General features: G+C 41.4%; 1 protein-coding gene and 1 long non-coding RNA gene across 3 annotated transcripts; one reads left to right on the top strand and one right to left on the bottom strand.

Annotated features, from left to right (window-relative positions):
• Positions 1-20315: 20315 nt before the first annotated feature.
• Positions 20316-57054, top strand: LOC109143951. Its single transcript, XR_002044401.2, has 4 exons — positions 20316-20482; positions 43743-43943; positions 49293-49437; positions 56829-57054. It is a non-coding gene; the product is annotated as an uncharacterized LOC109143951 (long non-coding RNA).
• On the bottom strand, positions 41058-70291 carry IL1R2 (interleukin 1 receptor type 2). Of its 2 annotated transcripts, none has more exons than XM_019282943.2 (9): positions 69950-70291; positions 52361-52491; positions 52005-52263; positions 49682-49856; positions 48123-48297; positions 46986-47051; positions 45600-45735; positions 43519-43664; positions 41058-42218 (listed from the first exon to the last, which is right to left on the bottom strand). In XM_019282943.2, the coding sequence occupies exons 2-9, from the start codon at positions 52437-52439 to the stop codon at positions 42091-42093; spliced, it is 1164 nt and encodes a 387-aa protein (XP_019138488.1). In that variant the 5' UTR covers positions 52440-52491; positions 69950-70291; the 3' UTR covers positions 41058-42090. The 2 variants fall into 2 exon arrangements, with proteins under 2 accessions (XP_019138488.1, XP_010392554.1); XM_010394252.4 differs by lacking the exon at positions 69950-70291 and adding an exon at positions 54048-54165.
• Between the last annotated feature and the right edge of the window lie 276 nt (positions 70292-70567).

Here is a 70567-nt window from a genome sequence, read left to right as displayed (position 1 = left end):
ACAAGAGTAAAGCAAATACAGATATATTAGAAGCTATTGCAGAATTCCAATGAGTGAAACATACTCACAAACTTTTACCTGTGTGCATACCTATACCAAACCACTCCCAAGAGTGGTTCTAATTGACAATGGAGAAGAAGTTTTACTTCAAAGATGATCCATGTGCATCCCCAGGAAGGGACTTGTCTCTCTGGGAAATCACTTGCAGAATAAGTATTGCAGAGAAGTTCATTTTGGCTAGGCAGCAAGTTACTTTTTATACCTTTATGGTATAAGTATCTTTGTGTAGGACATCAGTTCCTAGAACAGTTGTTACTGACTCCTGTTTTCATGGAAGGTCAGTTTCTTTGTCCTGCACCCATCAGGGATTCTTTGTTCTGCTGACTGCTTCCCATCAAGGAAGTTTGGACTGATTCGTCAGGGTCTGAGTTTATCAGGGATGACTTGGAGCTCTCATTACAGAGATACCTTTCTTTGTTGGTATGTTTGCTGGATTGTCTTTGTGGGGGCTGCAGTCAGGTGCCTCAATGGTCAGAACTTCCATTCTGCTCTGCGGTGAAGTGGGGGAGAGAGAGGGGAGCACACAAAAGCAAAAGGTCCCCCACTCTGACTGGGCAAAGAGTACTTTGGTTCAGGCATCACCAACAAGTGGGCCTGGCTGAAACCAGCCTTGTTCTGCAAGCCGGAAGAATTGTGCAAGACTATGTCTTCTCAAAAACTAAGGAGCCTAGGCCATGTCTTAGCAGACCAGCCTGATCTGGGACTAGACAAAACTAAAACAATTAACCAGTAATGTTTAATGCTGGTGAACTTCGAGGGTTAAGATTAAACTTAAGAACATACTTTATGTTCAAATATTTTCTTCATCTCCTTATGATATATCAAATTACTTCATGCCCCAAGTAAAGAACCAGGTTTCAGTATTGTATAATTTTTAGAAACAAAAGTGAACATACCTCCCATATGCATCCTGCATTCAAATATTTCATAGTGACAACAGGTGAAAATCGTTAAAATAATTTGACTTGTCTCCACTGCAGCTGAAGCCATTTTTTCTTGAGATGACAAGGCAAGATAGAGGGTGATAGTATTAGGAAGGTCGAAGTGTTCCTGCCTCCCAGCATCCTACCAAAGAAAGAGCTTCCTGTGAAGTACCCAGGCCTTTCTGCTGCAAAAGGTAGAGCTTAAATTAATACTGTAGAAAGTAACAGAGGTTCAATGCTGGAGTCCCTTAATTATACACCTTTCTGATTCTAATATCTCTTGCCTTTTTAACTGAGCTTAACCATTACATGTGTTACTTATAATCATCCTTTTTATAATATTGCATCCATTATGTCTTGTTCTCTTATGCAAAGAAGGGCACAAACAGCTGTGATGTACATTTTTGCCCTAAAGAGCATGGAATACATGTAAAATTAAAGGAAATTACCAAGAAATTTATATGGGAGGACAATGTTGGTAATAACAATAAATGAGGACTCTTGCTGTGGTCTCCCAAGGGAAACAATGTAGTGTGTTCCAAACCCCCTGTTCTGAGATAAATCTTACGTTTTGATAATTTTAATTTTATAGGAATTATTACTGTCTCAACCTTTGTTTTAGACCTTCAAAGCCTATCAGATCAGCCAGACTTACATAAAGAAGAGGAAAAGTTGAGCAGGACCTACACGGACAGTCAGAGACAACCTTCTCAAAAATTTGGTATTATCATGCTGAGTGAATGCAAGAAGAGAGTTTGTATTAGTAGGAAGAAAGGAGGGTGGGTCAGATTTCTGAGGCCACATCTAAAAGCAAGATTAAGAAAAGTGAAGTGAAATATTATTACAAAGTGTGGTAAGGCTTGCTTGCAAGTAGCAAAAGGTTTCTTCATGATTTACTGCAAAAGAGCAATCAAGAGTTTTAAGAACATATTTGTGACAAACATTTGAACTGGGGTCCTTATTCAAATCCGTCATTCAGCTGTCATCATGCTGCTGTGGTGGGTGGGTGGAGCAGCATGAACAGCAGCCACAGCTTTGACTCAGAAGTTAACCACTGTTGTGTGAGTGTAGCTGGAGGGAGAGAAACGTGTCACTCTTTCCATGTTTGTTCATTTCAACAGAACTCTCTGGATTTGGAGGCCAGGGTGTTATTATTTGTCTACATGAAGTATCAAAAAATTGGTAAATAATCCGGAGGACCAAGTGGGAGCAAATATTGTTTGAGGAGTCCTGACCTTATTTACAGGATTCAAAGCAATCAAAAGGAGATCGTCATTGATGTGGATTTGTTTGGAGGCTTCTTGTCCATCCTTTTGCAAAGAAAGCTTGTGACAGTAGGCTCATAACCCCCAGTCAATTAGCTGCTTTCTTTCATGCCACAATATTTTTTTTTTTTTACGGTTTTTATGAAATCCACTTTTGCTGATTTTATTAAATCAACTTTTGCTGATTTTGCTTTTTGCAATACTCTGTAATGAATTCAGAGCCACCTCATTCACCCCTGCAGCCTTGACGTTTCTCCCACTCAAGGTAAGCACACTGAGATGACAAAGGTCGATGCCTGTGAGATTGAGCAATATAATCAGTTTAAGAGAACATGCTGGTCACGTCAAAGCTTTCTCTGGGGCATTCCCTAAAACTGGTACTCAATCACTGTCTTGACCAGAGTATCTGGTGTAAGAGGAGGCAAAAACGTGGACCACAGTCTAGCATTTAACTGGAGTCACACTTGTAGTTTGAGCTGATGGTAGTGTAAGCTATTAAACTGGTAATATAAGCCTCTCATGAGTGCTAAGCATGGAGTTTGAAAGTGAATTAAAATGGACAAAGCAGCTGTGCTTTTTCAATTAAAAAGTTCAACTTACTGTAATGACCAGTTCCCCCCACACATCCAGAGTGGCCTCTCCAGGTCAGAGTGGCCACTCTTTTCAGAACCGGGAAGGTGATACCCTGTAAGGAAGCATCTGTTCCATCCCTGGAGCAAATGGGAGCAACAGTTCTGAGCTCTGAATGCTCCCAGCTCCCCTTATGTCCTCCCTTATGCCACCAGGTGATGAGTGAATTTCACATCCTCCTGATTTCAGTTTCTTGAGCTTCACCCTGAAGGGGGGAAAAGGAGTTAGACCACAGCATATTTTTGGGATTTCTTTCTTAAACAAGGACACACTGAGGGTGGAATTTCACCTTAGATTCAGGCAAACTGGAAACAGTAATTTTTGTTCACATGATTCAATTGTAAGTGCTCTCTTTATTTCCCCACCCTTCATCAGTGTGTGTTGTTGCTGTGTTGCTCAGAAGCATTGCAGGGAACAGTTGCAAGATGATGGAATACTTGGGTGGAGGAGCAAACAAGGCGAAGGATAGAAAGGACTGCAAGGGAAAGAACAGAGCTAAAGGAAAAAAAGCCAAATCTTTACTTTAGATAAGCTGTCTCCAATATGGCTCTTATTGTAGAACAGACTTTAGCTCCATTTTTAGAAAGTTTAAGTGCACAGATTCAACAAGTTGCAAAACTTGTGTTTTCCCTTGTTCTTTTACTTAGCAGAAGCTTCTCAAATTTTGTTTGCTCTTTTTAAGAGGTTTCAAGGACATGTTTCAGTTTGCTGAAAACATTACAAATCTGACATACTTTTGTGCCAACCAGGTGAGGTTGTTTATCGATGCTCAAATGCAACCGGTGGGGAGGGGAAGGAGCATAGTTAGCAGTCTGTGAGCCAGTCAGGGGAGATCTCCTGCCTTTCTGGGAGACTCTGTGCCTAGCAGGTTCCTCCCTGGACCTCCCCATGACCTTTGCTATCCACCCCAGCTGTTAACCTCAGAGATCCAATCATGAGGAAAGCCAGAGTAGAGAAGGGAAAAGAGAGAGTGTAAGCAAGGCAGAGCTGTACGGTGGCATTGATAGACTGCTGTGAAGGAGCTGCTGTTTAGGGAAGCTTTCAGAGGTGCCCTAACACGAGGGAGAAATTAGCCAGAGGCCCCAGCTGGCCTTGGGCAGAGCAGTCTCAGGCTGTCTTCTCACCTTCCTTGCGCTGGCAGCTACAGCAATTAGAACCCAGAATTTTCTAGGTTTTTTGGAAAGGGATGGCATCAATGACTTGTGGAGAGGATGTTGCAATAGCATTGTCTCTTCTGTCATGGCACAGAAAGGAAGCTCCCTAAGCATAGACAGAAATCAGATAAAACATCCTAAAAGAAAAATACTGAAAGGGCTTAGCTGGTAAATCTCGGCAAATATGAGCATGTGTGAGATGAAATATGCAATGACTTACAAGTTGGCCAAACCCATGCAGCACTTCAGATTAATGCAAGGTACGCATTCCTGACTGTTCCTGTTCCTGGCTTTAAAGCATGTAGACACAGTGTTTTTCATTTTTAACATTGTTTTAGAAATTTCTGAAGGGATCTGGGCAATTCTCCTTTTTTAAAAATAAATTTAGATGATTATGGAGCATATAAACTTTCTGTCCAAAGGGATAAATTTAACAATATTAAAAATAGGTGGCTCAGAGACTTGCAGAGTTTCTATCAACCCCATTCATGCTACTATGTATTCATTATTATTGATATAATAACTTCCCTTCTGAAGTCTAATGCTAGCCAGTTATAACATATTGAAAAAAACTGGCCAAAATACACTGTTTACAAATCTGTGACATGTGAAAGATTGATGGACTTTTGAAAAACATTGTTAGGAAAGCTAGACTAAACCTGCCATTTTATAGGTTATAAATACTTTCTTGAAACCTAGAAAAAAGCAGACTAGAGGGAAAACAGCTCATCACTATAAGTGTAAGAGTAATTTTGCATGGAGGTCACTAGAACACTCTCTGTTTCTTATTCAAAAGGTTTTCATCCACAAGTGGAGTTACACAATCATGTTGTTACATCAAATATAGGGCACAGTAGCAGTCAGTGCAGCACTAAGGCAGTTTAGACTTCAACTGGGACATTACTCAAAAGGTGCCAGCACACTGTGCTTAGTCCTCTGTGGTTTGCCAGGCTTCCTGCCTCTCCTTGTAATATTCAATAAAGGAAGAACTGTCATGGTCATAAGCAATATAAGTATCATCAGCACTTGCAGGTGTTGCAAATTTGATTTTTGTTAAAGAGGTGCTTTAATTTTATTCATGTTTTTCAGTCCAGCATTATCAGATATTTGATAGTATTTGTCAGTCTGGGTCAAACAGGATGCTAATTTCCTGGTTGTCTACAATAGATACAAGTTACTTCACGGCTATGTTCAAGTCTGGGTCCTCATATGCAATATGAATGTGACCCATGTGAGGACTAGCAGCTGGTGCCCATGGGCAGATGCTGCTTTTCATTCCTAAAGTCATATTTCTTGAGCATGCCCCATTTTGAAGAGATTGGAGCCCCTTGTAGTCCGTGAATTTCATGTATCTCATTTTTGCTTGGTTGTTCGTAATTGTTATTGTTAACTTGATGGTAAGTTTCTTGATGCTAAGATACATGAAATAGGTAATTTTTACTGGGAGGTTTATGGTCTGCCCTTTTTTTTTTTTGTCAGTGTTGGCAGCAGCTATAAAGAGCAAAAGATACATTCAGCACATTAGTCCACAATTTCTTTAATGAATTGTGCCAGTTCTACGTTCAGAATTGTGTAGACACGGGCTAGATTATTTTTATCTATATGCATTGTGTTACACCTATCTACATGACATTTATCTGACCCTTTTTTGCCTACTTTCTCAGTCTTGTGAGATGGAGTTTCTTATCATAGTCTCTGTTTTCTTTGACTTCTAACCGCAATCATAGCCTTCTTTAATGTGCAGTCTCATTCCCCCGTGCTCCAAAGCAGGTGTCTCCAGTCTCCCTGTTTCTGGAGGCTCCCACAGTACAACTGTCCATGAGCCCCTCCTCAGTGGCTGTCATTCCCAATCTATTCACTCACCTCCTCCTTCAAACAATACATTCATCACACCCTCCCTGTATTCTCACCAGTTCGGTTTCCTCTTCTCTAGTTCCTAAGCACATTTATTTGTCTCCCAATCCCAGTATACCCATCTCCTGTCAAATTCTCTGCATGTTGTTTATTTCTTCCTACGAATTTGGCTAATAGTGTCCCTGGCTAGACAATCTTCACCTCTTTCAAAAAATTCTTCTCTTTATCAATTTCTCTTTCCTACCCACATTTGGGGGGGGGGAGGGTGGTTTGTGTTATTCCTTCAAACTGCTCATCAGAATATGAACCACTTGTTCCTAATCCAACTTTAATGGAGTTAGTTCTCTTCCCAGCCTTAGCCTGCATGCTCAGTCTGCCCCAGCTCTCCTACTCCACAGCCACACCCCTCAACCCCTTCTCTGAGTTTCACCATGTACTTCTTTCTTCCACTCCTATTTTTCTGGCCCAGGTGTAGGCCCCTGTGCACTCAGGGAGATTAATTCCTGCTGCCCACTTTCCAGCTGTGAAATTAGCACAGGCAGCTGAGGAGACACCATGTTTTCTTCTCTTTGTAGTAGTAGCCTGATCATCATGTAGTAAAGACAGGAGATGTCCACTTTTCTTCCTAGAGTGGAGAATCCTATTGCTCTGCAGATTTGTTCTGTCTCTCAGAACTAAGAGTCACAAAGCAATGGAGCATGTTCGGTACGGCCGAAATCTTCAGAACTGTAGGTTGCTAAACCTCAAAAGACTGTCTTGAACACCGTATTGGGCAATTTTCCATTTTCTATAAAAGCAGCAATTTGACATTTAACATCTGACATCATCTCACTGTATTTCTCAAATATGTTTCATAATTGAGTGAACAACACTGAATATTTTATGGTATTTTAGTTTCAAAGTTTCTAATTTCTCATCATGACGAAATCAAGTGGAGTTGGATTAAACAAATCAGAGAAGAGGAATGGGAAGGCAAACCTGAGGTAAAAAAGAAGAGGGGAAAAGGAAGTATTTTGAACTTGTAAATAGTTGAGGATATGAGTGGAGAAATTGCCATGTATGCATAGCTTTATCATAGAAGCAATAGAAAAGATAGAAGAGAAATAAGAAAGAATTGACAGAAACAAAAAATTGTTTAAGGAAGTTACAGAAAAACGTATCATTATAAGAAAAAAAAGCCAAAACATTTAAAATTTCATTTAAAATAGCTGAACATATGAAAGATGAAAAAATTTAATTTTATTTTACGATTATAAAAATAAAAGGTGGGATAAAGTGGAAAAAAACAGAAGAGACGGAAAGTGATAACTGCAAAAGAAACATTGATGATGTTTCTGAAGTGTTTCAAAGTCTTGCCATAAAGCTGCAACTTTCTGAGAAGACACCAAAGGACATGCTTGAAGAGGAAGTGAGGCATGTGCCTTTGTGGTTAGCCGACCCAATTAGTGATGGAAATTGTCCTGATTTAGTAAGCAGGAGATATGCCTTTACAAATCACTGTCTTAGATATAATCAGTAGTTTACCCATTTTACCAACATAGCTGTGATTCTTTGGTGCTTGGCTGTCTTTTCTATTGAAGACAACTTGTTGGGGCATTTTTCGCATACATATTTCTCATACATATAGTATTTTTGTGTAAGTGCTCACTTCACAACGTCTAAAGAAAAATAATAGTGTTCACTAGGTGAAATGCTTTGTGAAGTCTTACAGATCAGAGTCATTGTTCATTTTGAGTAGGTCAGTACTGAATAAACAGCTGAGCCATCTTCAAATACAAATGGTTTCTTACCTTAATTTTACAAGAAAATGCTGTGAATTATGGCTTTGTTTAGTCTGAACTCAGGAGGACAGCAAAGGTCTGCTCAAAAGGATTCAAAAGTTCTTCCTTTGTAGACTAGTGAGCATAAGGTCAAAGTTCCATAATTAAAACATAAGCTAGCAGTCATTTTAATCTAGAATTTCTTTCCAGAATTACATAAAATCACATTAGACAATAGTTTTTGGCAATGAAATGAGATAATTTTTGTATAATATAAAATGCAGCTGTTCAGCAGGGAGGGATTTTCTCCAGGCCACAATAGGCACTACTTAAATAATGCAGTGATACTGCCAGTATTCAATTAGTTTTGGCTAAACCTTGAAAATTGTGCCTGAAATTATTGTCATCATCCCAGCCCTTATACATCCTTTTCCTTCCCCACCTAATCCTTTTCCTCTCTCCTTCATGCCTTACAGTTTATAAACCCATGCATAACGTAGAAATACTTATAAATCCATTAGAAATTGGAAACTGTAATTTCCACTGTATGAGTGTATAAAATTATTAGCAGCTAGGGTTGTTTTGACGTTTCTGGAGATAGGGTTGGCTGTACCTCTTCACATTTCTCTCCCTCATTTCCAGGCAATTGGAAAAATAAATAACAATGAAGGGATGTACTGAAGGTTCCTGTTTTATCTTCTTCTTCCATGTATGGCAGGGAAGAGGAGAAGATGCTGCCAAACCATCTTCCTCTGTTGTCAAGTTCTGCATATTTTTAGATTAGAACAATAGCATTCAACTTGAGAGCAATTCCCTAGCTGCCTAACAAGTTGCCAACATGCCTAAATATTTCCCTAATTCTCACAATATTTGCATTCTTTACAGGTAACTTTTTAGTTTTCTTACAGCTTCAGAATTTGGAAAGTGGTTCATGCTCCTTGTCTTCTCATGCTGTGCCTCCCTGCCCTAATGCAGGGCCCTGGAGGTGTCCCCAAATTGCGAACTGAGCAGCACTCCCAGGCTGATGCTTCTCCGCAGTGTGCATCAGCTCACTCTTCCATATAACCTCCTTCAGCCCTGGGAGGGAAACAGGGGCTTCCTGAGAAATTCCACATCTAACTGGGGGGAATACTTGTACCTCCTAGCAGCTATATGTATACACACCTTACAAAGCTGAGCAAAAATCTCTGCTGTGCCATGATAGCCCAATCCTGACAGAACTGACCACACCTAGAATGGCGAGGGGTGGAATGTATCAGGCTTGCATGGCCTGGTTTTTGGTAACAGGGGGGCCACAGAGGCAGCTTTCTGTGAGAAGCTGCTAGAAGTTTCCATCATGTCCAGCAGAGCTAGTCCCTGGCAAAGATGGACATGCTGCTGGCCAAGGCTGGGCCAATTAGAAATGGTGGTAATGCCTCTGGGATAACATATTTAAGAAGAAATCAAAACAAACATTGTGGTGCAGTTTTAATTGGGACTAGAGAATGTGAGAACAACCCTGCAGACATCAAGGTCAGTGAAGAAGGGGGAAGAGATGCTCCAGGCGCCAGAGCCAAGATTCCTCTGCAGGCCATGGTGCCGACCACGATGAAGCAGCTGTGCTCGTGCAGCCCATGGAGGGCCACGGAGAATGCAGAGATCCACCCGCTGCCTGTGGTGGTGCCCACACTGGAGCAGGTGGATGCCCGAAGGAGGCTGTGAACCTGTGGAACACCCATGGAGAGAGGGGCCCTGCTCCCAGGCTGGAGCAACCTGTCCTTGGAGGACTGCACCCTGTGGAAGAGTGACCCACGCTGCAGCAGTTTTGGGAGGACTGTTGCCCATGGGATGGACTCACATTGCAGTAGTTTGCAGGGAGCTGTTGCTCGTGAGATGGAGCCACATCCAAGAAGTTTATGGAGAATTGTCTCCCGTGGGAGGAACCCCACAGTGCAGGAGGGGAAGGACTCCTCTCCCTGAGCAGCAGGAAAAGCCTTGTGTGATGAACTGACCATAACCCCCATTCCCTGTCTCCTCTTGCTGATGGGGTAGGAGGTAGAGCTGAAAGAAGGGAGGGGTGGGAGGAAGGTGGTTTTAAGGGCTTATTCATCTCCTCATTTTCCTGCTCTGATTTTGTTAGTAATAAATTCACTTCATATTTCTAAGTTGAGCCTGTTTTGCCCTTGATGGTATTTGATAAGCCATCTCTCCCAGTCCTTATGTCAACCCATGAAATCTTTGTTAAATTTTCTCTCCTCTGTTCAGCTGCAGAGGGGATTGAGTCAGTGGCTTTGGTGGGTGTCTTGCACCTGGCCTGGGACAACCCACAACACAAGGTCATCATACCCTTTTTAGGAAGTCAGGATGAGCTTACTGTACATGAGAGAATCACATTGCATTTCATGTTTATCCACGTGGGTGCTAGTGTAAGCAATGGTGTAGAGATTGAAGGTGGGTCTACATTAGCAGTGTGGCACAAAGCACAAATCATTTTTAGATGAAAAAATTTTCTGCATCCATACTTGGGAGCTACAGTTCTTTTCCAGCAGAAGGAGCATTGTGTTGCAGGCTTCAAAGCTGCATTTCTTATCTTTTGCCGTGTTCTGCCTGTTCACCCTTTCTCTTTCTGCCATAAAAAAATTCACAAAAAGAACTGAGAACTATTCCATATACCTTAATCCCTGTGATGTTCACTCAACTTCTGCTCAGACTTTGGCTAATACACACTAATGCTAAGGCCTGATGTGTGCTGGGAACAGTGCCATTAGGTCAAAGCAAGGGCAACACACAGGCAGGACACAGTAGCCAGTAAGGGTTAAAGGCCATTATGCAGCCACAGTCCTGCAGCTTACTGTGTCCAGCAGCCATCATCCTTGCATATAACTTTTTTTAGCAGTTTCTTCAGAATAAAATAATTCACAGAAACTGTATAGACCAAACTTCTAAGCTGGAAGGTATAAATACATCAACTTACCCCAAAAAAAGCTTTTGAAATAGGTAAAACAGTACCTGGACTGCTGAAGCTTTAATGTTCCCCAGTGTGAACAGGGAATCATGAAAAACAGGGGGTTTCCACACCATCGAGGAGGAGGAAGGGTAAGCACTGTCACTACCTAGGTATCAGCTAGGTAAATGAGTTAAGAGTTGTGAGTTATGAATTAGAGAACTTGTGAGTTAGAAACATCATGAATTAAGTGACGAATCAGTAAATTCACATGGTTGATTAGTCTGCACAAAGAGGAATGAAGTTTGTTTGTTGGGTTTGTTTCTTTTCCTTCCTTTCCTAATGCTCATAAAATAAAGTTTAATTTATAGACTGTGTTGTGCTGTAAATTTTAGCAATCCAGATGGACCATGACAATCCACAATTATCTTAGCACCAATATATAAATGGGGCAGAAAATAAGTTGTCTGAGGTTTCACATTGGCTAAACTAAATTCCAAAGGGTGGCCTCAAAATGGTTTCCTCCAATTCACTTCTGACTGGGAAAAGCCTCCAGCCTGGGCTAGTCCCTGTACCCCAGCAGGTATTTCCTAGCGGAGTGCTGGCTGACACAAGCCAAAAGTGTGCCAGGGAGCATGCAGTTAGAAGAGATGGTCGTGGGACAGAGCTTGTGCCTCTGCCATGAACCCCTCTCATTCATGACCCTGTATGTAGGCTGCCTATCTCCAAAGGGATTTCTGAACACTGCTGGATAACCTTCCAAACAAAGATACAAAATTTCTCCATTTATAACAAAATGGGAGGGAGGAAAAAAAAGAGCAATAGGCATGTACTGAATTTATAAGGTGTTTCTGCTTTTCTTTTTGAAATCTGTTGATGCTTGTCAAAAGGATTTCTAGAGGCTGATAAGCCATAGCAGCCAAGCCCTTATTTCTGTGAGCAGCAATTACACTCTGTTGCACCAGTAGAGAACAAAACAAACAGAAAATTTCAGTAAGAAATACAAATCAAAATAATAACACCCATGTGTTTTTTGTAGGCTCATAATGAAACAGGAGTCAGGTCATGCTGCAGTCTGTTTAAAAATGGAGTAGGAAGGGATTAATTTTTTTAATATGAAAAATGTCAGTAAGTGATAAAACTCTTGATGTCCTCCTCATTGCCTGCCAAAAGCATAATAGATGTTAAGCAAGCACACACAAAGCATGAAGAAGAGTTACTTGTTAGCACTCATTCAATAGGAGGAATAAAAATAAATCATTATCAATTCAGTTCTGAGCAATACATGAGATACTTTGCTCTGTACATGATATAACCCAATTGCCACATAAGATGATTTCTTCCTTTTTTGTGGTAAAAGATGCAACCAAACAAAACCAAAGCAAGACAAACAAAATCCTTTCTCAAAAGGATGGAAGAAATCTTACCATCTCTGGTCTCTTTCTGCAGCCAAAGAGTGCACTACCTTGATATTTAAATGGACTTGAATGAGATCCCATGTATAAAACTACTGCTGCAATATCAAAACTTCAATTTGTCCTGCACACACAGTGGAAATAAAAAATCCAAATCTGTGGGAGGGTCTCAAGATATCGTATCTTGACTGACCTGGATTTATCCAGTTAGATGCTGAAACAGCTATCTGAAATGAGTCACTGAACTGACTCGAGTTATTGCTCGAGATCAGCAAGATAAATGGAAGTTGGGGAACTTTGAATCATCTTAATGGAGGAATAGTCTGGAAACAAAAGTCAGAAATAATAAAAAGTTCATGGACATCTCTTTGCAGCTCACTGGTTAAACAGTTACAGGGTTAATCACAAAAACCTGTACATTAACCACATGAGCCATTGGATTACGTTGTGTAAGTGATAACATCATCTCATCTGAAGTAACATCTGCTTTCAATTAAAAGCAGTTGTATCTGTACATAACTATGAATTTCAAGCTTTAAAAAATTTCTATTAAAATAAAAATAATAAAAATTACAATATAAATGAACAAATTATAATATGAATTTTTGCTTGTACAGGACAAGTTCATGAACCATTCATTTGCTATTTTACTAGTTGAGTCTAGCAATTTGAAGACATTCATCACAATAAGATCTTTTTTTTTTCCAACTTGAGCAACCAGTATCCTGCTGGTCAGAATTAGAGACTAATCATTGTAAACTTCATCATTTTTTCTACATTTTATATTGTTTTCACTTCTCACGCTTTTAATTGGGATTAATGTTATACACCATACTTGGAATTTTTCTCCATTTCCAGTTCATTGCCTGCAGTGTATCACCATAAAGGTTTGTTGAGTATTCATCTAAAAACATCTTAATCTTAGAAAGGAAGATAACATGAGTGTTAGCCAAGAATGTTTGAAGTTAAATTGCTAGTATTCCCAAGAGGAAATGTCAGGTGTGATCAGTGCCCAAGCCTCCTAGAATGCAGAGTATATGGTTTCTACCTGCCTTTGTTTTAAAATCAGACAGAAGGATGGCTTGAGATCTTTCTTGGCTAGAAAAGTCCTTTTGGGAAGTGTTCAGGCATCTTCAGGTACTCTCCATAAAAATGTGCTATACTTCTAGACAGTCTGAGCTCAGGCTGACTTCAAAGGGCTTATAAATGCAAGAATGGGGTTGGCATCTCCTCTGAGTCTGGTGCATTCCCAACACCCAGCAGCCAGGCACAGAGCAAACCCAATTAACTTCTACCACAGCCAAACTCCCCTGCATTTGGCATGGTAGTTCTCTGTAAGCCTTTACAGGCTGAGCCACAAAAGTAATTTTTTCCAAGAACAAAACTACTTCAACATCTTTCAAGGACTCTGAGTTTCAGTCCGTCAGTTGATTTGAGCATTGCAAAGTAAACTATTTCTCTATAACCAGATATATTTTTTAACAAAACATTATGATGCATAAACAGAAACTATAGTGATAATACAGGTTTTAAAATATAATCTACATATTGAACTCTTTATTTAAATACAGCCTAAGACAGATTTACAGGAAAAAACTCTATCAGATCTTTTTAAGCATTTAAAAAAAAAAAAATCTGCTCCCTTGTCCTGATTTTGGCTGGGATGGAGTTAATTTTCTTCCTAGTAGCTGGTACAGTGCTGTGGTTTGGTTCAGTGTGAGAACAGCATTGATAACTCCCTGATGTCTCTGTTGCTGCTGAGTTTACCCTGAGTCAAGGACTTTTCAGTGTCTCCTGCTCTGCCAGTGAGCAGGTGCACCAAAAGCTGTGGGGGCCCATGGCCAGGACAGCTGCCCCAAACTGGTCAAAGGGATTCCCTTCCACAGAACATCATGCCCAGTACATAAACCAGGGGGAGTTGGCTGGGGGGGGGGCTGATGGCTGCTCAGGGGTGGGCTGGACATTGGTCAGCAAGTGATGAGCAGTTGTATTGTACATCATTTGTGCATCTTGGGGTTTATCCCTCTCTCCTTTTCAGTACTATTATTTTTATCATCATCATTAAAAGTATTAGTATTATATTAGTGTTATTACAGTACTAGTAGTAGTAGTAGTAGTAGTAGTAGTAGTAGTATACCTCTCCTTAGCAGTACTACTGTCATCATCATCATTATTATTATTTGTTTTAAGTATTAAACTGTTGTTATCTCAACCCACAAGCTTTTCTTCTTTCCGATTCTCCTCCACATCCCACTGGGGGTGGAATGGAGGAGCGAGCGATTGGCTGTGTGGCATCCAGTTGCTGACTGGGGTTAAACCACAGCACCCATTTATTCCATTTCCTGTGACACCATGTTTCAACTTATTTAGGGGTTTTCTTGCTAAATGTTAAAAATAGCTCAAAGTGATGACTCGATTCCCTTTGATTACACAAGGGAGAGAGGGAGAGAGCACAGGCAGGCAGGCAGCATTCTGACACTCAATTATCTCAAAGAGTAATCTCAAGAAGTGGAAGTACAGAGCATGCAGTCACTTCAGGATTTGCAGGGCTTGCTTCACCCCCACTCCCCTGAATCCACGTGAACTGAAGGTCTCACAAAACTCTGTTGAAACCCCATTGAAAATTAGCAGAGAATTCCATGGGGCACTTCACTCCATTTTGCAACACTCCATATAATTTATTTTCTGTCTTATCTTAAGTGCATTTAGTGCTTCATCTGATCTCTTCTGATTTCATCCACACATTCAGGGTTTTCCTTCTGAAAACATCATTCAGCAAAAAGAAGCCCTTGCTGCTCTGGCTTGCCATGGATTCCCTAGAACCTGTACATGTGGGTTTTGCTCACAGAAGCCCCCACTGAAGAAGACGGTGAAGGACAATTGCTTAAATGCTATATCCAGCTTTTTTCCCTTTTCTGTATTTGACCTTTGAAAACATCTTTCTATCCTTCTAGCTAAAAACTCATGATTTAATCTCTCTCGTCCAGACTTTGCGCAGGATGCAGATGGGATATTTCCTGTTGGACAGCATGTGCTTGAAGTTCTCTGATTATTCATCCTTGGAGCTCTTCCATCCTCTTTCATAATCCTGGTTCTGCAGTATATGAACCACAGAGGAAAATACATTGCCAGTCCATACGGTGAGGAGCGCTTGGTGCTTAGGAGTCCATAAGAGCTCTCCTCCTTTCTGCCTCCAGTTCCATCAGGATACACTTGTAACATCATCCCAGGTTTTGTCAACACCTCATGCTCTCAAATCCATGCCTGCTGAATGTTCCTGAGGTCAGAATGTCTCTGATCCCTGCCAGCTGTCCACCTGGAAGCCCTACTGAAAAGAGAACTCTGGAACTCAACCTCGTACCTTTTTGTAGCTGTTGTATTTTACTCATGTACAGGAAGAATACTTTATGCTGTCCTGCAGTTCTGTGTTCTTCATCAGAAGAGAGAGTTGGAGCAGAGATCTGGGACTCTTAGCAGAGCTTTGCAGGACAATGATGACTTTCAATTCTATGGTCATGTGCTTCACACTATGTAAAAACTGTCACACAAGCAACGAGACATAGAATAAGTGGAGCTCAAGTTATCCAGAAGGAATCACAAAAGCTCTGCAGGTAACAAGGGAGAGACAAGGCTTGTGTGGAAAGGTCAGTCATCAGCCCTAGGAGGGGGTTATGTCTACAGGACACGGTACAGATTTACTTAGACAATCAGATACAGTAAGTATCCCTTCTCTATCTCCCTGCCAGTGTCAGATCTATAAAAACAGAAAATAGTAAGTCAGGTCAACACTGCTGCCTGAAGCCATCAGTTCCTGCAATCCATACCCTCTCCATAACTTGCAGGAAACATCTCTAGCTCTTGAGATGCCACATCCTACTGGGTAAAGCAAGAGTGTTTGTTCTGCCTTTTCTTTGTTTTGCAGACAATTCCTGATGACTCTGGCAACAGTTTCAGTGCTGCAGGCATTCTACTTTTCTGCTTTTTGCTAAACAAAATACTGCTAGATGAACACTTATGCTTTTGTTCCTGTTGTTCCCCAGCACAGCATTGTATAGCAGTCTCACTCCACAGCTTTGCAAAAGATGCTTTCCTGTTTTGATGCAATTTTCTGTGAGCCAGCTGGGTCAAAATAGTGACCAGTAGTGACCAGTCTATAGCTCTGCTTTTCTGCAAACTGTTCAAACACAATAACCATCAAACTGAAGCTTGTTAAGAAGTTATATGGCAGATATGCAGCATATAATTAAACTAAAACTGGAATGCACAGACATAATCTATAGTTCAAGAATGAATCTCATAAACTATCAAATAAAACTCACGTAAAGATTTGGAGCTGTGAATAAAAACATTTTCCAACGCAAAGTGCTCTGTGGTAAGGAAAAAATACTTTATTTGCAAAACAAGAAGCACATCAAAGATATCTGAGTCCCTCATCAACCTCTCCTCCAGAGACAACCCACAGGATGCTGAATTTTGGTTAACCAAGTAGGTCAAAAAAGCAACGTAAGTGTGAGATTGTACAGAACATTTCTTGAGTTTCAAACTGAAGAGGGAAATGGTAACCCCATGAGGTGGCTCAGACACTACCATCATTCTGTGCTGCGTATTCTCAAGGGGATGGGATGCTTTTCTTCCTGCAAATAGCTTTTGTAATGCATAATTCTATAAGGTAATCATATTACAGCAATGAGACCACATGAGCCACAGGAAAAGAAAAGTTTTGTTGAAACAGAAATTGTTTAGTGTAACATGGAAACTGAGAGCACATTATAGCCCTAAGCATTTGAAGTTTTCTGTGCAATGTGGGCTGTCTCTTTGGGGCAAAACCACAATTTCTGAAAATTATTTTAATCCTACCTTCCAACCATGTCTTTCCCCTGCCTCCCATTATCATTTTGCATTGGTTTTATGAAGACACCCATAGTTTAACTTGCCTCTAGTGCTGAGGTCTCACTACTCTAGAACTAGCTCCAGCTACAGGCCTCAGCCGTGCTAACAACCCTCTTTGGGGAGGCACCTCAGCACATGGTAAGGACCCTTCATGCCTTGTTTTCTATGCAAAATAAACCTCACTTCGAGGGCTAAAGTGATACTCTTCCTTTATTCAGATTCACAGTATAAATACGTAGAAATTGAGAACTAAAGGGGTTGACACAGCACATGCCTCTTTTGAGTCTAGAGGCTGAAAATGTTAGTTAATTAAGAGTTCAAGTAGTTGGCCAAAGTGCGATTATTATACTGTATGAAGTAGTTCACACTTTCACCCTTAGACTGAATAACTTGATGGAGACTGAGCACCAGGATAAAAAGTTTTAATTGCTTGCGAGATTGAACTGCTTGTGAGATTGAACTCATATTGGCAATATCATGGGATTTTTCTGTGCATTTTAATAACACAGCTTCAAGGTTATTGACAATTTAAACATAGTAAGGAGTTTATAATAAAAGGAAAACAGAGAGTAAATCTCAGCAAACAGGAGGTAACCTATGTGTGAGCTATGCAGATCTGCAGGTCTGGACTCTCTGGTGCACAACTAGGGATTTAAAGTGGTGCAATTAATGTTAGATTTTTCCAATTACATGGTTTGTGTAACACCCATGGGTCAGCCTGTCCAACATGTCTGAAAGACCATAGGTCTCCTGCATCGATTACTCACTAGGGTGCTGCCTTTAATTTTAGAAAGATGAGTTGTATCATGGCATTAGGTTTTCACCAGATGGATATACAAAAACCCCATTAACAGCTTCCATGTGTTTAGAGCAGTGATCGTAGCAAAGGTCCTGGTCAGCAGCTGTCCTTACTTAGAGGTGACAGTTTTACTCCAGAAGACATCATGGGTGTATCTGGTATAATTCTCACTGTTCTTGTATTTATCAGTTGTTCATACCTCAGTACAGTGAATTATCTTTAATCTGCCTTTCCCCATTCGCAGGTAACAAAATTCATTTAATCCAATTAGTTATAATGTCTTCAGTGATGTTATAATGTCTTCAGTGATGCGAAATCACTGGAGAATGTAAATACAACTGTATGTCTATATTTACACCTTGCAGATCTCATCCTAAATTTGTGATGTGGAAGAGAACTCTATTGTCTTCTACCAGCTCTGGTTTAGCTCCTAGCCAAGACCCAGAGGACATCCTGTCAGCTTAAAGACACCCACAAGAATGTCAAATGTCTAACTAACATTACTTAATCCAAAGATTGATTAAGACCAGGATCTACATCTTTGCTTCATTGTTTCTTTCTTTCATGATAGGCGTAACTTCTAGCAAATAATACTGATCTGTGGCAGGTCCTTTAAAATAAACAAATGATCAAATTCATGACAAAAGTCCTTTCATTAAAACATCCTGTCCACAAACTTGTGCAATACAGATATTGAAGCACATAGGCAGAATGATGTCCCACTTTTGTGGCTCCTAAAAATTGTTGCTGTGTTTGGGGAGGAGCCAAAACAGAAGAGAAAGCACTGTCTGGATTATAACCCCTTCATTATGCTTCATTGTCTACTGCTTGTATCCTTAGGAATTCCAAACAGGAAACTAAATAAGTAGTGTCCCTAAGGAGCCCCAGAAGATGTCAGATCATAAGAATTTTTTATGTTTTGATGACCAGAGAGCAACACATTTTGTTGCCTTAACCCCATTCTCTTACATTTCCACTAAATAACTGAGTTAGAGCCTGGTTTAGGCACAGACTTATGGCATTAATAATTAATGTCCATTTGAAACCTTTTCATATCGACCTCCACTGCGCTGCCTTCCCACTTTTCTTTGTGTATATGTACAAATTGGGCATTATCTGATCTCATCCTGATTCTGTATCTGTTTCTATTAAAAACTAGTTCTTATTTTTTTCCAGAAGCCAGTGATTAAAGTGAAATCATTTGCTCTGCATATTAACTTATGGGTTCATAAAATAAAAGCATTTAAAATTTGCCACTTGTTAGAGACAAGACATGCAAGGCCAAATTTAAAGGCCATACAGCCCTTGAGAAAATTTCTTGTCTCACACTATGGCCAGCTGCAGGTACTTGTAAAAACAGCAGTTGAACAAGGCTAATGAGGGTTTTGTCTGTGTTTGTTATACTCTCCTATTTTCCAGTAATAATATTTCAGGCATCCCGTCAGCAAAAGGTCATGCCCATATCCAGTAGTTACTCATTAACTCATTAACTTTCCCTTCATAGCTCTCTCTAGTCTGTATTTAAACTTCTTATCTTTCTTGCCTTCACGTCCCATGGAAATGACTTGCACATTAATCACTCTACACTAGACACACACTATGATTAAAAAGGAACACTGCTGCTTTTTCTTAATCTGCCACTCAGTAATAGCTGGGCACCCTTCACTCTGATTATGTGAGAAAGCACCTCTTTTCTCGCTCACTTTCTCCATCACTGTTCATGACTCAGAGGATACTCTGCATTTCCAAGCTGAAGAACCTTCTGGCAAAGCCACCCCACACACCAATCATCTGTGACACCCTCCTCTGTGCTGTATTTTGTTAGTGTTGGAGAACTAGGACTGTTTGCTCTTTCCAAGGCACTGTGTGCTTGCTTTGATGCAGCCACTTATTCTATGTACCTAAACCTACACTGAATCTGGATCCTTTTAGTGCCATTCCTTTCCTAAAAACACCAGAAAGCCCACCTGACAGACTGCTGCTTATCACTGAGCTGTTGCTTTCAGAGAACTAGTCACAGTGATATCCATGTGCCTTTCCTAAACATAGACAGCTAATGAAGAGCCAGCTGTTGGTACAGTGATTACTGTCTTTCCAGGTACAGCTAATACTGGTTTTCCACGGGATTTCTATTTTTCTACACTAAATTTAAATCTCTCATTTTATCAGGCAGTTCTGTGAAAAGACTTAATAAGACCCTTTTGCAGCCCTTACAGTATGTTTTAATGTATTTGAGCAGCCTAAGTAATTCTGAAGCACATGCAAAGTCTGTTACCTCGCCTTTTTGAGAAAAACAAACCTGAAGTCCCAGACCAGAGGTCAGTAGGGTCCCTCTGAGATCTCTCCTGGTAGATCAGCAGCATCAGTGACCTGAATCTGCATAAGCCAGGCAGTTTGAAATACCATCATGTTTTACTTAACACTCAAATAAAATGGCAGACTAAAGTATCCCTATCAACAGTGAGTGGGAAAGCAGATACTGCTCTCTTCTCTCCCTCATAGATTGGGAAGAAGAAGGAGAAGGAGGAGGAGGAAGAGGAGGAGGAGGAGGAGGAGGAGGAGGAGGATCAATGCATTCTCATGTGAATTGCATTCATCCTGCAGCTGATTCATATAAATGAGCCAGGTTTGATGTTGCAAAAAACTGCAGTTTCTCACACTGTGCCACTCTGAAGCTGTTCCGGGTCTGTGCCAGTGATGATCAAGATATTGCAATCTATGAATGAAGAGGCCAAGTGACTTGTGAAAATTTTGTTCTTTCTTCTTGTCTTATCAGTACAGACTGAGAGGAAATCCCAAAAGATCTGTGGTAAGTCACACATTCTAATAATATCTTGAACCTGGATATATGAATGAGAAGTGCAACTACCATAGTGTTATCTGAATTAGTTCAAAAAGCCTGTGGAATCTCACTCCAAAATCTAAAGGATTTATGAGGAAACAAAAAAATCCTTTTGGTGACGAGATCAAAGCAATGGATATTTCTTTTTTTAGCACACTGGTTTGAAGAACAAATCTTCCCGAGTTTTTCACCAGGAACCTAAATAACATCCTAGTTCCTGAAGAAAAGCCAAAAGTGCAGGGATGAGAAAGATTCAGTCTCATGCTTCACTTCCTTTGTGACAAAGAATTCAGCCTGACTCTGTCATGTCCCAGAAAAAAAGATTCTTCATGGAAATTAATTTGGCCAAAATTAATTAATTTTAAAAATTAGTTTAGTTTAATAAATCAGTATGTTCCAGTGACTAAAGTCTTAATCAAGAAAACTCTCTGTCCTCAATGAAGGAAAACTTTCTATCTTGTTTTATGAGATTGTCTAATTAAGTGAGTTCCTGTTTCTCTTTTATTTTTAAAGCACTTGCAGTCAGAACAACTTTAATTTGAGCCCAAATACACCAACTTACTCATTGCACCATACACATAGCCAGAAGTTATTCTGACAGCTTAAGCACTGAGACCAGCTTCTTCTGTCTTTTGCAGAGCATGTTAAAACCAAAAAGCCCTCTCTGTGTTTTTATAATTTATTTCATTTGACAGTGACATACCAAACAGGAAAAAAAAATGTGTGGGGGCTGATCCACTTCTTCCAATATGCATTGCTGGGACCTTAAGTGAGCCACAACAAAACCAAAGCTCTGGCTGGCAGTTCATAAGCCCATGTTATGGCAAGTAAAGCCTACCTGGAGCGGCAATCACCTGTTCTTAAGGAAGAAAGCTTTTATTCTCTTACTTAGCTTTAGTCTTCACATAGTAGGAACTTAACTGTTAAATATTTCAAGGGTTGATAAGGAAAAGTGGGAATCTGCCAAGCCCACATTTATAGGAGCACAAGTCAAGTGAAGTCTTGCTTATCTGCAGTCGTATTGTCACGTATCTCTCTCATACTCAGAATGTGGCAGCAGGGCAATTCTCACTGTGCATGCAGGATAGGAGCTTTGACAGTAGTGGAAGCACTGCCCTTAATCTGAGTGAGGAGAGGATTGTACCTCACTGTATGCCTCAAATATCACTCATTCCTGGAAATCATATGCTCCATTCAGGTTCATTGCAGCATCTACTCCGGTGTCACGCCAGTGACTGGTAGCAAGCTGTGCGCTCTGGTAGCCAACTGTGTGTGCTAATTATTGAAACAAACCTTTAAACCCCTGCTATGCAAGAACTGCATCAGCACACTGTTTCCAGCATGAGTCCTATTTGTTCTGAGCCCTTTGTGCAAGAGTTTCAGGCAAATGGATTTACTGGAAAAGTCACCTGCAAGGCTCCATTATCATTGTCAGAAACAGTCATTTAAAGGAAGAGCTGTCACATGTCACAACCAAGTGCTCTTAAGGAAACTCTCCCACCCTGCCCCCCAAGTGTTATTTGCTTTTTTACTTCAGTTTTGAAAACTAGTCTCATTGTACAGCTTCTCTTTGCACGTGAAAGCGCTACATATCCCAGTGAAGCATGCATGTCTTTCATGCAGATTCTTCTGCTTACAGACCTGATCTGCTTCTGACTAAAGTTATTGGAAAGGATTGATTACTTATAGGGCGATGTTGATGAAAAACTGGAAAAAAACTGGAGTTTTAAATAAGTTTGAAGAGACACAGATATGTGCATATCTGCATAAAGGCAAATCAGTTTCTCTTTTCCTTCATATTCTGTGAAGTACAGAAGACAGCCCTGATCCTGCTTGTGTGGGAACCCAGAATGCAGAGAATATTTCTCTGCCTGTTTTGAAGGGTTCTACCCTCCTGGACAATGCTGTTTTTGACCTTCGTCCATGGAGAAAACTGCCTACCCTCTGGGAAGAATTAGAATCTACACTGGTATGAACTAGGTGATAGAACATTATGTAAGATTGTCACAGGGTGAAAAATTTAGAGTTTTTTGGTTTAATAATATAGATAATATAGATAGGTAAAAGCAAAAAACTTCAAAATGGAGGATTGTTGTTGCTCTCCAGACCTTCTTCTTCTTCTACTACTACTCCATATTCTGCAGTAGAAGTAGTTTGGGATGACTGGATAAAGAGTTCCTGTCTACATGACCAGACAATTTACTAGACATTGGAAGAAAAGTAAAAATAATGTACGCTTTTAGTGACCATTGGTTAATTTACCTTTTTAAAGGCTGTGTAATCTTGATAATTTGGCATTCTCCTGCATTCTCTGCTTTGTGCTATGTTTGGGTCACCTTAGTGGCTCTATTCCTCCGATAAGACTTAATAAACAGCTCTCTGAAAGCAGAGAAGGCTGAAGGTTCATCTCTCGGACTCCTGGCAAAGACTCTAAAAGTCTCCCCCATCAGGGGAGGCACAATTAAGGCACAGACAGTGTCATGCTTGGGATACTCATATAGCAGAAATAATGAGTAACTGACAGACTAGACTGCTTGACTGCAATTACTAATGTATTATATTTTGTGCAAACTGCAGCCTACAATAACAACCCACAATTGCCTTTGGGAATCTCAGTCTCAGCTGGAAACATGTACACAATTTCTGCTGAAAATGTTTCCACTGGTTTTCAGGAAGCTACAGCTCCCAGTCCTTACACTGGATATTTTTCCTGACCTAACTCTTGTAAGGCCCTTTCACTTCTGGGTTCAAGTTATCAGCTGAGCTCATACCCACCAAGTCCTTAATCTGAAGAGGAGTGGCGTTGAAGCTAGGACAGTACTAAGAAAAAAAATGCTAAGGGCTTATCAAATAAATATAGGTATCCATACTCTGATCATGCTGCTCCCAACCTGTCTGCCTTTCCTCCAGGCATTGCTCCTTTCCAGAATCACAGCTTTGGGCATAAGTTTCTAAACTTTCAGAATCACAGACTGTCTCAAGTCGTCAGGGAACCATAAAGATCACCGAGTACAACTCCTTGCTCCTTCCAGGACTACCTAAACCTAAATCATACAACTAAGCATACGGACACTAAATTCTGTTTTGCTTTTGGTCAGGGCTGGTTTTGTTCTGCCTGCCTGACCACATCTAGCACAGTTTGTCCTCACAGGTACTTAATTAGGTACTACTACCAAAGATGTCAGGGTGGTATGTCCCTGTCTCAGCACCTTCAAAAATCGCACAGCTTCTGCAAGGCAACATCCCGAGAGCCTTCTGAGCTGTGCTGGGAAGGGATATGTGCTTGAATGATAGGCACATTTTGGTCAGCAGCAACCAGCTGACTGGGTATGAACTGAAAGGAAAGGACAGCTGTGTGTAATTAGGAATACAGGCAAGCTGTACAAAATGAAGAAAGAGCCAATTAATGTCAGGCCTGAACACTTAGTTTTCAGCCAAATTATTACTGAACAATCTCTCTGAGTGATATCTTATGTCACAGTTCTATTTTTTGAGGAGAAAACTTGATGAAAACTCTGGGATCTTCCCCAGAACACTCCACTGCCATCTGAATTGCTGAATTTAAAGCTGCTCTGTGCTCTCAGACCTTGTTTTTTCCATGGCTGCTGGTGAGGAGAGCATCACAACACACTCAGTTGCCAATAACTGCAAATTTCACCCAGCCTTCGACTAATCCTTACAGGAATTTCAGCCCAATGTGACCTAACCTGGGTGTTTGCCAACCTCAGCTGGGTGCCAAGGCACGTACTCTCAGCTGGCACATTTGTGCTATGTTCAGAAAGGCTGTACAGGTAAAATGTGGGTGGACAGGAGGGGATTTTGCTCTTCCTGGAAGGTCCATCTGCTGTGTGCCTTGCAGAGGCTTTCTGCAGCCTCTCAGTCCAGTGGGCTAGTTGCCACATGCAGGGAGGAGCTCATGGTTTGTACCACCCACAGCTTTAAAACCACAGGCCAACCTCTATCTCTTGACCCTCTTGGAAGGGTGGAGACAAGGCAAGGAAAAGATCTTCTTCCTTATCATATTATAATTGTTTTTATCCCTAGAATATAACTTGAGTTGCTTCCAGATGATCTTCAACTTTGGCTTGTAAAAATCCCATAAAACAACCCAATGTGGAAAAACAAAATGTAAGAGGGGTAATTTTGTTAAAGGAATTTGCTTTACAATCAACTTTATTAAGTAACAATCTGACTAGCAATGATATTTTTTATGGTGAGTAACCATTAGAAAGCTGCACTTGGCTATAACCTTGTACTTCTGAACTATAAATTTCAGATCAACTTTTTGGAAGCCATTTTTATTTCCTTTTTCATTTCTTCCAAGGTGTATCAGTGTTTTATGGTACCTGCTACTGAAAATGCAAATGTGCTTATTTGAGACTGGTTACAAAATTGCCAGAGGACAATCAGAACCCTAATTCAATAGAAAAGCCTTGAGCAACTTCCACAGGCTGCATGATCAATACGAGTGTCCATGCGAATAACCCAACCCGTTTGTTAACTAGCTGCTGACGTCCAGATTCCTGCAGCCAAAACAGCCATTGTGCAAATCACTCAGAAATCAAACAGTGAAGTAAAGAAAACACAGTGTTCCCCAGTTAAAACAAATAACATAGGATAGAAGCTCAGAAAGAAAGAAAATGTTAAATAAAGGTCCTTAGGTTCTTTTGGAAATGCAAAATCACAGAGTTAATTATAGAGCTATATTGTTATTTGATCTGTGAACCTGAACAAAAATTGGACTGTACGTTTATGCAAAATGTGTATTTGTGTCCAGAGACTTAGAAAGGCAGCATGAGGAAGAGGTGTTAAGGTGAATTTTGCATCCTGCTGTGAAAAACGAGGTTCACTCTCCTATGAGAATTTAAAAAGTTTAATATAAAGACAATAAGAGGCACATAAAATAAAGCAAAGAGGTAATGGCCAGGTGCCTTGGCACTCTGCCAAAAGCACACCTGATGCTCGGGGATAGTCCTTTTTTATACCATTTTTACTGTCTGTTCTTTATGCATATTCCAACTTTTCCTAGAGCTGTTCTGCATGGCCACTCCTTGGTTCCTTTTTAGAGCATGCGTATTCTTCTGCCTTGCGGTTTTATTTCTTTTGATTCTTGGCCTTGGCTTCACCAGGTGGGAGTTGATAGCAGTGTGGGCCTCTTAATTCCCCTGACAGTCAGGGTCGATTGCAGCTTTGGGCCTCTTTGCCCCCCTGGGCAGAGCAGTGATAGCGGCTCTGGGCCTCCCTGGGCCCCCGTTCTCCGGGCGGAGTAGCCTTTGGGCCCCTTTGTTCTCTGGACAAAGTGTTGATTAGCAGCTCCTTGGGCCTCATCCTCTGTTCACTTGGAGGTTATCTCACTTGCTCACACTTGCTAATATTCTTGCTAAAAAGAAAGAAAACTACATCCACACAGCAAAAGCATTTCTAACATTATATAATCTCTACCTTATTACTTGCGAGAAGCCAATATTACGATATATGTTTATAACACTGCTATTTGTAAATGTTACTGAAGGCTTCTAGAGAAAACCTCACGGATATTATGGTATACTGAGTTCAAACATTCAGCAATGAAGCTCAGCCTCAGAGAACCTAAAGCAGATGTGGTGTTTCTATCAAGAGGTTAAACCATGTCTCTCCCTAGACAGAAGCAAAGGGAAAATTTGGACTGCTGGAAGGGACTCGACTCTTGCTTGAAGGTTGAGCCTGGGTCTTGTTCACTTAAATTTTTCTTATAAAGGAATGTTTACAGCCTGCTCCAGGAAAAGGTCTAATGGATTATTGGGGGGGAAAACAAACAAAATTTCCTCTACTTCAGTGCAAAGAAAAGGTTGAATCTGAAGTAGTCCATAAAACTCTGATAAAGCTGTTTGAGCTACAGACAGAAGCATGACCTGACACATTAAACTGATGCTGCACGTGTACATTTCTGCTTGCAGGAAGAGGGAGTAATTCCATGAACACTTGCACAGGACCATGAAAGTAAAAGCTGGGAAGTAGCTTGAAAGGATATCACAAGGGCATGTAATCTGTGCTTTTGTCATGAAGTATGGCTGGTAGATCTGTAATAATCAGATGGCTATTTAACATACTCATAGAGATCTCTTAGTCCCCTTGTCAGGGTTTAAACATCACCTGGTAACTCAGCCCCACATAGCCACTCATGTACTTCCCCAGCCCCATTGGGATGGGGAAAATTGGAAGAGTCAAAGTGAGAAAACTTGTGGGCTGAGATAAAGACAGTGAAACAGGTATAGCATGTGTAGTGGTTTGGTTCAAAATATCCCTTACTTATTTTCCTTCTGTGAGATATGAATTAGGAGAAAGCAAAGCAGACACAAAACTTAAAAGAATATAAAGAAGTTTAGTAACAGACCTAAAGGAAAGAAAAAAGTCTGACTAAACCTTCAGAACATTTCTCTTCCCCCCACCTTTGTCCCTTCTCCCACTGACAACGTAAAAAGACAACCCTTGAGATTTTTTTCAGTCAGTCTACCATCTCTATAATAATCTCTTTCTTAGTTCACTTAGGGAGAGGAGTCTCTCTTGTTCATGCTATGGAGACATCTCCACAAGAAACAGTTCTCTCATGGCTTCAATGTCACAGCATGACAGCTGCCCGGGTTGGTTCTCTGCTCGCATGTGAGAGTCCCTTCCCTTGTCTTACAGCTTTCCCCACAACTGCTTTCAAGGGTCCAATCTTGAGCTACTGGGGTACCATTTTAAGGATGAGCTGCTCAGAAGCAAAGGTTCTCTTCATCTATCTCTGGGAGCATCTTCATCTCTAGGAACAGAGGTCTTCTTCCCTGGGAGCAAGGGTCTTCATCACTTCCATCTCTCTCTGTTCAAACTTCTCATCAAATCACAGCTACTTCATCATTTGCTTATTTCAGCACAGGTACTTTTGCTCACATTTGCAGTTTGAATGCTCCACCCCCCCATGCTTCCATGAAATTACAGCAGGTACTCTGATGTATCATAGTCCATCACCACCATAGCTTTACAACAGAATTTCAGCTTCTAAGCTTGAAGCATCTCCTCTTTCTCCTCCCTCAGGGTTTCAACTCTTCCTTCTTCACTGATTTTGGTGTCTTTATGGTGTTTTCTTCACATGCCCTCCCCCTTCCTTTTCTTTTGACTTGCGAGAAGATTGATGTCTGCAGGCTTCATCTGTTCTGGAGGAAACTTACAGCACTAAAAAAGGGTGAAGAGCCGTGCCGTAGGGCTGCCTGCACGGAGCAGGGCTGTGGGGCCGGCCCGCATGGAGCAGAGCCGCAGATGGAACAGGGCTGCGGGGCTCCGGGTGGCTGTCTCCTGCCCGGCCCAGGCCGCACTGAGGGGGCTGCACCACGTCCTGCTACCTGTCCAAAAGCCAGAAGCCAGAGAGGTTTCCTGGGGTTTGTTCATTCTTAAATGTGGATCACAGAGTCGTGTCAAGCTTCTTAAGTGGCTTTAAAAAGTTGCCAATTTTCAAACTAGCCAGTTGATTGGTTCTATTGAGTCTAGAGGAAGCTGTAAGGACCTCTTTGCAAAGAATCACTTCGGTGGCTGATGGAGCCTTCTTTAACTAAAAACCCAAACTGTGCTAAACCATGACAACATGCTAGCAAAGCAGAACAAGAAATTCATTCCCCACTTCCCACCAGCAGAGAGGTGTCCAGCAATCCCCAGGAAAACCGGGCTACTTCACAGGTGATGGTGACTTGGGAAGACAAATGCCATCACTCCACATGTCCACCACTTCCTTCTTCTTTTCCCAGTTTTCATATGTTGAGTATGACATCATATGTTATGGGACATCTCTCTGGTCAGCATGGATCAGCTGTCCTGGTTGTGTCCCCTCCCAGCTCCTTGTGTATCTCCAGTCTCCCCACTCTCAGTGTGTAATGAGGGGCAGAAAAGGCCTTGATGCTGTGTAAGCAATAGCTAAAATATCCCTGTATTCACAGCACTGTTGTGCTCACAAACCCGAAGCACAGCCCCCTCCCTACTAGCTACTATGAAGAAAATTAACTCCATCCCAGTCAGAACACTGTACAATATCATAGTCTACTTCTGTCCTTAAACTAGAAAAACTTGCTGTAGTTTTCCTAACAGAACTGGGTTTCCCTAATACAGTACATAAATATTTATTTTCCCATGCAAAACTGAAGAGATCATTCCTTGTTTTAATTCAGTCAACATGGAAAATGACTGTTTGTTATCTTCCTGCCATTTTGGAAGTCTGCTATCATTTAACCAATATCCCCTTAGTCTTTTCTTATATAAACAAACTCAGTGGTCTAAATTTGTTCCAAATAAATCATGTTTTCCAAAAATCTTCCTGGATCTCTATTCTGGATCACCACCAATTTATGTGCATCTTTCTCAAAATGTGATTTTGAAACTCAATGAAATTTGAATGCCAGATAAGGTCTTCCCAATAAGGATGCAGTAGAGTAAGTACCTCTCATGCTATATGAACAAGAACCCTGTTACGACATGCAATATAAATTGTCTTTGTTGCAACTGCTTTGCATTATTTACCAACTCAATTTCTGGCTGATTTTGTTTTCCATGTGCCTGGCAGAGCTGCTATTGCCTAATTAGCTCCTTAAAAGCCACTAATTCTTTTTCCTAGTATTTTCTTTCTTGGATTTATCATCACATACCATGATCCCAACATACCAAACCCACTTTGACCTTTGTGGTTTGTCTACAGTACTTGCACCGTTTCCTACTACAATTTGAAGTATAAATTCATTAATCTATTCCTTAGTCCATCAAGTACATTGTTAACCTAAATTACTGGATTTGGTAAAGTCAAACTGTTTCTAGGAATTAAATTTGCAACATTGCCTTGAAATATCCCTCATTTCACAGAAATCCATTGTTGACTCCTCCATGAGTAGAATTTACTAGCTGAGCATCAACCTTTACATTCCCATCTTCTCCATCACGTTTTCCAAGCTTATTTACAGCATTCCTCAAAACCCTTACTAAATCTGAGATAATAAACTACTGCCCCCTCTTTAAGCTGTTATCCTGCAAAAGAGGAAACAAAATTGAAAAGGCATGTTTTGTTCTTGGCAAATGCCCCTTTTTAATCAGCTTTTTGTCTCCTATTTGTGTTCTTGTTCCTTAGATACTCTTTGGAATGCCTTCCAAAGATATCCTCCTACCTCTCTGCCTTAATTCAATTCAGAGTTTCCTTCCTTTATTCGGAACACTATTGTTTTGTAGTCTCCTGTAACTCGCATTACCATGTGACCTCTGTCTGAATTTAATTTCAAAGAGAGATAATTACTGTCACTTATCTATTAACTTCCTCTGCCTCTGCAATAAAAAGTTGCCACTAACACATTCCCAGAACTTGCTGAATCACCTGTGTCCGCCTGTTTCTTTCCCAACAGATATTTGAATAGTTCAGGTCTCCAGTACTGGCAAATCCTTAGCTCTGTCTTGACTGCAAGACTGATTATATGCCATTTTTTATTTTTACCTAAAAGCATCAAAGTAGTCTGTTCTCCATCTTTCTCTGGACTTCAGAAGAATCATATACAATCAAACTGTGCAGCCAAAAACCTCTCATGTGCCTTTTTTTATCCTCTCCCATACCTTTATAAATCAGCATGCTAATATAATCTAGCTATGATATTAACTGGCCAGATTGCAATAAAATATCTCACACCATATTGTGAAAAATAATAACAAAAAGGATTATAAGAAACTTCAGAATATTTGTTGTGAGTTTATAGCATGCATATATATATATATAATATCATAAATTCAGAGGAAATATATTTTATCTGAAGTAATGGAATGTCAAATCTTTGTTTTAAAGGGGATATTAGCTACTACAGACTTTTTAAGTGTTTATCTTGAAAGACTTTTCTCGTGTGGAACATATTTATCTCTCTGACACAACCCGTGAGCAGGAAATTAGCTAATACTAAGTATATATATTCTCACATTTCTTCCATTTTCTCTAATGGTGTTATTACGTATCAGAAATAATGTAAGTAAATCAGTACCACAAGTTGCATGAGACTGGAAAGATCTTTGATCCAAAAGAGTGCAATTCGTCTACTAGCCATTTGGAAGGAAATCTGAGGTTTTGCTGTGGAATAAAAAGGAGTATGGAAGAGCTGGCAGCTGCTGTCAGAACTGTCAAAACCATCAGTCTCAGTGCAAAGGAAATTCTTAACGTAAGCGAGGACCAACCAATTTGCATAAGGTGCTCTCTAAAGAGTTTCAAATACAAAAGGAATTGTACAAGTGGACTAACAGCCATGGCTGTAAATAAATAGGTCTCTGAATTCATAAAACACTAGCAGACAGAACTAGGCAAAATTAGTTTACTCCTTCATGTGAAGGACTGCAGAAGGAGACTAAGAAGGGCTCGCCCTTCTTCATCCTTCCCAAAATACTCCCATTTCCAGGGAGGCAGAGCCACAATGCACTCCAGGAAACAGACAAAAACAGGCATGAGGAAATGGAGACAGGCGAGGCTGGGGAGCTCCACTCCCTGCTCGCTGGGATGAACCTGTCTCCCTGGACAGCCACTCATCAGAAGCAGCAAACCGTGCCAATCACTGGAGCAGACACTGACACCCTGTTCTTTCCCCTGGCTGTTTCAGGCAGGAGCAGCCTGGCACACTGCATTACTTTTCTGGGATGGAACTTCAGCTTTCTCACCCTAACATAACAGCTTAGATCTGGTCTTTCCCTTTCCCAGGGGATGTTTGGCTGTGTCAAAGCTCGGCTTTTCAGGCTGCCCTTGGTGCCAGATGTGTCCCTGCAGAAGTCAGCAGACCTGGCACATCTCTAACAGAAGATCATTCTGTGACAGGTGCTTCTGTGCACGTATCAGCATCCAGCTCTACATACTTAGGAAATTTTCAGGCCGTATTGAATTAGACCTGGAGGGTTAGAAAAGGCTAGAGTTTAGGAGGTGGAGTTATTTTTGTTGTCTTGGATCTATAGACCAAAGTGCAGGATGTGCAGAACTTGGACACACTGCAAGATCAGGGAGACAATGTTTAAAGCAAAATGAAGTGTTTCAGTCCACAGGTCTGGTTGGCCTAGTGCGAGTCAGAATGGAGCAAGGCAGATGATCTCTGTCTTGAGAGGTGCATGAGAAAATATATTTCAAAGCCAAACACAACCTCTCCATTTTGTACACGCAGAGACATGCTGTATACAGTGGGTGGAAGGACGCAAATTATGATGCAAAGTGCTTAATATTTTCTGAGGAAAAACACCTCAAGAACCCAATGTCCTTCAGCATTAACTTATGCCTTTCCAGGAAAAGTATAGATTTGTTCCCAGACATGGATGGAAAAGTACCGCTCTATGGAAACCAAGGAGCTAATTCCCAGTTTAAGCAGTCATCAGCTGGCAGAAGTTTGTGGAAAAGCTTTCCTTCACAACTGAAGCCAGGAAAGAAGTTCAGAGATACTGAGTAAGAACATATGACACAATTTCATATTTTATCTTCTCATGGCCAAATTGCAAAAGACAGTGTACCCAGAAACAGGGAGAGATGCAAAAAATGTCAGGGTGGAGACTGAGACTGGATGGAATCAGAAGTGGACCAAGGCAAGTGGTCAAAGAGCCAGGATTGGTGGAAGAAGTAGTCACTCAAGAGGCAAACAGTAGAAATAACATCATAATCCCTAGTTTTGAATGGAAGTATTTTTCTGTGTCCACTCACAACAAACATGTCATACACTACAGTACTATTTCTCTAACTGACATCCTCCATCCCTTTGACTTTAAATACAAGATGCTCTATGTTTTTTTCCACCTTGGAGAGCACAGGATGCCCCAAACCATGGAAAATAATCTGACCTGCACCATACAGGAGGCTGTTCATTGGAAGATTCCTTTCTTATTCACTGTAAAAGCTGGAAGCTAGTAATGGATGAAGCAGGGTTTGGAGTAAAAGAGAAGGCTATTTTTTAAAGGATGTGAATGTTTCCTTTGAGAATAGGATTTCATCCTTAGCTCTGCCACAAAGCTTCTGTGGAATGATAAGAAGTCACTTAAACCACACATGGGTGATTAGTAATGCTGTGTCCATCCTTTGATAACCAGCTGGATCAGTAAATTATTTATTACAAATGTTGCAGCAAAGAGTCTTCAAATTTATTGGTCAAACAAGATTAGCTGCATGTATTACTGAGTTATTAATGGTTGTTAATATCCCTGATAAACTCAAAGACATTGAAGATAAGCAATAGTTTTGAATACCTTAAGAAAGCTTTCTTAATGGGTTTTTCATTCTTCTTCTGTGGTAGTATTAATCAGAGTCGTCCTGATGACAAGAAAAACTCAAAACACACGAAAAATTTTCATAAATTTCATCTAGGTTTCATCAAAATTAGAAGGACTGCTGTACACCTTATTTCTTTCCTTCCATCCTGCACTTGTGTGTATTCATTATGAGGTATAGGAGCACAGAGCCCACAGAGGAAACGTAGCTTTGAAAAACAGCATTTGAGACTCTGCCTTTAAACTATGGAGAGACACAAGTTCCACGCAGTGGGTACAGGAGACCTGAGCTTTTGTGGTGTTCTGAAATGCTCTCTGGGGCCTGTGGGAGAGCAACAAATAGCTCAAGTTCATTGTAATTTTATTGTAAAGAATGTATTAAGCTATTTAATAGTAAGTTGCAAAAGTCTCTAATACTTCAGACTGACACATATGTCCCTCAGGTTTATGGCATGCCACACGAAATTATCCAAGGTCTTCTGTTGGATTTAGTCTAATTCTGCTATGTCCATGAACAAAAATGTAGGCAAAGTCAATGACTTTTGAATGCAAGAGGTCAACAGGTGATCAAACAAATCACATGCAGCAAAAATGAATTGCGCTAACTTTACTGATGCCATGAAGATTTTTGCCTTTTCTTTTTTACCCCTGTTATACCCCTGTTATACCTCTTTACAGCTTCTGTATTCCTAGTGCTTTTTGCCTACATTCTTGGACTTGTTAAGCTAAGAGACTAAACATTTTAGAAGCTTCGTAGCTAGGGATCAGTGTGCCCCAGACCCCAAGGTCCTCTCCAGAACACATTCTGTAAACCAAGATAGAACCATCCAGGGGAAGGTTCCTTGGGGAGGGGGGCTCGCTTGAGCCTGTCATTGGGGAATCTTTGATAGATATGCTAATTAGTAAAGCCTATAATGTTATACTCAATGTTGGGGGGACACGGGAAGAGGAGAGACACAGAGACACAGGGAAAGACTCGGTGGGGTACATCTCGATGCATATGACCTGGACGTGTACACCTAAGGATCCTTAAAAATAAATACCAAGGTAAAATCCCTTTTCCCCTTCTAACCGTGTATGCCCCTTGATTTTAAGACCAGGAAAAGGCATCATACAATTGCCTCTTTCTTCAAAACAAACATGCACACATTAACTAGTTGTCCTTAAAGGACAAACTCAGACGAAGTGAAAAATTGCAGCCATGTTAGTCACTTCTTACCAACCTACTGTGTGTCATTAGGAGTCTGGCATTTATTTCCATGATCTAAATTTAGCTCTCTTACATAAAGCCATAGTCATCACTCTTACAGTGTTTTAATGACACAAGAAATGCAGGAGATTGGAAATACATTATTATCAACATCTGCATTTAAAAATAATCCATTAAAAATGCCTTGGCTCACATTATTTTACTGTAATACACAAATACTTGGTGACCTCTGATCTCATGCATTAGAACTTTATTCAGCTCACATGGAAAGGATGAATGACAGCATAAGACCACAAGCATCCATGAGTTAGTGCCATATTTCTGTTGATGTAAAAAAAAAAAGTATGTCTGGTTTTAAGTTAGATATACAGCAAGGAGTCAAAGGCTCCCACCTCTTGAGCCAATCCAAACTGGCCCAGCTCTGAGGAAAACATCCCAGGAACTAAACTCAAAGTAACTGCACCTAAACACCCCCACAGGAAGAACAACAAGGCCTGGAGAACTTAGGTGGCTGGACATCACCTGGGACTTTGCTGACCAAAGCAAATAGCCTGAAATTGAGTATTGTGCCACCAAGGTAGAGATGTGCCGCTGGTATAACTGAGACGGGGTCTGGAGGGCAGGCAGGGTGCCCTGAGGAAGAGAGCAAGCAGAAGGACTATTGCTCACAGGTGAGCTGCTCTGAGACTCATCCCTTTCCTCTCCCTCCCATCCCACCGCCCTAAGGAGGCTCATTGTACAGCTGGCCCTCTTGAATCCACTTTGTTCAAATATATGCTACAAACATAATAAATGAAAGAAAGATGGAAAAAAAGGAAATGCTGAAACTGAACCTAGAGAAATCTAGGAACAAGGATATTCTCTGAAAATTAACTTTTGCTTGTGTGAACAAGCTGTGGCATGCTCAGACCTCCTCAAAGTATTGCATCATAGTAATTTGTTTTAAAGAATAACAAGATTTAAATCATGATCCACTTTTAAAAATCATTGTAAAGTGAGGATTTAATTAGTTTTCTCAATCAAAAAGAAAGAGAATGAGAGCAAATGCTAAATATGACAACCATTAAATCTAAAAGACAAAGCTGGTGATGGCATATACACAGTCTCAGACTGCCTCTGCACAATCAGTGAGTACCATACTGGCTAGACAATGAAAAATTTGAGTTACTGATTTAAGAGGGGTAAGAGGATCACATTTGTGTAAATCAATATTCTGCTTTTATAATTAAGGTTTTAAAAAAACATCATGCAGGAACTGGCAATAATCCTGAAATATAATCCCATAAACTATAAAATACTCCAGCAGTCATGTTTTAGCAGCTGGTTTCTATGTCCTAAAGTGCTCTTCCAAGGATGGAAGCTGGATGCCACTGCCACTTATCATTACTGCACTCTTTGCTCCGTGTCTCCAGTGACCCGACATTCACAGCAGAGACATCACTCCTGCTGCTTTCTTGCAGTCTGTCAGATCTGCTGGCCTGAGCCAGGAAGCTTCTGGGACCCTCACTGGGACAACACTGCTCCATCTTGGTTCCCAGTGCATGGCCAAAAGTGAATACCACAGAAGCAGCCATTAAACAGTAAAATAAACAGAAAGTGACATTTAAGAGAATGAGTGGAAAACAACATAACATTTAAGGACTTCCTTCTCCTCCTCTTTGCATAACACTTGGGCCATATGAAGAGCTAAATTATCTCTTACAACACGGTTTTGTTTAGAGACTGGACCATTCCCTCCACCAAGGGAGCCAAGTCTCATTAAGGGCTATTTTCCAGGGGCAGCTGGCATCTCCTGGCAGAGTTTAAAAGACTTGAACTTTGGACATGTCTACAAAGACATATCCAGCAATTGTGTTTAGTGTTTAATTCTTTTGATCTTCCAGCCCTTACAAGCTAATAAGGTCTGTAAATATGAGCAATGCAGATTTAACTGAGGAAATAATAATAACACAGTAATTAAACTCTAGGATGGCATTTTTTATCTTCAGCTGTCCAGCCTTTTCCAGTGGAGGTAAAGAACACAAAGCCAGAGGACATGATTCAGCCTTGCAGGAAGACCCCCTGCTGTCACACACATCAAATCCTATTCATAGCTGTACCCAGCTCCAGGTTTGAAGTAATTCCTTTTCCTACCATTACTCCTGCTGAGATGCTCTTTCAGGACCTCACTGCTGCAGTGATTAATTTTGGTTATGCATTTCTTATTCCAATCTTATTATGCATGCTCCTTCATTAGTGGAAATAGTTACATGTCCTTACTTTTACTCTCCCGTTGGATGAACTTATGGGCAGTTATCATGGCCTGTCATTGCCTTTCTGGGCAGAAGATAAGCTCATATTGCTTATTCTCACAAGTTCTCCATTGCCCATGCTCTTCCACCCATATTTATGATCTCCCATGCAATCCATATTTCCTAAATGGCACCACTCAATGTGGTAGTTGTAATAATCATCACCAACGAGACAGTAGTAATAATAATAATAATCATCATCATCATCTTACATGTTCTTTCCTATTAAGGAGCAATCAGTCAGCCACTCTTAGGTGGAGATGTTCTTTCTCTACCATGCTTCTTCCTGCATTTTACTAGCTTATATTCATCTGAAAAACTACCCATCAGCTATGATCAAAGGCAGGGCACTTGTTTCTTTCTTGAGTTGATAGCTCCTTTCTACTCACAAGAAGGGGATCTGTAAGAAAGCAGGAGAGGGACTTTGTACAAGACCATGTAGTGGTAGGACAAGGGGGAATGGCTTTAAACAGAAAGAATGTAGTGTTAGATTAGGAAGTAGAAGCAAATTATTCACTGTGAGGGTTGTGAGACACTGGAACACGTTACCTAGAGAACCTGTGGATACCCCATCCCTGAAAGTGTTCAAGACCAGGCTGGATGGGGCTTTAAGTAATCTTCTAGTGGAAAGTGTCCCTGCCCATGGCAGAGGAGATTGGAACTAGATGATCTTTGAGGTCTCTTCCAACTGAAATCATTCTATGATTTAATGATAAGAAGGAGGCCCTAGTCTCCAGCATTCACAGGCTAGCAGAGTAATGATGATGAGAGCAAAGAAACCACCACGTCTTGCCCACACTCTCCTCTGGAGTGTTCTCAAACTGTCTGAAGATCAGCCATGGTAAGGCCCAGCCAAAGCAAAAAGAACGGTAGTAACACACTGAGGGTACATGTAATCACACCCTTTAATTACTTTGTTCAGCAGTGTCTCCAACTTGAAAACCACAAGTCACTTGAGAGTCTTTTTTGCAAGTAAACAAACAGCATCAACTACTTCCAGTCATAGCCTGGCCTCCTTAGCACTTATGACGAAGCACATTTGGGAGCCAAAGCAAGCAAACATTATGATTCATTTATCCCACAGCTTAGCAGATGGATGAATGAATGCTTTATAACCAAGGCAGAACAGGACCTCCACAGCTTTAAATGAATAGTACCGTTCAAGCCTCATGAGACAGAAACACCTCATTATCCAGAAAGGAATCAAGATGTGCATTTCTATGAAATTTACGTACATGTAAGTGAAGTTCCCGTGGCATGACTCAATAGATGACAAGCCAGTAAAAACAGTGAGAAAGAGAGGACCTTCACTTCTTATCAGGACTGAGGTACTGACTTTTTCAACATGCTACAAAGCAAGGAGTTTGCTGTTTACGCCTGAAGTCATTGTCAGGTTCTGAGACAATTTAGACTAGTGCAAACATTTAAAATGGGTAGAAAAGACACACAACTATTAGAGCCAAACTGCACTTTGCAGTTAAAGATTCAGAAATGGATGAATTTCCCAAGTTCTAACAAGTAAGCTTGGTTCTACATGAGTTTTCAGAAGTTTCCTCATTATTTTTATTAGTGCCTGGTTGAAGAATTTCAGGAAGATAATGACATGTCCTTGTGGAAAACTGACTGGAGTTATATTTCAGCTGCTTTATTAAGCTCTTTACATGTTATATACCAGGTAATGTATAGACTGATAGAGACTATAGCTTCCACATGAGCACACTAAAGCAGAGCATATATACATATACATGTATGTATATAAGTGGTTTCCTTACCAATGACATGAGTTTGTCCACTGAAAGCAGACTAGTTTTATGATATTTCATTTTCTATACAACCTTTTTTTCCAATTTTCTGCTGTAGCCCAGCAGAGCCAGGAAGGAGCAGGCAGGCACTGCCTACCATGGGATTTGAGCTGGCTGAGTGCTGTGGAAAGGGTGGCAGGCCCCAGCTCACCTGCAGTCACACAGCAGAATTCCTCCTGATCCCAGCAGGGCTCTCTGTACTTCAGCCATGCACACACAACAGCTCTTCCTGTTCTTCCTGTAAGAGCTGTGGCACTTCATGACCATGCAGTCTGTGAGCCACAAACATTTTTCCAAGGCACCAGCTAGATATTTTCAGCCTGCCTCTTATGTTGGATTCCACAATATACACCTTTGTGCCTGCCTCCCAGCCTCTCAGAGTATTTTCATTTAGTGTGAACCTGTGCTTGCTCTGCACAGAGAGCTGCCAGCATTAAAGTCATTTCCCAAGAAAGCCCAGCAGCCTCAACTACATGACAAGGTGTCTCTGGGCTTTAGACTGTTTCTTTTTGTAACCTGTTTGATAACCAGAAATTCAGTGATCCACAACCAGTCATTCCTGTATCCATGAATCCATGCAGAATGGATTCATCTCACTTTGTCTTAAAATGGTGGAAAAAGACAGACACCTGAGATACAATTCACCCATTTCTTTTAGTCTTTCTCCACTAAGTGGAGAGGAAACATCAGTGGCTATCTTGGATCAGCTGTAATCCTTTTGGCTGTGTGAAGGCTGGGTGGGAGGTACCCCATCCTAGGCTATCTTTAACAGCTGCAAGGTTGTGAGTGGACAGGGAGTTCTCAGCTCCAAAACGTAAGAACTATTTTTTACTTTTTTTGCCCTGCTGGGCCTCTTGTTTGCAGATTGAGGCAGATTAATCATAAACACTTTATTTAGCTCTTCATACCTAAAACACTATTCCTGGCAATAATATTTCAACATGGTCCTTGTCCTCCTGCATGCATGCCTTCCCTCCCCAGTTACTAGAATAAAAAATGTAACTTTCTTGTCTTGATCAGCCAAGATCACCTCTGTGTGCAGGTCAGCCCTTGTTTTCACTTGTTCCCATATTTATTTAAGGGTTTTATTTGGGAACAAGCAGGTAAAATTATTTGCTGCTCTTCAAATTATGTTTAGGTTTGTTTTAGATGCTACTGGTCAAACATTAGTTATGCTGCCTATTTAGATGGATAGCTGGCATCAAGATCACATATTCTGGACTAAACTAGAAAAGAGTTGTTAACTGAACTCACGTTTCCTGAGAAAAACTTCTGCATGAGAAGCCCCTGTCCTGGATGCTAACTCATGCCAAGACCATGGTACACCAGTCTTTTCCCCTCTATAGATGTGCCTCTGAAGTCATTGCAGATAGACTAGCTCTCTGGAAAATGCTATAAACTCACAGTCCCAGGTACGAGGTGACCTTGTCCTCCTTGCATCTGTAATCTTTCCAAAGAGAAACATTGTGGTGCAGAGCCCTGAATCCTTGACATGAATTGATGTTCCCTAATACTGTACTTCTCTTCAGGTCTGGGAGAGAGCTGCCATCCTCAAAGAGCCATCTTGTATCTCACATCTTTCTTCCCACTCAACTCACACACCAGCATTTTGGTTTGGGTTTTATTTGTTTTCCATTTTTTCACATAACATTTTCAAAATTAAGATAAACCATGTTGCCCTTGTGTGTAATGATGCAAATCAGTGTAAAACATTTACATTATGTAGGTCACTTGTTCAAATCTACCTGTAAAATACTGATGTGTAGCTCGCCTGAAGACATCTATTTATGAGGAAAATGTTCAGAATATTATGATACTAGTAGTCAGAGAAGCAAACATCACTTCATAAAAGAAAAGCCTTTGTTTCTTTACTTTCCATTTGCATTCAAGATGCCACTGAGTATGTAACAGCAATTCTCTAAATATCTAATTTTTATCTTACATTCATATTTTTTTCTCCTTCTCTGGTTTGGAGAAGGATCTGAGGTATTTAACTTTCTTATGGCACCAGTACTCTGTATACCAAAAGTTCTGCTTCTTTTGCAGTACTTAGTGAAATCCAACCCTGCCCCTACAGCCACCTATGTGATCACACTAGTCTTGGAAGATTCAGGTGGAAAGAAAGAGCAAATCACAGTTTGTAAGATTACATTTACTGACAAACCTAATTTGTTCTCTAGGTACAGACTAGCAGTTGTTTGAAAATAATGAGCATTCCTGATGCTCCTAAAACATCTTCAGTATTCCCTCCAACATTGGTCAGTTCATCTATAGCTCTCTTCCTTCAAAGAACCGATATCCAAGTGGACTGACCTCTTCACTTGCATCCACCTTTTTCCCATCTGCCCATAAAATACATGGAGTCCTTATCATCTTTAATATTCTGCACTTGGAAACAGTGAGTCCTGTGGTTTTCTCTGGATGCCCTTGACTCAAACTGCACCAGAGCTCTGATCTCTGTGCCTGTATCTTCACAACAAACATTTAGAATATTTAAAGGGAGGCTTTGGTTTAAATCTCATTACATATGAATGTTCTTGCTAAGAGAGTGAAGATTTCTTAACTCAAGCCACATCCTACTCTTTAAAATCCTTCCAGATATTTATTGGGCTAAACTCAGAGCCAACTAGACGTGGTGGTGGAAAGGAATAAGGTCATGGTCTCTCCCAGATGGATGTGAGCCATTCACTTCTCCAGTGTGTTACAATTTGGTTTTTTGGAGCCAAAGTTTTTCCTGATTTTTTTTCCTATGGAGTTTGAAAATCCTCTAGGTTATTCACATGAACAAAAAGCTTTATGTTTGGTGTCTGTGAGAGGTGACAGTTATGGAGCTGTAGTAATCTAGGCCTTAATGCAGGTTCTCTTCCCTCCTATACAGATGAAGATAATACACATTATACATCATGTAACGATTTCTCAGCTGACGTAAGTGGTATCTCTTTGAAGAGGAAGTAACCAAGTTATTTTACTCATTCTGACCCTCAAAGTACAACATGATCACTGATTATTTATTGCTCCCTTATGATTTATGTCAAGACTAGAATCCAGTTAGGTTAACCTAACCAGCAGTGTTTTGCATCATGAGTAAGCAATTTGCATACTGCAATTAAAAGGACACAATCGGAAGCTACACCAGGCTGGTCACAAAAGGGCTGGAGGCACAGAAGTGTGAGACTATACATTATTACTGGCAATATGTCCAATCACTTCCAGGAATAAAACTTTTTATTAGCCAAATTACTCTCTAAACACTTAAACATCCCTCCAATTCTTTCCTTGGCAAAGATGACAACATGTTACAGCTGCCTATGAATCCCTAGTAACATATTGGTAGATAAAACAGAACTGAATTCTTCTGTGTACAGTTATCTGTTATACAGATGGAGTTATCTCTGGGGGAGGGATATTCTGAGACAGTCTATTTAAGCAAAGAGTAATCCAAATGGTGAACAAAATTAGTTTTTCCATGGAGAAGTTCATAGATATACAGTTGCCATGACAACTGCATTTGGCTCTGGAAAAAGGAAAACAAATGGCTCTTTTAGACTGAAGTAAAATAAATTTATGCTGTTTGCATAGGAAAACTGCTTTTTCACCCTAGTGTCAAATAGTCCTTCTGTAGCAAGCTTCCTTATCTTCCTTTTTTAGATTTTAGGGCATTTATTTTCCTTTTTTAAAAAAAAAGTACATCTATTGGAATTACAAAATGTGAGAGCACCTCCCTTTCCCTACCCTACCCTTCCCATATCCAGAGCATGGTTTTGCGTTCCAAAATTCTACAGATTTCACCCTAGATGCAGAACAATAGAACCAGATTTCCTGCATCTAAGCAGCATAAAAATGCAAACTTATATTCTTAACTTCATCAGATCATAGAACACTTGGAGAAGTGGAAAAGAGCTGTTATTATCAGTCTGTTGGGAATGTGCTATGTCAGGTTGGAAATGCTCTCTGTGTCTGACATGAAAGACAGCCAGGGTGATTTTTTGTTCCATTGGCAGTTGGAGAACCAAGTGGATTTTAAACCTTTGGTATTATATATCCTTTATCAGCTCTCCGCTTCCAGTACTTGCGCATGTATATCCCTCCCACGATCACACAGGCCAGTGCAACAGGAATAATTGCAATGTACCAGGACAGACCAACAGCTGGAAAAGTAAACAAAATAAATATTAGAAAAACAGAAAAAACCCCAACAAACTCCCAGGAGCGTAGTTCTCTAAGCTCAAGTGGGAAGAGGAGAAATCACAATAAAAAGGATGTCTGCAAGTTAACCTTCCAGCAGGGCTTATCGCCTTTGAAAGGAATAGGTCTGTTGATTGAGCACTCTGGGAAATGTGTTCATGAAGATGGGAGGAAGGATTGGAAAACAACAGAGGGTGAGATTTTAAGGTTCAGTCTTTTGCAGACACCCAGCTTTCTGAACACCTGATCAGAGCAGCTGTGTCCTTTTTATCTTGGTTTCTTAAAAGCAGAGACATTCCTAGCCGGAAATCCAAGCACCATGTGGCGCAGGAGTACTTAACATTTAGTCCACCCACATGTTGTGTGAATAACTTTCTCCTACAGAGCAGTTTATAAATTAGCAGTGATTGGCCCAAGACTCAGAACTTCTTCACAAATCTGGCTGATTTCCAACACCAGTGTCTATCCAGACCATTTTGGATTATTCCAATATATATTGCCTCCTCTGTCGTTATACCTATGTAGCTCATGGAAGAGAAGAGCAGCACATGGTCCAGCAAACTGAATACAAATCCCTCATCATAGGGTGCTGGAGTGAGTCATAACGGATAATGAAGCTGAAAGTGTTCATGTGACTTTCTAAGAGAGCGTGAGCAAACTTTGGCGATTCACCAACGTCATGCAAAGAAACAATTAGCATTGCTTCACATTGTTTATGCAGCTGGTTCTTGGCCAATGGTTTATCACACTGCAACATTAATTGCACTGAGTTTAGATATCTCTTCCCATCACTAGGAGTCAAAATAACAACACCCATCATAATTTACACTTCTTGTTATTTTGGCAGAAGTCTGTGCATGAGGAAAAGGAACACTCTAATCATTTATTCTGTTATTGTCCTTTTATTCCCTGCTTGTTGAGGAACTGGAGGAGATTTGGCCCTGCTGCAAAGAGAGTGTGCCAGTAGTCTCACTGGAACAATTATTGCACAAAGTGTATCTAAATTGAAGTCTCATCCAACAAACAGATATACCAGCACAGATGGATCCTTATCCCTTCATAAAATGTCAGTAAATGACCTGCTGTAGTAGGTGTATTTTGTGAATAGGCTATATCAAAGACTAAAGGTGAAAGAGGCAACTGGATTTTCCCCAGGAAATAACTCATCCCAACACTAGCTCTGACAGTATAAACAGATCAGATGATAATTTAGCATTAGAATAATAATAAAAATTGTCAAAAATAAGCAGTCAAAATAACTACCTTCCTGCTTGACCCTTGTTGGCAGTACTTGGTATCCATATCTGTTCTCAGCCAGACAGGTAAAGTCTGTGTAAAAGTCCACTTCTTCAACAGAATCAAAAATCAATGGTACTTCAATGAAGTTTTCACCATTTTCTACAATTTCTCTGGAAGAATAAGAAAGATTTAAAGTTAAATATTTTAATAAGATGGTTTTCCTCTATTTGATATGTCCCTTCTAACAGCACATCACAAGAAAATGCATTGGATATTGGCTCATTTCTGAACCAGCCCCTCAGCATTCATGGACACCTGTTGTCTTCAGTAACCCAGTGGTGCTATTTGTGTCTCCGTGGGCAGTACCTATCCTGCACTTTTTGGAGTCCAGAGGAAAAAAAAAATCTGGATTTGTCTTGCAAAAACAAAGAAAAGGGAGGGGAAAAAAGGTAAGTAGAATTCTGTGTATCTTTGAGCTCACTTCACAGCATTGTGCAAGGACCTAATTCCTTCTCTCTGACCACCTGAGGTTAATTCTTATGACCAGCTGGAAGAGGACATATGGAGAACATAACCCTGCAAATACTCTCTGAGAAAACTGAACCACCATTCCTGTCTATCACGTGCTCAAAGCCAATTGCTCAATACAAGAAACTGTCCAAGAGGTTTCCAGCTTATTTCAACATGATTATTTCAGGAGTCCCACTATTTTCAAGTGATTTTCTAGCTGGAGTCAAATATTGTCCGTTGATATCTTTTAGTCATTACCAGAGCAGTTGTCCAGCTGCTCCTAAATGGTCAGATCACGAGCCTGCATTGCACAGAAGCAATGGAATTCCCTGGCGCTCCTCTCAGGAGCTCTTTGCCAGAGATTTCTGCAGGGAATTTGTTTTCCCAGTGGCATTTGAGCTGTTTTGTCATGCTGCCATAATGAGGGCTTCCAGCAGAACTGGGGTGTCTCACACACTGTGGGTCCTGCAGGAACCTCAGCTGTCACTGTCACTGTCCTTGTGCAATTGCATGATAATATATAACAGTAATAATGATAGTGATAGGCATAACAAAAATAAATTTTAAAGTCCAAGTAAGAAAGTACTGCTCTATTCTAAAGCCTGCAGAGATTATAGCTGCAGCACATTTTGTGGTTCCTGTCCACAGGTCCAATGCATTTTCACTTATCCAGATGAACAAGATTATAAATTAGTTTTCTCAGTCATGCTGTGGGGAATGGGAAAACACCTAAAGGCTGGGACATACAGCTGAGTTACTATGTTGCCTCTGGCTGCACCATGGCCAGGCTGTTATCTGGCACTGGTGGCCACAAATTGCCAAAACCATCTCACATCCATAACTGTAAGAAACTAGTGGGAAAAGCCTTGAGGCACGCAGCTATGAGGCAGCTAGGGAAGCCTGGCAGCATGCAGCTATGAGGCAGCTGAAAGAAGGCTCCTCAAAACAGGGAGACACAATGAATCAGGGCAAGAGGATGTGGAACATCCTGTTTCTCCCTCCCACCAGCATCCCCTTCAGTGCTACTCTGGCATCAATTCTAGCACTCAGCGGGTGTCTGTGAGAGTCAGTTTAACTCACTAATGTGGAAAAGAACAAGCTTAGAAGGAAAAACAATGTTATTTAAAAAAAAAACAAAAACAAAAACCAACAAACCACTAGATAATTTTCTGTTGTCTTAGTGTATTCAGAGAACCTCATGAATGTCAGGGACAGAATGTAGCCACTTTGCTGGCATGGGGTAAGGAGAGAGATAAGAGAAGCAGTGGGAAAAATCAAGTCTCCTTGCTTTCCACTGCATTCAGCTCTTACATTAGCTCAGTTGTTCATGAAAACGTGCTTAAAGTTTAAGTCTCAAATCTGGCTCATTTGCAAAATACCATGTAACGAAAAACAGAGATAAAGAATTTATTTGACTGACTAGGTTGGGCTTGGGTTTTTTTTGCTTGTCTGCCCTTTCTTTTTCTCAGCTCTCACCTTCACTTCAGATCTGTCCATTTCCCATTTCATTACCTGGCACTCAGCTGCACCAAGAGCCCCTGCAGCACTGCAGGTTGAAACAATAAGCACAAGGAAGCACTTTCAGCCAGACTTACTGTCGTTCTCCCTCTGTAACTCTGCTTTGTTTATAAACCACGTCAACTCTGGTGTCATTTGCCAGCCATTCCACATCAGTTTGGAAATGGCTGCTCAGCCCAACAAACACTTTGCACGGGAGAGTCATCTTGGAGCCTGTCAAAAAAAGGAAGATTGAAAAACAATTTGGATACATATGAAGAACTACTCTTCCTTTTGGTGAAAACCAACAACTCCAGTGAGAGACCCCACAAACATCAAGAACCACTTCTTTCATAACTGAAGTTAATCTCCAAACTGCTTTTGATCCCCTACTCCTTGGCAGCAAGACCCCTCGGTTTGGCAGTACTTCCCTGCTGCTAACCAAATAATTTCCCTATTGCAACAGTTAGCAACTCTTGCACTAAACACATTCCCTAGAGGCAAAGCTGTGTCCCTGTGGCCTTGCCCTTTCTGACGTACTGCAGTCCAAAGGGCACTGTGTGATTTACCCCTCTGGAGCAACTGCATTAACCAGCAGCACAGCTTCACACAGAGATGCTGTGGGTGAGGACATTCAGCTCAAGGTGGGACCTCCACGGATAAAGTGATTTTGCAAAAATTCTGAAACTTTGCTATAATTACTGTAACACTGGGATAAGGAGACTCCAGACTGGTGTCTATATGATATAGAAAACACAGGGCTCAATAATGGAAATAATGTTATTATTATACCTGTGCAGGTAGTGATAAAAGGAACATAAAACACCACACAGAGGCAGATAGAAAAAAAAAAAAAAAAAAAAAAAAACAACTCTTTGGCCTACACTGATGGAGAGAAAAGTGGCAGAGAAAACTAACAACATCATAGGACGTAGCTGTGTGTATAGTACCCAGATTAAAATGTCTAGTGTAAAATGTAACTGGCATTTTCTGAGAAGAAGGAATACAACAGAAATTTGTTGCCATCATATAATCTTCAAAGAAAAATTGAGATCCTATCAAGGTACTTGCTAACTAACAACTGTCTAGTTCAAACAGCAAAAAGGAATGAAAAAAGTCTCCTCTCAAAAGAGCTAGATGGCTTGTTCAAAGCTACACGACAACCTAAACCAATTTCAGGAAATACGAAAAAGAAAAGTTCTTAGTGAAGTGAGAACTCTGGACAGCTGAGCTAATGGTGCAAATATGCTTTTATTGCATGGTAACGGGCTAAAATTGACAGCAGTTCTGCAGCTTCTCTTACCTGGAAGATAGCATCTGATTGTAGACATTAAAAAGCAAAAAAATACTCTAGCACTGACCCTCAACTAATATAATTGAGATAAAAAAACCTGTAAAAATTTAAGCCAAAAAATTACACCGTAACAGGACCTGCTCTAATTTTTCTCTAACTAAATGTTTCCAAAAATAATGTTGGGCCTTACCAAGAGCAGCTGATATTGTCTTTTGCGCTGGATACACAATTATCGGGGTAGTTCTCTTCTCTTGTTCTTGGCAGAGAAAGAGAACAGAGTCAGTGCTAAGGCAAGAGAAAATGTGAGCATGGCCCCAGAACTAGAAACATGCCACTTCACCCAACATCCATCGTCTCCCAGGAAAGGATTTGATTGCTAAAGCCCCTGGCAAGCAGATATTCCCGTTCCGAGACGAGCCCCGCGGCTGCGGGGACGGGCAGGGCGCCGCTCCCATCCCGATCCTCAGGGACGCACACGAGGAATTCGCGGCACGGCCGCCCTCTGCCGGCCGCTCTGCGCAGCAGCGCCCCGGCCCCCCGGGGCCCCCTCTGCGAAACAGCGGCTTGTCTCCGCCCTGAGCCGCCGCGAAATGCTTTATCTCCGAACCCCTCTGAAGCCCTTGGCAGTGACACACCCCCTCCTGCCCCCGAGGCATAAATTATTCGGGTTAACAAACACAGGTACTTGCAGGAGGGACCCCCACCCTGCCAGGGGTGCTGTGGGAGCCCCATCAGGGCCAGGACAAGCACTCACAGTGTCACCCTTCCCTTGGCACGGCTGAGAGGCTGAGCACGAGCTCCTCTCAAGAGTTTTGTCAGCAAAGAAGAGGATTTCTTATGTGCTGTAACATTTTAATATTTCAGTCATTGAATCACAGAACCACAGAATGGTTTAGGTTGGAAGGAACCTTTAAGACCACCTAGTTCTGATCCTCCTGCCATGGGCAGGGACACCTTCCACTAGACCAGGTTGCTCAAATCCCCATCCAGCCTAGCCTTGAATGCTTCCAGGGATGGGGGGGCATCCACAACTTCTCTGGGGAACCTGTGCAAGTGCCTCACTACTCTCACAGGAGAAAACTTCCTCCTAATAGCTAATCTCAACCTGCCCTCTTTCAGCTTGAAGCCATTCTCCCTTGTCCTGTCACTTCATGCTCTTGTAAGAAGTCCCTCTCCATTTTTCTTGTAAGCCCCCTTCAGGTACTGGTATGCCACAGTTCGGTCACACTGAAGCCTTCTCTTCTCCAGGCTGAACAAACACAATTGTCTCAGCCTTTCCTTGTACGAGAGGTGTTCCATCCCTCTGATCATCTGATACTATATTTACCAACAGTCTCCAGTTGAATTGTCCTGGTGATTTCGTATGCCACACCTTCAAATGGAAATGACATCTTGCAGGTGTAATACCCAGCGTCTGTTGGTAGCACAGATGTCATGATCAGAGAAGCCGAACCTTTCAGAATGACAAATCTTTCGTTGTCATCTTCCAAAGGCAGAGCATCCTGGAGAAAGGACAGAAACTGGTGTTATGACTCAGATAGCTATGGTTACACCCTGTGTAACTCCCAGACAGATTATCCCTGTCTCTCTCTTACTAGAAGTTCACTTATCACTGGGAAATCTGAGCAGTTCTGCTTTCCCACCAAAGCACAAGTTCTCTGAATGTGTATCCATCTCTAAAATGCCTCATGGCACTATATGAAGTGTGAAGAATTGCTATTTTAATCTATATATAATGTGTGTGCATAGCTCTTCAATAAAGTGCATATTTTAAGATGGAAAACATATAACAAGCTCTTCCCTGAGTCATCTGAAGAGCAATCACCCAAGATTTCAGCACCCATGGAGGTTTTCAAAATGTTATCACTTTCCATACATGACCTCAAAAGAGTAATATTCTAAGATGTTGTTTGAAGAAAAATACTTGTGATCATGTAGGATTTCACGTAACTGTTACTTATCCTATAGATCTCATAAACTGTTAGAAAATCCTGCTCTGTATCCCTAAGGCTCTTCTCATACACGGTTTGGAGCCCTGCTAGGAGAAATTATGTTCCTTCCTCATGAAGGCAGGGTAGCTCTTTCTTACATTTGTAACAAAAACCACTTACATTGAGGGGAGCAGCCTTTTGCTTAGATAAGGTGGGTTATGCTCCCACTTCTGAAGGGAGTCCTGAGCAGCAACATTTTGCTGGTATGGTACAGATCACAGCCTAGGCACAGCCTGTATATTGCATCCTGTGGGAAGGCTACAGCTGCACAAGGCAGAGTGTGTGATCATAGGGGACTGTAAATAAAAGCTACACTGAGGTGTTTTGGAAATGTAAGAAGAATCCCCTGCTCTCCAGTGTGACACTGAACAGCTGAGGATGTTGTATTTGATCTTAGAGGCAAAACCAGGCTTGCCTACTTGAAAAGCAGCAAACTGGCCAGTTAGGCAAGAGAACACTCCAAGCATTGTGCAATTCATCCAGTATTTCCAAATGCTGTATTCCAGTTGATTAATGAAAGCTACCTCACCTGAACATGGAGGAAGCATCCCTGGGAGGTCCTACTTTATGGGATTCACTAGAAGTGCCATAAAAAGAAGCACAGAGCCAAAGAGAAGAAGACTGTTATCAGGCGGCAAACCCTGGAGTTGGGTAAGTAATTTAACCTTAAAAACAGTTGCACAGCCTGTGAGAGCAGAAAACATGTGGAACACTTCACCCCATGCTGAGTGTACCCCAGAGAACTTTTCTTAAAATGCAAACATCTGCCCCAAAATTCCCAGTGTATTACACTGTGCTCATGACTAAGAACATGATGTTCAGGAGAAATGTGAAGTGGAGATTTATGTGCCAAGTTGGGATGAGGCTATGCACAAAGAGGAAGTGAAAGTTCTACCTTGTACCACTTGAGCTCCAGGCTTGTCCTATTGGGTGTAAAATCCCACAGGTCAGGACAAACGATTTTTCCAGAGGTGAAAGTGAAGAGGACCTGGGGATAGGCAATCTCCTGAGCAGCTGTTTTCTCCACAACTGTGAGGTGGATGGAGACCTCGGCGCAGTAGGAGGAGTTCCTGCAGACAGAGCAGGGAGAGGTGAGCCCCCAAGAGTGATGAGGGGAACTCGAATGACACCCTTCGTTTCCTCCTGGCTCCATTTCCCTCTTTAACATAGACCAAGACTGAGATCATACCAGGAGGGATGCTGGAAAATCACTGGTACTGTTCTTTTGGCACAATCTAAACATGTTGCTGACACATCTGCCTCAGACCTTTAGGCTTTTCTTTTCTTTTTAGTACAAGTTTCCTGTGCACCTTTAGGCTGCAGCATGATTTTAACTTTGTGGGGAGGGGGAACATGTTCACCTGAACAATAGCAGGTGTGTCATGAACCTTCCATCATTTCCTTGGAAGAGGTTTTGACTGTGAAAATGCTAATAATGAAATAAAAAGCTTAAAGCATGTATTAAAATACATCTGCAGTTACTGTTGCACAACCATAGACACTTGTGTGAGTACGTATCATTTTGTGTAGCAAAGAAGGCATTCTGGCTTTGAAAGGTTTGCAATATTCAACATTTTTTTCTGGCCCCAAGTGACAATTCCACTCCCAATGAAGACTGAACCAGGAGAGATAGGTGCTTAAATTATATCCTTTACAACCTCTGGAAGCCTGTTTTGGAGATGCCTCTACTCAGGGCAGTGCCTGATCCTTGAAGGGGACAGCAAAGCCAGGGGAGCCGGGCTGCTACCTCCAGGACAGCAGCTGTGGGCTGCAAGCAGACAGACTGAGACTACTGCCAGGGCACTGTGGCCATCTGTCACATACAGGCCAGATGCCCAAATCCAAAATATTTGCTCCACAGAACACAGAAGCAGAGATCTGTGATAGTTTACCACTACCTTCATTTTACACAGCTGATAAAAAAATCTGCTGGCTTCCCTGTGGGATAATTTGCAGAGGAAATGCAATTTGCTTGCACTTTATTAATCCTATAATAACGCTAGCAATGAAATTACCTACTTGGCTCTTGCATGTCTTTTCCAAATATGCTTCCCAGCATTTTACTAGATCTCTCAGTAACACTGCCATAGTGTTATATATTGACAAAGTGAGGCAGAATAGTCTGAAAAGAGGATTAAAAAACACTCTTGAACATCCCAGGCAACTACTCTGCTCTAGAACAGTATTTGGAACCTTTTGTTGTTTGGGCCTCACTGTCAGTGTCTTCTCTTCTGCTCCACAACTGAAATTGCTGCTAAGACATGTGGGGAAAGGCCAACCTGATACACTGAGCATGATTTCTCAACTTGTCCACCTCTTCTACTGCTGACATGCATCACTAACAAGGTGTGCCTTGCAAGCAAGGAGACCGTGCTCTCCACAAGCAGCTTCAGGGATGTGGAGATACGTTCTCCAGAGCAAGGTGCCAGAGGTACTGAGAGGCTGCCTGGCTGCAGGAGATGGCAAGGGACAGGGACCTGGAATATCTTCTGAAGTTCAGGCTCTAAGGGTGATGGGAGTTTTTGCCTTCCTCAGTCCTCTACAAATGCAGACCCTGGGACCTCTTTTGACGTGGTACAGTGGGCTGTCAGATTGTAAACACTCAGAAAAAAAATGACCAGTAGGGCTGAAAAGAGCCATGGCTGAAGTCTCAACTCATTGCAACACCACAAATCTGGTACCAGTCTAGTAAATATACACTGGGTCTCATGAAAAGTCTTATTGACAATACCAAGTCAATCAAATTCTGGTTTAAAACATGACGCAGAAGAAAAGTGAAGACCGGGGATAGGAAGAGGGAAGAGGAAAGCCACTGCAGAGCCACAATGCCGTATATATGTTTCATAAGGCAGTCTGAGGTGCAAGAAGGGTATTTGCGCTCAGCAACACCCCCTGCCTGCAGCGTGCCTCACTTGCTATAGCACTGACTGGCTCAGAGGTAACCAGAACAAACTCTCCATACACTATTCTCCTATGAGATTGTAGCCAAAATGGCAACCATGTGTCAAAATTTATCCAGATTTCAGTAGAGGTAGCTACAGGAAACATACAGCGCACTCTAAGGGTCCTGACTTCCCACATTCTTTCTCTCTAACAAGGTCAGCAAGGAAATTATGTTATCCAGAAATGCTCTGAATATAACTGGAGTTTAAAATCAAGGTAATGCATTTAGACATAGCCACTTTGTTAGTGAACTAGATTTTCTTTTAAATACCTACCTTTTTGTGCAGATATACACTCCCGAGTCTTCTAGCATCACTGGTAAAAACCAGAGTGCATCTCCTTTTGCCCAGATTCTTGAATCTTCATCTCTTCCTGGTATCATGGGGTTTGAACCATTTTTATACCATGTGACATTAGGGGTCAAGGCAGAGAAATCCAAATGTTTGTATCTGGGAGAAGGGCATTTCAGAACCACAGGTTCTCCATGCAGTTCATAGTAGTGTTTGAAAAACACGGTGCGATCTGGGCAGTTTTCTATATAAATTAGAGATATTTTTACATTACTGTCAGACAGGAATATTAAAAAGAAGGGTGAGGGAAACAGAAGGAAAAAAGACAAATATGCACTTACCCGTGGTTTTGACTTGCTGGAGTCTGAAAGCAGAGGCACCTGCTGTGCATGTCACTAGGACAAAGAAGAGCCCACGCATTTTTTTCCACGGGAAATCAGAAGGAGGGGGTCAAAGGAAAGTGTTTTGAAACCTACAAGGAAGTTTATTACAAGATAGAAGATATAATGAAAATACTCAATGTTATCTGAAGAGTTAACTGCTATTTTTCTCGCTCCAGACCTGGGGAGCTTTGGTTCATCCTCAGTGAGCAGAAAGCTGTCTTCATCCTTAGTTTATGGGGGCTGAACTGTGGAACCAGAACATCTGGCTTGGCACACACATACCACTTCTGGCCCTTCCCTTTCACTTGAGGAGATGAAAAGAGCATACCACAAGATGCTGCTGTCCCCACAGCTTTTCAGAGCAGCAGCTACAGGTGGAAAAATCTAGCTCTGCTTATTTTGCAATGTGACTGAAGCACAGGTCAGCTTCTTTGAGTGAGCTGCAGTGTAATAGCTTGGGTGAACACAGAGGCACAGTAGGCCAGCTAGTGTGAATCAGACTACAGGAAAACTCCCTGCTACAAGCAGAGCCAAGCTTTCTTGTCTACAACAAATGTTTCTCTTGGGACAAAAAACATGGACTCCCACGGCATGTATACCCATCTTGCTGGTGGTGCACAAGTAAGTTTTCAGCATGGACACTACTACCATCTGTTTTGAAAAAAAAAGATAAGGAAAACCCGAACAACCTGTCCTGAAAATCACATAGGTTGGCACAAAGGGAAAATTAAATTCTCCGCTGCCAGTCATTCATCAGGTGTCATCTGTATGGGCCTGGCATGGGCATGGCAGTGTCTGTGTACACCACTGAATGCTTCTGCTCTGCCACGAGGCCTCAGCTCCTGCTACTCAGTTGATGAATTATGCTTTACCTCGGTGTGCCTTGGGCAAAAATATATAAAACATGCTGGATAGAGACACTAGTTTATGTTCTATGTAAGGAAATTATGAGCAATACAGTACACATATCCACATGATACGTTGCACTATTTCCATTTTACATACAGAAATTGAAACTGCATGCATTTAACATTAGCTTAAAACTATGACAAATATTAAATGACTGGACAACTACTTCAAATCAAAACCAAAAGCAAAAATAAATATTTCTACCAATATAACAACATAAAGCCATATTCACAGGTATACACCTTTGAGTATCTCTTGTGTATCCCATCATGTTCATACTTACATAATGGTTTTAATCCAAATTTCTTCCTGTTCCAGTAGCTATATTTATCTGATATCTGACATTGACTACAATAAACTATTTTCAGCTTGTTGTCATCTCTACAGCACCACAAAACCGACTTCTTGCTCAATAATACTGTTTCATAACCATGGGTCATCTCCCCTGCTCTTAGATCAGCATGGGTTTCCAGGGAATCAGTATGGAGCTCTAGCCTCTCTCAGCTACACTTGAACCAGGTGCTAGTGGCATTAACAAGTCCCATGGTTCATATCAATACCCTGTAAAAGGTGAGTTTCTCTCTCTTCAGATCCTTTGCCTGACAAAAACACTTGGTTATTCTGTTCATAGCTTTCTGGTCCCTTTGGTTTAGTAACTCACAAACTCCATGAACCTTACACCATTTGAGGGTTTAGAGAAAGTTTTCATTCCCAAATTTCGATCAGCTTCACTTACCTGTGTTTCTGTTGTCTTTCAGCCATGAGCTTCTCAAAGAAGCTATCAGACTGAAAATTCCTAGTGAGGACCTTATATAGGGTTTAGCTCAACCCACAGCGGAAATTTGTCTCTCATTGCCCAATCAGATTTGTGTCAAAACCAAATAACGTTTTAGACACAACTTTCTTCCCTTCCGTAGAGTGAGGATGAGAGAAACAGAGGCAGAGACAGAGAGAAAATATGTGTTTGGATTTCCCAAAGAAAGGGGAAATGACTGCTAAATATATGACTAATTTTCCCCTTTTCTGACGAATGGAGCTTGCATACACTCATGTCTTCACATGACTATTTCACACACTACCTCAAGTACCTCAAGTAAAAAAATTCTCATGGGTAACAAAAGGTGTACTGCAGCACAGTCAGCAGCTGAATAATTGCACAGCAGCCAAATAATCTCAATCTTCACATTTTGTGGTTTAGCCAGCTCTTCATGGACAACATAAATCTGTGATTTCCCAGATCGCTGGTGAAACACAAATGTGCTGATTCCCCTTTCCTCTCCTAACATCCATTTTAGTGTGACAGCCTACATTAAGGCTCTCTTGCAATGGGATATAAAGAAATAACAGCTTGGTTTCCAGGTTGTAGTGGTTTGGTCCAAAATACTCATTACTGTTTACCTTCTGTGAGATAAGAATTAGGAGAACCGCAAAGCAGGCACAAAACTTGAAAGAATATAAAGAAGTTTATTAACAGACCTAAAAGAAGAAAAAAAAAATCATACCACACCTTCAGAACACTTCTCCTCTGCCCCCCCCCTTTCTCCCTTCTCCCAGTGACAATGTAAAAAGACAACCCATGAGATGTTCAGTCTGTTTATCACTTCCATAATAACCTTGTTCAGTCCATTTAGGAAGAGGAGTATCTCTTGCCCATGCTATGAAAACATTATCACAATGAGACAGCCGCCCGGGTTGGTTCTCTGCTCGCATGTGAGTCCCTTCCCACGATTGCTTTCGAGGGTCCAATCTTGAGCTACTGGGGTGTAATTTTAAGGTTGAGCCGTTCAGAAACAAAAGTTCTCTTCACCCATCTCTGGGAGCATTTCATCTCTAAGAGCAGAGGCCCTTCTCCTTCCCTGGGAGCAAAGGGTCCTCCTCATCTTCATCTCTAGGACTATCTCTGGGAGCATCTCTAGGAACTGAGGTTTTCTCCTTTTCCATTTGGAGCAAAAGTCCTCGTCACCTCTATCTCTCCCTGTTCAAACTTCTCATTAAATTACAGCTGCTTCAGCATCTGCCTATCTCAGTGCAGGTGCTTTTGCTCACAAGTACAAGTTGAACGCTCCACCCCCCATGCCTTCATGAAATTACAACGGGTACTCTGATGCATCATAGCTTTACAACAGAATTTCAGCTTGAAGCATTTCCTCTTTCTTCTCCCTCAGGTTTTCAGCTCTTCACAGCACTAAAAGGGTTAATCTCACCTAGGCCTTGCAGTTGGAATGAAGCTTATTGCTGTTGGTCACATGATCCTTTGCCGACAGTGGTGCAGCTTCAGTTGAATCTTGGCCGCGCTGGAGAGGGGGAGCTAAGCCGCTCCGGCTGCCCACAGCAGGGCTGTGGGCGGGTTCCACGGGTGGAACAGGTCCCATCAGCTCCAGGATGGCCATGGCCCAGCCCAGCCTGGCCCAAGCAGGGCCTGGACGGGCCCGCTGGCCCCCACACGGGGCCCTCAGCCACCTGTCCCAGCACCGGAAACGAGACAGAGCTGGGGGGGGGGGTGGTTTCTATTCTTAAGTGTGCATCACAGAGACGGTCACAACTTTAAGTGGCTTAAACAATTGTCCATATTCAAACTGGCCAGTTGATAGGTTCTGTCAGGTCACAGAGGAAGCTGTAAGCACCCCTTTGCAAGAACATCACTTCCAGGACTATGCTTGCTAACCCATGACACAGGTTCATGACGAGGAATAAGAAAATGGTTATGAATTGTGGCAATTTTGGCCTTCACTTATTTAGAAGAGGGAAATCAAGTGAGGGACTCCAGCTCCCAGATAGAATAACATCCTCAGATACATCTAACAAGGATAAACACTTTTAAACAACTTTCTTCAGAAGAGTTCTGCCCTGGCTGTCTTTTTATCCAGAAAATATCTTGATCACATGCAGCGGTATGAGGACCTTGAGCTTAAATTGTTTCTCTGGAGGTGCAAAAGTCTGGTTTCAAATAACTCAGGAAGAAATGAAAGATAGAACAAGAATTTGACTTCTTTTTAGTAGATTTCTGCTGAGAAGGCCATGTCGTTATGCGGTTAGCTATCACTGAGTAATTTATAAACAGAAATGTGCAAGTCTAGCAGCTATATATATAGAGGTACTCTCTTAGGGAAGCTGGTGTCATTCTGTGGTTTCGCTGTGCTGATGATTCATTTATACAGCTCGAGATGTTGGAGCATAGCTGTGAAATTCCTAACTTGGAGACCAGACTATTCCCCATATGTCTCACTCGTTGCTCATCTCACTAGATAGATATTTCCCACACCAGGGCTACATGCAGTGCCTTGCCTCACTTGGGTGGATTTTGCTGTCCTTGGACATCCCAATAAAATAATCAAAATATTGAGAAATATCTAGTGTTCTGGAAGGTCCTTGCAACACAGACTTTCAAAAGGCCTCCACAAGCAAGGTGTCTGTTCATTATCCCTAGTCAATGGAAGGGGAAATGGAAATTCAGGCATCATGGAATGGGGATTACACCTTTTCTACAAGGGACTGCTAATGTGCCTGCTTCTTACAGCAGCTCCCAGATTCTGCTGTTTCTCCTGGAGGAACTCACCCTGTTCCAGTGGCTCTGTGGCTGATGATGTTTGGCATCCAAGAACTGCAGTCCCTTGGACTTTGTTATTTATTCTGTTATCCAGTTTGGCTAAGCAAACTTCATGCAATTAAAAACTGAAGAAAATTTCTCTGGTTCACATAAGAATAAGGTAACGAGGCATTAAGAAATATTGAATGGTGAAAGCTGACTGGCAAGCAGATGCAAAGTAAACCACAACTATTGCACCAGCACATGTTTTATGGCTTATTGATATGAGCAAACCTGGTTTTAATAATTTGTAATACCCTTGTGCAGAGTTTCCAGATGGGGTCTTGAGGAGAACAGAAAAGGAAAGGGAAGAAAAGGAGCTCTCCAACTCTGAGAATCACCAAATAACTGTGACAGAAAGAGAAAGACTAAACAGAGGGATTAGCACAATGCACAACAGACTCCAAGAATACAGGAATTTGCATGCTTAGACAGCAGAGTAAGTGCTGACATACCCCAGTTGTATATGACTAAGTGGGAGAAACAGGAGGTGATGTGCCAAGGGATCCACTTTGTCATGAGGGAGTGCTAGTTTGGCCAGAGCAGCAATGGCTGGGTTACAGACTTCCTCACCACTACAAGTTCCTGGAATTTCAAAAGACCCTTCCACTGCAACAGAAAGCAGGCAAACTGTGAAAAATAATTATACTCTCAAGAGCTGGAAGGGCCAGGGAGGAGGACACCCTCAGTGTAAAAATCAACAGGGTGGAAGGGACAAAGTAACATCTAGAGAGGCCCAGAGTCTCTGTGCACAGACACACAGCCATAGACTGGTGAAATAAAGAAATTATTTCTGAAAAAGTGGCGTTTTCTGGATTTTATTTAAGGTAGAAAACAATCCCTAGGCACAGCCTACTTAATATGTGATGCTATGTGGAAAAGCAGTGATGGAGTGCTGTTGCAAAGCTGAGTTTGTTGAAAGTAGTAAAGTGATATTGCTCTCCCTATAAACTGAAGAGGATAATCTAAACTGCTAAATAGTGACAGTCTAAACATCAGTGCATCCTAGTGCATCTTTCAAATGACAATAAAAGTAAAAAAAAAATCTTTTACTGTTCTTCATTCTCTTATGGATAAAATGGTGCATAGATGTGCTGAATGGTGTTCAGGGATATGGTTAGGGTTAGGGATCAGAGAGTAAAATTGCCTAGGGCTCCAGGGACACTGGGGATGGAAAAGGCATGCCAAGGGGATCATTGCAGGGCCCCAACATTGCCGCCCTTATATCTTTCTAATCTGGGCCATTCACAGAACCATTCAGTTCAGAAAAAAACCTCTAAGATTATGAAGTCCAACCATTAACGCAGCACCACCATGTTAATCACTAAACCACATCCCCAAGTACCATATTCACATGCCTTTTAAACACTTCCAGGGATGGTGATTTCAGCATTTCCCTGGGCAGCATATTCCAAAGCCTGTGCATCCTTTCAGCAAAGAAATTTTTCCCAATATCTAGTCTAAACCTTCCCTGGTACAACTTGAGGCCATTTCCTCTTGTGCTGTCACTTGTTACCTGGGAGAAGAGACCAACCCCCAACTTGCTACCACCACGCTGAGGCTCCTGCTTCTTCCCCAAGCTACCAGCCATCCCCCCTGCTTGGATGGAGCAAGCCCACAGCACACAGCACCTACCATGCCTTAGTGCAGGGCTCCAGGCAAGGCTGCACAGTGAGTGACCACACGGTCACTCACCATGTCAGGGCTGGGAGGTGAGGCTGCCTGGGAGCCAGCGATGCCAAGAAGAACAGCAAGCAGACATTTCCCACAACTTTGGCACCTTCTCAGACCACAGGCAGTGAGTCAGTAGGGGCATTAGGACATGCTAAGAAAAAAGCAAACCTAAGACTGCTGAGTGGCTTTTTTCTTTCCACGAGTTCCAAAATCATAGTGTTTGCTTGCAATCATGATCAGTCTTTATAATATATATGAAACAACATAATGTGTTCTGTGGTCTTTCATGTGAGAGGTGTTGAGGGATTTAAAAACACGGCAGTGATTACAAAAAGCCCACGGTAACAGCAGATAGAGGAGAAACTGTGTCCAGTTGAAGACCATGAAGTCATATAGAGTTACATGAGCCAGAACAACAGGGACAATAGAAAATTTCTAAACCAGTTATGGTGCTTGGCTGGAGCAGCCAACCCAGCAAACAGGGATTTCAGAGGCAAAGAGAAAAACAGATGACAAAGATTTTTGTTCATAATTGCCTTTTTGTTGGCTGAACTTAAATTTAGTAGGGAAAAAGTAACTTGATAGCTATGAAAAACAGTGACAAATATATGGCCTGTGATAAAGGAAAAACTGAGCTGGTACGTATCATATATTAATGTAGGTGTACTGGGAGGGTAATATTAAATGTTACTTTTTTATTACATGTTCCTGATTAAGTAGTTGTCTCACCAAGAAGATGAAATCATTTATGTAATGCAGGCAGTAAATCTTCTCGTTTATCTTAGATTTACTGTCCTTCTGACACACAAGTATCACACACTTCTTTTAAGAAGCAGTCATATGAAATACACGTAGCAGATACAATTACCCAAGGTATTTGTTCCCTACTCCACTGCACTAATGTGTAATTCATTATCACAGGATTTGGAGGGGGCTGGGGTGGGAGATACCACATGAAAGTGCATATGGTATAGAAACAGAGGCAACAAATTTGCAGTCCTACTTGGCATTCTCTCTTTGTGCTTGTCCTGTACGTACTGTCACGATGACCAGCAATTCTGACTGGCATCAAGAGCTGCTTAAGAAAAAATTGAGCAAGAAAGACTTGCTCTGAATCTCTGATATTATGGAACAGGGGGTTACAAATAAGTGAATAACAAATAATTAGATGCAACATAGACTGCTTCTCCAGCACGTAATGTTCTGTACCAGCTTGAAAGGGAACTCATCATTTCAGCAACTGGTTTTTTGGGAGGATTTTACACTAGACAGTATTGAATGTTATTTGTTTAAATCATTGCTATCAATCATATTTTGAAAAGAAAAAGAAGAGGTTTTAACAACAGTATTGCTTTGCTATGCAAATTTTCCTTGATTACAAGCTGGAAGAGTTTTCATTCAGACTTGGTTAATTGGAAGGCTTTACCATTTGCAGGAAAATTTGGGTAACTTTAATGAAAGTTTGCAAGAAACTGGTAGGTGAGCTTTCCTTCAAAACATTCCTGGGTTGAGAGCTTCCTTCCTAATAAAACTCAGGTCCCTGCTGGTCCTTCTGGCCGTAGCTTCAAAGACCTGTTATCTCAGAGGCATTTATTTCACTGGGGACCAGCAGAGCCCTGCACTTATTTTAAGGCCAGTTCATAAGTGCTGAGCCATTCCCCTTGTCTCCGCAGAAAGCTGAAAGATCCCAGGACCTTTACCAGTTACTATTTTGATTAATGTACAAGTTTTGTGAATAGACTTCCCAGGGAGAAGAGTTTCAGCAGGGTATATGAATAATGGATAAGCTCTTGGCTTGATACCATAGCTATGGGAACAAGAGACAAAAAAAAGGGGAACTAAATTTGGCCATTTCATATCATAATGATATGGCAGCAGTGTTTGGAACCTTAACCATTGCTGGCTCCCTTGAAGTTGCTAATGGCAGCTCTGCACAACAAGGACATGGCACTCAGTGGTTCAGAGCTGCTGCCTGTTTCATGACGTGCCTATGATACTGGCCTGAGATGAGAGGCTTGAAATTACATGTCCCATGCACAGGACCTTTTGCTGGACTTTTAAATATCCAAGTGAAATACTGGAGACAAGACATCAGTAAGAAGGCACATACTTCTTGGCAACTCTCTCCATACATAGAGACAAAGAGAAAGAAAAAAAATATTAGAAATATATATGTATCCATACATGGAAAAACTTAGAGGCTGCTGCCTGCTGAGAGGAAAGGGTTGTATTCAAATTGCAAAAGTCACCAAAAGAAGGGTAGAAAAGAAAGCCCTGAGGATTTCTGTTCCTGCTCTGCAGTCTGTTTTTCCATTGCCCCATGCAAAGTGGGACAGTTACAGGGTGCTGGATGTGCTCTACAGGGACACCACAGTAATCTGGCCAAAACTCCTCCATGTAAACTGATAAATGCTTGTGATAACTCAAAGCTATTTTACATCAAAACTCCAGCAAAAAAAATGTTTATTTATTATTAACATAGCTAATAGCATTTTAGTGATGTTTACATGTGTAGGGAGGACCCAAGGGCTATACTAAAAAGAATTTACTTTATACAATAGGGCATCATTAAAAACTTCAGTAGTAGCAGTGCTGTGTCATTTAAATCAAAATCCATTAATGAGTTTGCTGATGATACCATGTCTATTAGGGGCTGACAGCATCTGGCAGGGCCCCTGCATCTCAGCATTCACAGAACCATCAGAACTAGGATGGCACCCTCCAGACCTTGCTCAGACCACTTCTCTCTTTGTCTTAGGATAAACTTACTTCTCATTTTTGCAAATAACTACTATAAAAGAAGAGTATGATTTTTCTAGTATATCCTCATCAAATCACTCTTATTTCTGAAGGCTTTGTGGAACAGAGGAAAGGTCTGACACTTTCTGGCACAGCAATCTGCCAAAGGGAGACTCTCAGTGTTTTCTTAACAGTGTATGCAGTCAGCAGTTTTAACACTCTGCTTAACTGACCCTTTCAAAACCTTGTAATGCTGTAACCAAAAGTGCCAGGCAGAGCTCTGCCTTAAGGCTGTACTTTCTGAGAAGATGAAGAAACACCACCTTGAGGAAAGGATTCTGTTAATGTGCCAAATTTGATGTTTATGTAAGAGGAGTTTTCAACAGAAGTTGGTGCATAGGAGGAATAATGAACTGAAGAGGCTTTCGACGCACCTCATGCCTCACTTAGGATCTGCCATGGGTAAATTCATGTGGCTTTGGGTTCAGCTCAACAAATAAAATGCAGGGTTTGCAAACTCTGTAGTATTTATCCACATTATCAAGCCCCTTTCAGAAACAGACATTTCTAGACAGGAACAAGTTCACCTGCAGCAAGGTGGATGCAAATTCATCCATACCCTGAGCCAAGTTCTGATGTGCCTCTGATACATGTTCTTGTCCATCTCTTGAACTGCTCTAATCCACAACCCTCACCTCGCTGCAGACCTGTGTCCTCCCTGTGCCCTTATCAGTCATGCCCAGGCTGCTATAACCAGATCACATATTTCAGTGGGGGACTTTGTACAGAGGTAAATTACTTACCAATGCAGCCACAATAAAAGGTCATGAGGAAATAGGCCAGGACTCAGGAGACAGACAAGGCACAGAGTGGTACAAATGCAGGAGAGGCTGTTGTTCCCATGAAGAGTTTTACTGCATCATTTTCCACCTTTGCACCACTGTAGAGAAGCCTCTCAGCCATGAACCTGGTTCACCCATGAAGGCTGCCCACATCGCAGCCAGCAGCTCCTGTGATATGAAGATGTTTCTCAGCAAAGTTCAGTATGGAGCACAAGACCCTCTCTACTTTTCTGCCCTAAAAATGCATGCATAGATACACCTATGTACACGCTGCAGCTAACCCAGGAAATAGCTGACTCTTTTACTAGCAAAAGGCTTTGTAAGACAAGAACAAAAAGTGTTCTGGACCTTTTGGACACCAGGAGAAAAAGCAACACATATGTATGGGAAAAATCTTCCTAATAAACAAATTAGAGAAAAGCACTTCCAGGTGTTCTTAAGACCCTATAATCTGTTGTAGGGCATGCAACAGTCAGGACTTGCAGGACCTGTTTGCAAGAACATTGGAGTTGCAGGAATAATACCAGTGAGCCCAGGATGTCCTGTGCTTTGTAGCGCACTGTGTGGAACATGCACAAGTTTCCTGAAAACCTGTGGGAGCAACATTTGACAGCTGACCAGAACACACAGCACTTACCAGCAATCTGTGCTCGTGTGGGCGACAGCAAGATGGGATCTATGGGCACTGATTGCAGAACAAAATGTACTGTACATGTACTGCTCACGCAACCTTACGCTGTTCCAACACAAGTGCAGAGCTGAAAGAGCAACATCAGGTTTGAAAACAATTCAGACCTTGCACTCCCAGTTCAGCCCATGCCAAACCTCATGCTTTGCACTCTGGCTCATGAAGGTGTAGGCCTCAGGTTTCCCAGGTGAGAGAGGTACCATGAGGCATCCAGAGTTCACTGTACCACAAGCATCCCATTACTACTCAAGTAATAGGAAAACACGCTTGTGAAATACAACCCCATGACTGTGGTTACTTAGGCAACATCTCCCTGCAAGTATTCATTGATCTGCTGTCCCTGGGGGCTGTCCAAGATTGCGTGTTGCCTGCCCTGTTCCGGAAGAATTGCCACACATCAAGAGGCTTCAACTTGCTTCCTCTTTACAATTTTGATTTTGATAGGTTTGCTGGTCATTTGACAACTACAGTCTCACCCTGGCTGAACTGATGCAGTTTGCAGCTACAGCAAGTCAGCAATGTTGTGGAATGAGATAAGAGGAGAGCACCCAAGAACATTTAGAAATCACTTCTGGAAATTCTTCCTGGAAGAAACCAAGCCAAATGAGCATTATAATCACTCATGTCTTAAAATTTAATGTGGCCTGCTGATGTATATTTTCAAATTTTTTCTGCAGTCCCTAGGACATAGGAGTTTGGGAATCCTAGCTCAAATTACTAATTCTGCCATCCTGCAAGACATCTGTTGCAACTAACATTACCTGCATCATTTTCTGCTAACAAATATGACAAGGAAGTTGTTCCACATAGTGGGATGCTTCCAAACTACTTTTTTTTTCTGGCTCCAAAAATAACAGCTCTTTTCTCCATCTGTGATACATAATAAATATGCATTTTATCATGGATCCAGAGGTTTTTCAGCAGCGCTGGAGTCTGAAACAACTTGAAATATCTTCCCGTTTGAATACTTTACAAAGAATATGGCCCTACTTATTAAAAAAAATTAAAATCTCGGTTTCATCTTTTTTATTCTACAGGGTTAGCAGAATTCAGTAAAAGTACATTCTTCTTCCTCAGTTCATACAGCATATCTTAGTATCTACCAAAAAGACAGGTGGTATCCATCTGTCTGTGCCCAGTGACACACTGATAACTTTACCTTTTTTAGCTGCTTGTTCCCTCCTCTTCTTTCACATATCACATGCTGTTCACTTCAAGGATGCATACATTCTTTATATATGCCTCAAATGCATCAGTTGTTAAAATTAGTTTCCAACAGTGGTAAAAAAAGTAAGGTTTGGTCCATCAGTTTAAGTCCCAACACACCATCACAGACTTGAGGGGAAAAACAAGTCCATTAATGTACCTACTTATTCACACAACCTTATGCAAAAAGGTTAAATTGGGATTATCCAAACTGACACATCTGGCCTAAACAACCTCAGACCTGGGCACTGAAAAAATCTGACCCTGTCTCAGGACTACCCATTCCAGCACTGCACAAGCCAAAGGTGATGGGGGGCAACTCGGTAAAGTATGGCCAAACCTGTTTGCCCAAGTCCAGCTCTTGAAGAATTCAGATGTATTGTCTCAATGAGGTAGAGTCTAGGTCTCTAGTCAGAGTCTATTTACACAGCATTTTGATTTCCCTGCAGTACCTTTTAAAGATCATAAGTAAGCTTAATGTCATTTCTCTTGCAAATAAAAAAGCAATATAAAACCGTAATAAGTAAAGCAATATAAAAAGTGCAACATATCTATGTGGAAAGCTACTGACATTTACACTTGCACTATTTCAAGACTTGTGAAATTATACACTCACAGTTCTACAGTACTCAAGAAATAGCAGACCTGCCAATTCCTAGACCTGGAGATCAGAGACTGAGCGGAGAACAAAACACAAGATGTTGTACCTCAGAGGGACCCCTTTGGTAAATGACAGCAAAACGGACTACAAACCATCTGTTTCAAACCTTGAAGAAATCCAACTACTGATGCATTCTGCTGGATGCACAGAGGGCTTGCCAGTGTTTGGGTGCTGTAGTAAGCTGTGAGCAGCACAAGTCAAACGTCACAAGATCGCCGGCTCTCCTGAGCAAAATTAGACACAATGCCTTTCCAAGATGGATGGACCTGGCACACAAATCATACTCAGCTGCAGTAGGCTGAAGCTTTTAAGTGTAGTGAAGTGAGAATTTTTGTCTCTTTATAGATGAAGACATTGAAATGTGTTTCTAACACATCTAAATGATAGCACTTAGACAAAACCTTTGGAGGTTTTGGTGTTTGGGTTTTGGGGGTTTTTTGAAGGGAAAATTTTGAAAGAAGAATCTAAAGGAAAAGTTAAGAGGATGTCTCCAGTCTTACCCAATGTCTCTTTTAGTGGCTGCTCCCTACCAGCTTCTGCAGGCAGCGTTGTTCCACCAACCTCAGACAAGTATGAAGGGAAAAATATCAAGGTGCCACAAATGAATTTTCACAGTAACCAGCTTTGTCTCTTGAAACTTCCTGCCACAACACATCTTAAAAACATATAGTAAGGAAACAGCTACTTCCACCAATAAGCTAAGACTGTGCATTAAAAATGTGCCATATTTCTACTGCAAAAGGATTCTTACCTTCTATGCATTACTAGGAGTTTGCCTGAAATAATCATTGAGGCAGGAGTATAGCAGTGACCCTGAAGGTCCTTCCAGGAAGAGCCTCCCTGCTTTAGGAAAACCACAACAGAAACACCAAGTGCTAGAATTAATCAAACTGCTTTTTAACTGTGGATGAATGAAATTTTCGGTTTCCTGGATGCCTTTTTATAGTAGGCTTGTATGTTAAAGTCTTATGAATCTGAGAATGGATATGGTCATCGTTAAAACTTTCCAAGGTGAGATTGACAGCCTCTTACTATCATAAAATAGCAATGCAGCCTTCTTCACCTGAGATGTGAACCTCTCTAGATTACGGATTGAAGCAGGTTATCCTCACATGCTCATCCAAACAAGTGAAAAAAAAAAGTGAAATGTTTGTCACATACAGAGCTGTCAAGATATTGCAAGAAGCAGATATTGAGCACCGCAATTAGAAGTATTTACATGCATAGTATCAATGTTTTCACCTCAAAAGGACACTACTTAGTTTTTTATCTCTGACCATGACAGCTTCCAAAAAATATTTACTGCCACTTCCTCTGCAAACTTCAGATTTTTGAGCATCTCCCAGTCTACTGCCATTGCACAAAACTCCCTTAAGAAGCTATCCTGTGTGCCAGCAAGCACTCAGCATCTCTGCTGAGAGATATGAACTCATCCCAGATCTTACAGGAAAGAAACCGGATGCACTTTTCTGATGGCCACATCTTCACAAGAATGGTGTTTCCTAGGGTGAGATTAGAACTTGGAAAATGAGCTTGCTTAATGGCACCATATTTCAAATCCAAAAGGAACTTCTAGGCCTCTGCATTTGGTGTGTGAGAAATATCAGCACAGACAATACTTCCCAAAGTAGTGAAGGTGGCTATGACAAAATTCATTAGTCAAGCCTCAGAGTTACCACAGTCAACTTGGAACCAAGTTAAGTTGTGAATGTGAAAGTATAGCATTTGCTGATACACGTTTTACAAACAGATGGCAAATTTAGAAACAAGATTTAGATTTTGCCTGCTCAAAACTTCTTAGAATCATAGAATAATTTAGGCAGACAAAGACCATTAAGGTCATTGAGTCCTACAATAAACCTAACACTGCAAAGTCCACCATGAAACCATGTCTCTAATCATCACATCTATGAGCAAATGTCTCAGCTGCAGTTTTCTAGGAGAGGTCCTCCTGTTTCTGCAGCACTTAGGTTTTCTGCGATTTGCAAGGCACTTTCTAAGACAATGCTGCTTGTAAACATTCAGCCTCCAGCTGGTATGTCTTGGACCTGGATTTGGAAGAGTGACCACAATGTAAAACTCAGCAATCCACATAAAATCAAACAAAATATTTGCATTATCTGGTCCCTCCAGTCTCTGATCTTGCAGGCTGTTATTAAATCTACAGAGTATCAAAACTTCCACAGATAAGAGGGAACCATTTTGCAGCTTCAGCCCTTTGTGAAACTACTCCTTTGCTTGCATATTAGCCTGAAGCTCTTTGATTAAAAGCTGGAGTGTCTTAGGACAGTTTGCACCAGGATACATGCACAGTTACACATTGCAGAGCAGAAATACAATCCCAGTACCACACAGTTGTGTCTTTGCTAGAAGTAGCAATGGCTGTATCCACTAAAAGAATCTCCAGTGTGTTGCTTCAACCCATTACTTTGCAAAACAAACACTGCTCTTTGGCAGAAACAGAAGTATGATAGCTAGTTAAGGAAGGAAGGAAAGAGAGAAGAGCAGACAGCAGAAAAAAACCAGAAGCCGATAAAAGCAGAAGGGAACAGAAACAATAACATTTCTTCAAATAAAACTGAATTTACAGCTGCCACAAAAATACAAGCTTCTCAAAGTTCTGAGAAGTTAATGAGTCCTGCAGGGCCTAAAGGCGTTGTTGGCAGAGGGAAGAAAGCTGCATCTCCTGCTGCAGATGAAGCCAGGTGTGAGAAAATCCTAAACAGGTCTCACCCAGCTGTGGGATCTGCTGATGGGAGTTTTCCCCAGCTGGTGGCACCCAGCTTGGCTGCACCCCAAGGTGCAGCACCAGGCACAAAGCCTCACCAGCCTGCCCAGAGCCGGTGACCTCCAACTGTGGGGCACAGCTGTGGGCAGCATCCAACCCCAGCTCCACTGGCATGCAGTCCCTGGCATATCTACTCCTTCTCCCAGGGGTCTCCAGAGACTTCTGGTGTATTTGGCCTCATCATGCAAACATCTCACAGATACTAAGAAATCATGTTTTCCTCCCCCCAGAGCTGTTATTACAAAAGACTAGGAAGAAGACCTAAGAGCCCTTTTAACTATCTCAGTTACAGGAATGTATACCATGGTCTTCTTGACTAGAAACAAAACTGAAGCTAAAAGGGTTGGTTCTATTTACAGAAGTGGAGCAAAAATATGATAACCGCTTCACTTTGTTCACTGCTGCAGTGAATCTCAGCTGCAAACTGATCCCAGGGGAAAAATATATTGGACTGATTTCAGTTAAGAACCCAAATTGTGAGACTTTCACTGTGACAGTGTGATCAATGACAGCTGAATAAAGCCCTGTTTGATTTGCAGACACATGTATGTGCCACAAGGAACACAAGGGATGTGCTCCTTTTGCCCACGTGCTGTGGCATGAGGGGTTATGCCCACATCCCAAACCATCAGTGATGCAATTAACTACTATTTTAAAGCCCTCAAATTGAATTTGTGGGAAAATCTCTTTTGTACTGTCTTCAGAAAATAAAGATCAAGGTATGCACCTTTAGGAAGAAGACATGTGTTTAAAAGCAGTGAATAAATCCTCTTCCAAAGACAAGCATGAAAAACAGGTATCAGAAACCAGGCACCCATTGTAGGTACTGGTTTTACAGCACAGCACTATCACCATTTTTCCACATTTTCTGCCTAAACCTCTTTTTGTTTTACTTGGCACATTTTTCCTCAGAAAACAACTAGTTTATACCTCCTCTCTAATGAAATTATCTGCCACAAGCTCCCTTGTCCCTCAGTGAGTTGGAGACACAGGTGGCTGAACCCCAAGGATTTCTCATTGCTTGTGTTTAGTGCACCCAAGGAAGGGCTTGGCAGAGCCTGAGTTGTTGATGCTTTCCCCCTTCTGCCCCAAGTCTCAGTTATTGTAACAAAACCATCACTCTGAGGCACCTGCCCAAAATATGGGTGACTGGCACTTGTTTGTCCACATGTCTGCAGCTGAGATCTGTGGGTGCCATGGCCTGACAACAATGAGGGGCTTCTCTCCTGGGGCAGATGGGGCAGCTCAGGAGTGAAAACTTTGGCCAGCTGGACAGAACCTCACTTCAGTGCTTCATATACAAAAATCACAGCGGGGTAAGCATTTTCCATCTTAGTCTTTTCCTTTTTAATCAGAAAATTAATTTGCCATTTAACTGATACTTCTCATGGGAAAAAATGCTAGTCTTGTGAAATAGAGACACTCTGGTCAAGAAAGGCAAGAGGAGGTCAAGTTGACCGAGACAGAATATTTTGTTTGATACATCCTGCAATACTTGATCAATGGCATCAAATTTGTAAAGCACTTCAATGCAGCACATGGGGTTTTATACATATACCCAACCCCTCAAAATTGTAAATGTAGCCTGAAGCAACACATTTCCCTTGGAGACAAACTTTGTGAGCTGGGCCATGAGAGAAGTTGTCCATTCAATATGCACTGTATAGGGTTAATGAATTCAGCAGCATCAAAATGCCTTTGGAATTCAAATTATAGTCAGCATAATGATATCTTCGTGGTTCTTGCAAAAAGCAAAATATTACCGTTATTACAAATGAAGAAATTATTTTTGACCAAATACTGCAGTGTTTTCCTTTGAATTTTCTGAAACAAAATGCTTTTTAAATTCTCTTTTGTAAAGAAACAAATAAGTCTAACCTTTTGTTCTTTATTTCAAATTAGAACCTTAATATTAGAAAAAAAAAATGCTTCTAACTCTCCCTCAACAGGAGTGTAGAGTACTTGTGAGAAAAAAAGTACTTAAGATGATATCCAGGTATACATAAGGCTACAAACTAATTAATGAGGATAAAGAGAGTTTTTGAATAGTCTCACAATGACCATCTGTTGTAGAGGGAATATGGCTCTTCAAGAAAAGTCTACAAATGCTGAGCAGTAGAAAGAAGTGTCTGGATTAAGTTAGGAACATTAGACCTGTTATATTCCAAATTTTCAGCATTTTTAAAATGTCCTTTTTTAAAAACACATGCAGCAGATGATGAGCTCTGCACTGAGGAGTTTAGTGTCATGGCAAACATGCTAAAAAAACCCCTGGTGGCATGTGGGTACCTAAACTCAAGCATGTGGCTCTCTTCCAGAAGTCCAAGGTATGTGAGACAACCCCACTTCCCTGGGAATCCCAACATTTCTGCTGCAGCAGCTGGAAGCCAACCAGAATACCAAAGGACACAAAGGTTTAGGAATTCAAAGTAATTCTTCAGCAAATACTCCTACCTTGGGTCATCCATAGAGAGATGGTGCTAGGAGCAAACCTGGAATTCATTTCCTTGCTGCTTTGTGCAGGTTACAGGCAAAGTTGTCCTCTATCTACATTTTGGGTTGTCACTTCTAATCCCTGAGTTTGTACACTGGTACCAGTAAGGAGCTCCTCTCCAGCTGCAAAGCCTTCAGTGCCTTCCTGGGTTCATCGTCTGTAACACCACTGCCAGTTCAGGTCTCTGATTTCATGAGCAGAACTACTGATCCTTCCCACACCACAGCTGCTCATGAAGCACATACTCACCCAACACGTTTTACAAGGTCCCTTTTAAAGCAAGGTGACACCAATGAGCGTTGGTCTCAATTTCATAAACTGCAGCTTTTTAAAAGCTGATTTCCAGGTCCAGCCATCTCAGCACTGCAGACTGAACCAAGAACAAAGCTGGCCACTCTAAGCTGTGATGTCCTTGCTCTGAATTGGAGCCCCGGACTTTAGATTTACCAAATCCCTTCATCTTAAACATGTGAAGAACCTGATTGCTGTCTTCCATGACTGGCAGTGGGCACGAGTTTATGCACGTCACTGAACGTGAGTTTAATGATGCCGCTGAACAGCTGTGTGATGTGAAATAA

This window comes from Corvus cornix, chromosome 1 (genome assembly GCF_000738735.6).
Source record: "Corvus cornix cornix isolate S_Up_H32 chromosome 1, ASM73873v5, whole genome shotgun sequence".
Lineage (NCBI taxonomy): Eukaryota > Metazoa > Chordata > Aves > Passeriformes > Corvidae > Corvus > Corvus cornix.
The sequence above is the reverse complement of the archived record's forward strand: the minus strand, read 5'-3'. Positions and strand labels throughout refer to the sequence as shown.

What these genes read in the sequence shown, in the direction of transcription:
- IL1R2 (XM_019282943.2), bottom strand. Translation starts at nt 52,439, where the DNA reads ATGCGTGGGCTCTTCTTTGTCCTAGTGACATGCACAGCAGGTGCCTCT. An exon ending in CCAGCAAGTCAAAACCACGG is followed by an intron (nt 52,264 to 52,360) that starts GTAAGTGCATAT and finishes TAATTTATATAG; the next exon opens with AAAACTGCCCAGATCGCACC. An exon ending in AATTCAACTGGAGACTGTTG is followed by an intron (nt 47,052 to 48,122) that starts GTAAATATAGTA and finishes TTCTCTGCCAAG; the next exon opens with AACAAGAGAAGAGAACTACC.